Source organism: Entelurus aequoreus, linkage group LG07, assembly GCF_033978785.1.
Source record: "Entelurus aequoreus isolate RoL-2023_Sb linkage group LG07, RoL_Eaeq_v1.1, whole genome shotgun sequence".
NCBI lineage: Eukaryota > Metazoa > Chordata > Actinopteri > Syngnathiformes > Syngnathidae > Entelurus > Entelurus aequoreus.
Window position 1 is genome coordinate 81,870,580 of NC_084737.1, and position 71,140 is coordinate 81,941,719.

General features: G+C 42.0%; 6 protein-coding genes across 6 annotated transcripts; 3 read left to right on the forward strand and 3 right to left on the reverse strand.

The window, feature by feature from the left end:
* The first annotated feature begins 12,941 nt into the window (after positions 1-12,941).
* Positions 12,942-15,552, forward strand: LOC133653218 (galactose-specific lectin nattectin-like). The gene is made up of 7 exons (XM_062052294.1): positions 12,942-12,956; positions 13,027-13,089; positions 13,197-13,224; positions 13,320-13,405; positions 13,481-13,615; positions 14,927-15,023; positions 15,224-15,552. Exons 2-7 carry the CDS (start codon positions 13,027-13,029, stop codon positions 15,298-15,300), a joined length of 486 nt encoding a protein of 161 aa, XP_061908278.1. The 5' UTR covers positions 12,942-12,956; the 3' UTR covers positions 15,301-15,552.
* Positions 15,553-26,839: 11,287 nt separating this feature from the next.
* On the forward strand, positions 26,840-29,379 carry LOC133654416 (galactose-specific lectin nattectin-like). Its single transcript, XM_062054730.1, has 6 exons — positions 26,840-26,902; positions 27,010-27,037; positions 27,133-27,218; positions 27,294-27,428; positions 28,742-28,838; positions 29,104-29,379. The coding sequence occupies exons 1-6, from the start codon at positions 26,840-26,842 to the stop codon at positions 29,178-29,180; spliced, it is 486 nt and encodes a 161-aa protein (XP_061910714.1). The 3' UTR covers positions 29,181-29,379.
* Positions 29,380-38,818: 9,439 nt separating this feature from the next.
* On the reverse strand, positions 38,819-41,372 carry LOC133654417 (ladderlectin-like). Its single transcript, XM_062054731.1, has 6 exons — positions 41,313-41,372; positions 41,178-41,205; positions 40,986-41,071; positions 40,775-40,909; positions 39,097-39,193; positions 38,819-38,895 (listed from the first exon to the last, which is right to left on the reverse strand). The coding sequence occupies exons 1-6, from the start codon at positions 41,370-41,372 to the stop codon at positions 38,819-38,821; spliced, it is 483 nt and encodes a 160-aa protein (XP_061910715.1).
* A 1,471-nt stretch (positions 41,373-42,843) lies between these two features.
* LOC133654418 (galactose-specific lectin nattectin-like) lies at positions 42,844-45,978 on the reverse strand. Its single transcript, XM_062054733.1, has 6 exons — positions 45,919-45,978; positions 45,784-45,811; positions 45,592-45,677; positions 45,381-45,515; positions 43,395-43,491; positions 42,844-43,193 (listed from the first exon to the last, which is right to left on the reverse strand). Exons 1-6 carry the CDS (start codon positions 45,976-45,978, stop codon positions 43,117-43,119), a joined length of 483 nt encoding a protein of 160 aa, XP_061910717.1. The 3' UTR covers positions 42,844-43,116.
* Positions 45,979-56,253: 10,275 nt separating this feature from the next.
* Positions 56,254-59,234, forward strand: LOC133654419 (galactose-specific lectin nattectin-like). Its single transcript, XM_062054734.1, has 6 exons — positions 56,254-56,313; positions 56,421-56,448; positions 56,555-56,640; positions 56,717-56,851; positions 58,803-58,899; positions 59,101-59,234. The coding sequence occupies exons 1-6, from the start codon at positions 56,254-56,256 to the stop codon at positions 59,175-59,177; spliced, it is 483 nt and encodes a 160-aa protein (XP_061910718.1). The 3' UTR covers positions 59,178-59,234.
* A 7,129-nt stretch (positions 59,235-66,363) lies between these two features.
* Positions 66,364-68,605, reverse strand: LOC133653219 (struthiocalcin-2-like). Its single transcript, XM_062052295.1, has 7 exons — positions 68,563-68,605; positions 68,417-68,479; positions 67,526-67,553; positions 67,352-67,437; positions 67,099-67,227; positions 66,689-66,791; positions 66,364-66,612 (listed from the first exon to the last, which is right to left on the reverse strand). Exons 2-7 carry the CDS (start codon positions 68,477-68,479, stop codon positions 66,533-66,535), a joined length of 489 nt encoding a protein of 162 aa, XP_061908279.1. The 5' UTR covers positions 68,563-68,605; the 3' UTR covers positions 66,364-66,532.
* Between the last annotated feature and the right edge of the window lie 2,535 nt (positions 68,606-71,140).

Below are 71,140 nucleotides of genomic sequence, written 5' to 3' on the forward strand. Positions count from 1 at the left end.
TTGTCAATTAAAAGAGAGTGGTCAGTCACGTCAAATGCAGCACTAAAATCTAACAGCACAGCTCCAACCAACATAGAATTATCTAGAGCATTAAGCCAATTGTCCGTCATTTGTATAAGAGCCGTGGACGTAGAGTGGCCCGTTCTATATGCATGTTGACAATCAGTTGCTAGCCCATTTGATTGAAAGTAAGCTTGAATTTGTGCATACACACATTTCTCCAGTATTTTACATAAACCAGGTAGGATGCTTATTGGTCTAGAATTGCCCTCATTGAAAGCCAATTTGGTATCCTTATGTAGAGGAGTAACCTTAGCCACCTTCCATATCTTATGTAGAGGAGTAACCTTAGCCACCTTCCATATCTTATGTAGAGGAGTAACCTTAGCCACCTTCCATATCTTATGTAGAGCAGTAACCTTAGCCACCTTCCATATCTTATGTAGAGGAGTAACCTTAGCCACCTTCCATATCTTATGTAGAGGAGTAACCTTAGCCACCTTCCATATCTTATGTAGAGGAGTAACCTTAGCCACCTTCCATATCTTTGGACACAGGCCCACTTGTAAACATTTATTACAAATATGACAAACAGGCACTGATATGATACCAGCAGTCATTGACTCTCCAGGTTGTCTACACCAGCTACTTTGTTGTCCGCAAGAGAGTGTAGTAACCTCTCAACCTCACTGACTTCAACCTGATGAAAATTGAATTCACAGTCCTTATTATCCATTATAATATTCCTAATGAGGTCAGCTGATTTGTTGTTATTGGACATATGCATACCATGCCTTCATTGAGATACCTTGTCAACATAATAGTTATTCAAATGATTGGCAATGTCACATGGCTTAGTGAGTACCAACCCATTTGATTCCACAAAAGGTGTACAGACATTGTTCTTTCTACCCATGATTTCATTCAAAACATTCCATAAGTTTTTGCTATCATATCTCACATCATATAACCTCTGTCTGTAATATTCCCTTTTTTTCAGTTTGTTTAACTTTGTGACCTGGGTTCTTAAAGGCCTACTGAAAGCCACTACTAGCGACCACGCAGTCTGATAGTTTATATATCAATGATGACATCTTAACATTGCAACACATGCCAATACGGCCGGGTTAACTTATAAAGTGACATTTTAAATTTCCTGCTAAACTTCCGGTTGAAAACATCTATATATGATGACGTATGCGCGTGACGTCCTTAGTTAAACGGAAGTATTGGTACACCATTGTATCCAATACAAAAAAGCTCTGTTTTCATCTCATAATTCCACAGTATTCTGGACATCTGTGTTGGTGAATCTTTTGCAATTTGTTTAATGAACAATGAAGACTGCAAAGAAGAAAGTTGTAGGTGGGATCGGTGTATTAGCAGCTGGCTGTAGCAACACAACCAGGAGGACTTTGACTTGGATAGCAGACGCGCTAGCCGACGCTAGCCGCCGACCGCACGGATGATCGGGTGAAGTCCTTCGTCCTTCCGTCGATCGCTGGAACGCAGGTGAGCACGGGTGTTGATGAGCAGATGAGGGCTGGCTGGCGTAGGTGGATAGCTAATGTTTTTATCATAGCTCTGTGAGGTCCCGTTGCTAAGTTAGCTTCAATGGCGTCGTTAGCAACAGCATTGTTAAGCTTCGCCAAGCTGGGAATTATTAACCGTGTAGTTACATGTCCATGGTTTAATAGTATTGTTGATCTTCTGTCTATCCTTCCAGTCAGGGATTTATTTATTTTGTTTCTATCTGCATTTGAGCCCGATGCTAAAACGTTAGCTCAGTAGCTAAAGAGCTTCGCCGATGTATTGTCGTGGCGATAATAGTCACTGTGAATGTCCATTTGGCGTTCTCGACTCTCATTTTCAAGAGGATATAGTATCCGAGGTGGTTTAAAATACAAATCCGTGATCCACAATAGAAAAAGGAGAGAGTGTGGAATCCAAAGAGCCAGCTTGTACCTAAGTTACAGTCAGAGCGAAAAAAGATACGTCCTGCACTGCACTGTAGTCCTTCACTCTCACTTTCCTCATCCACAAATCTTTCATCCTCGCTCAAATGAATGGGGTAATCGTCGCTTTCTCGGTCCGAATCTCTCTCGCTGCTGGTGTAAACAATGGGGAAATGTGAGGAGTCCTTCCTCCGGTGACGTCACGCTACTTCCGGTATAGGCAAGGCTTTTTTTTTATCAGTGACCAAAAGTTGCGACCTTTATCGTCGTTGTTCGCTACTAAATCCTTTCAGCAAAAATATGGCAATATCGCGAAATGATCAAGTATGACACATAGAATGGATCTGCTATCCTCGTTTAAATAAAAAAAAATCATTTCAACAGGCCTTTAAGGAACTTTACTCAACTTCCCCATCACCCCTCCCAAAGACTCACGCAAAATATCCTTCCGGAATATCCAATCCATCTCCCCCTCTGCTTTCTCAGCCTCCCTCACCACCATGATATCGGCCTCCGCTCCCCCGTTACCTGACAACCCCTCTGACCTGGTAAACTTCTACAATTACACACTCTCCTCCTGTCTTGACCAGTTACCTCCCATAAAAACCAAAATCGTCACTTTCACACACTCAGTACCCTGGTACACCCCCAAACTCCATTTAATGAAATCCCGCAAACGCCAACTGGAAAGTCTCTACAAGTTTAACTGTCCATCACCAAGCCTACACTGATCACCTCCACCAATACAAAGATGCCCTCAACGCTGCTCAATCCACCTACTACTCCGACTTCATACACTCTGGCTCTTCCAACCCTAAAGCTCTCTTTTCCACAATAAATAAACTCCTCAAACCTACTGACAACATCTCCAACACCTTCAACACTACCAAATGCAACGCCTTTACATCATTCTTCCAAAACAAAGTAGACACCATCTACAGCAACCTGACTACCTCCACCACTCCCCCCTCCTCCCCACCTGCACCACTCTGCCCCTGTCTCTCTTCTCTCCTGTTTCCCAACACAGCTACCCAAACTCATGGTGGGCATGAAAAGCTCCACCTGTGCTCTGGACCCCATCTATGGTTAAAACTGTCTCCCACCCATTTCCCCACTCATCATCAACTCCTTCAGCTCTGGCTTAGTCCCTGACACCCAGAAACTGGCCGCTGTCACCCCCATCCTCAAAAAACCTGGACTCAACCCTCACACCATGAGCAACTTCCGGCCCATCTCCAACCTTCCCTTCCTGTCCAAAATACTGGAACATGCCGTCGCCACTCAGCTCAAAACTCACCTCACTTCCAATGATCTGTTCGAACCATTTTAATTCGGCTTCTGCACACGTCACAGCATTGAAACAGCCCTTCTCAAAGTCACCAATGACCTCCTCCTCTCCTCAGCCACCTCAGTATTCTCCTCCTCCTTGACCTCACAGCAGCCTTTGTCACCATCAGCCACACCATCCTCCTCTCCCGCCTGGAATCATCCCTCAACATCACCGGCTCCACCCTCTCCTGGTTAAGGTCGTATCTCACTAACAGACAACAATACATCAGTATAAACAACTGCACCTCCTCCACTGCCTCTCTGTCACAAGGTGTCCCCCAGGGTTCGGTGCTTGGTCCAGTTCTCTTCATCCTGTACATGCTCCCCCTCGGTAACATCATCCGCCGCCATCACCTCCAATTCCACTGCTACGCAGACAACGTCCAGCTGTACATCTCCACAAAATCCATCTCCTCCGTAACTCTCTCCATCCTGACCGACTGCCTCACTGAAATCAAATCATGGATGCACTCCAACTTCCTCAAACTCAACTGCGACAAATTTAACATGCTCATCATCGGCCCCAAATCCCTCACCAAAACTGCCCACAACTTCCACCTCTCTGTCGACAACCCCACTCTGTCCCCAACCGCTCACATCCGCAACCTCGGAGTCATTTTGGACAATAACCTCTCTTTTTAACAGAGGTGTGGACTCGAGTCACATGACTTGGACTCGAGTCAGAATCAAGTCATTAATTTGATGACTTTAGACTCGATTTGACAAAATGTAAAGAGACTTGCAACTGGACTTAGACTTTAACACCAATGACTTGTGACTTCACTTGGACTTGAGCCTTTTGACTTGACATGACTTGCTACTTTCCCCAAAACCCAAAGATTAAAAAGTTATTCAGGAGCGCTGCGTATCTTTCATTTTGTACGTGTCTGTCTGTCTATCAGCGTGTGTGCTGCTTGTCAGCGTGTGTGCTCTCAGTACAACAGCCAATCAAATTAGATCTACCTTGTTTTCGTCCCACAGCATTCATCCAATCAAATTGCAGGACAACCACCGAACAAGAATTGTCAAACAACGCGCCAGTGAGAAAGATTTATACCAAAGTTGGTTTCGTTCGGGTATAAAAACTACGACTTGGTCAACAAAAAACGAATTGCAGTATGCTAAACATGCAGTTGGAATATTACAGACGGAGACGCAACAACTTCCAACTTGGTTGGACATTTGAAGTTGCACAAAGAAGGGTAAGTTTTGAATGTAAGATAACGTTTATTGGCTAAGTAACGTGACTTTTAATTGCTGTGTAGTTATATGAGTGAGGCTGTAAACTCACTGCTGACGTTATAACCATAGACATCTTATAAGGGTACACAGCATGGAGCGCTACTGCCTACTGGCGCTGACGAGACGCAGGGCCGCCATCTTGGAGTGGTGATCCGCTCCACTCAGTGCAATTCATTTGTCAGGAGCAATGAACTGTCAGCGCATTTAATTCATCTTACCTCACTGAATACCACTGATTTTCACACGCTTTTTTGTCATATGTGTAGCTATGATTAAAGGACACATGTTTTATTATTCATAGTTTTCTTAACAGTAATAGAATATTCTTTTATGCTATAAGTGACCAGACGTCCCAGATCGAAACTGGGAATATAATCCCAGAGAAGGGGGGAAAAAACGGTCAGCTATTTTTAAGTTGAAGAAACAATATGATTAGGTTATATATACATGCTACATAAACAATGTATGAATACATTAGATATCTATATATCTTATAGACTGTATCTCTGTTGCTGCAGCAGCAGAGAGTTTATTCTGTCTTGACACTTTGTATTGATATTTTCTACTACATTCTTCCCTTAAATGATCATGTTTACAGTCACTGTTTTATATGTATTTTTTATGTATGTCGCTTTGGATAAAAGCGTCTGCCAAATACTTCAACATAATTTCAGTTCAATTTTAGGACTAGATGGAACAATCCCATGATACAAAATAACCTGAATAGAGTGGTAACAGTAGGCTACCTCCTTCGGAGCTGCTTCAAAGTGGCTATGGTGTTGGACCTAGTTGGGTGGGATTGCAAAATGGAGGACAGAGGAGATGGGGGGATAGTTGACAGCTTCATTGGGGTCATCAGGTGGGCACCCTCCTTCACCGGTGTTTCAATGATAGGCCCACGACACCTCCAGAGGGCTCTTCGGCAACACCTGGCGTCCCAGGTGAGCCCCCCTCTGCTTTTAAACATTATATGATGCATGTCTTACTAGAGCTCCAGATGGTGTCTCTCCTCTTCACCCACAGCCACCGACTGGCTGTCTCTGCTGCTCCTGAGAGGGCTTTGATGGTGTTTCGCAGGGTTTGGCCTCAAACTCCAATGTCCTTAAGCAGCCTGATGGTTGTCCGGCCCACAAAACCTCTGCAGCCAACTTCCACTGGGCAGGCCTTGGCTTTCCATCCATTCTGCTCAGCATCAGCTGCCAGTTCGGTGTACTTAAGGCTTTTGCGTTCAAATACCTCCTCTACAGCGGCCTCCCAGAGAACCGTGAGTTCTATTATGTACACGATATGCAGTGAGGAGGACCAGAGCACAAGATCTAGTCTGAGGTTTGATCTGGCTATCTCTGAAGGAAAGCAGACATTTTGATCCACCGCCATTTTCCAGTCGCGAGCCCTTCCGAGCTGGCCTATGTCTGGTATATGGCCTTTGGTTGACTCTGCACCTTCTCGGATGAACTCTCTTGTGGATGTATGATGTAATTTTGGCGGGGGCAGGGCATTGATCTTCACTCTTCTGGCCTCTAACGTGGCTGCTAGACACTTCAGAATCTGGTTGTGCCGCCAGGTGTAGCGCCCTGTGACAGACTTGTCTTGCAGCCAACGAGAATGTGTTTGAGGTTAGCTGGATATGGACAGAGGGGGCATGTGGGGTCCTCTCTGTACCACTGTTTGAGGTTGGAGGGGGAGGGAAGGACATCATAAGTGGAGCATAAGATGAAGCTGATGTGAACTGCCTCCGTGCCCTTTAGCTCCCTCCATGAGACCTTTCTCCTCTCAACTCCTTCCCAGCTCATCCACTGTCCTTGCTTGACCTGTGAGACAGCCTTTGCACATCTAGTTGCCTGCTCGTGCCGACGTACCTCCTCTACAACCAGCCGACGTCGCTGAGCTGGAGCAGCCGTATGCCACAACGGTCTGCTCTCACCAAGGCCAAGGCCTCCTCTCCCTTGCTGCACAAAGCCAATGATGTCTCTGTGCCTAAGATCTTCCTTTGCTTGCAGAGTAGCTGCCGCTGCAGTCCATTTCCTTCCGGTCACCAAGGTAGGAGCTGTTTGGGCAACACATGGGTCACGAGACTCTGTTAGCGTCATTTCCAGCCTTACATTTGCACACTTAAACTCCTCTACTAGGCTGGAAACAGGAAGCTCCAGAACACCTCTTCCATACAGTCCGATGTTACTGAAGCATTTAGGAAGACCCAGCCACTTCCTAGCAAATGAGCTAACCAGCCTCTCCAACTTTTCTACCTTTGTGGTTGGTACTTCGTAGATGGTAAGAGGCCACATTAGCCTGGGTAGCAACCCAAATTGGAGGTACCACAGCTTCAACCGTCCAGGGAGCATGGTCTTATCGATGTTTTCAAGGCCAGTTATAGTATCCTTCTTGAGCTGGTCCACCTGCCCTGTGTATTTGAGGGTGGCATGATACCAACGTCCAAGACTCTTGACAGGCTTCTCAGACACAGAATCGTTGTTCCATCAGCTTCCCCCTCACCACCATGATGCTTCTAGACTTGCTTGGCTTTATCTCCATCCGGGCCCACTGGATGTTTTCTTGCAGTTTGTTCAGCAGCCGCCCAGCACACGCCTTGGTTGTGGTGAGGATGGTCATGTCATCCATATAGGCTCTTATGGGAGGGAGACGAAGACCAGATTTAATCTTTTGACCTCCTACCACCCACCTAGAGGCTCGGATGATGACCTCCATAGCCATTGTAAAAGCAAGAGGTGAGATGGTACACCCTGCCATTATTCCTATTTCAAGTCGCTGCCATGCTGTGGTACACTCATCAGTTGTCAGGCATAGCTGTAGGTCCTGGAAATGGGCTTTGACAAGACCAGTTATGGAATCCGGCATACTGAAATAGTGGAATGCCACCCAGAGGAGATCATGAGGAACTAACCCAAAGGCATTTGCTAGGTCCAGGAAAACAACATGGAGATCTCTTCCCCCCTTTTTGGCAGCTTGAATTTGACTCCATATCATGTCCGTGTGCTCTAGGCACCCCGAGAAGCCTGGAATCCCTGCTTTTTGCACCGAAGTATCAATATAGTGGTTCTTTTCCAGGTAGGTGGCCAACCTGTGAGCCACCACACTGAAGAAGATTTTTCCTTCAACATTGAGAAGGCTGATTTGGCGAAACTGGCTGATGTCCACTGGGTCCTTTTCCTTGGGGATCAGGATGCCTCCTGCCCTCCGCCATGCAGTTGGAATTGCTTGTTTCTGCCACACCACCCTCATCAGCCTCCATAGAAAGTGTAAAACTACCGGAGATTTCTTATAGAAACGGTATGGAAATCCATTGGGCCCAGGAGAGGATGCAGTTCTTGCTGGTCGCGCAATTCTCTCCACCTTACTCCACTTGGGAGGGTTGGAGTCCATATATAAACACCTGAACGTCTTTATATCAGCTAAAACCACCAATCTGTTTCACTGGATTCAGAATAAAAGCAAATTCTGTTTTACCCAACAATGTTAGTATTTGAATATTGTTACTTGAAGACTTATTCCTGGTTACAATTATACTATTAAAGGCCTACTGAAATGAATGTTTTTATTTAAACGGGGATAGCAGATCCATTCTATGTGTCATACTTGATCATTTCACGATATTGCCATATTTTTGCCATATTTTGAAAGACTCGTGGATGAGGAACGTGAAAGTGAAGGACTAGCGTGCAGTGCAGGACGTATCTTTTTTTGCTCTGACCGTAACTTAGGTACAAGCTGGCTCATTGGATTCCACACTCTCTCCTTTTTCTATTGTGGATCACGGATTTGTATTTTAAACCACCTGGGATACTATATCCTCTTGAAAATGAGAGTCGAGAACGCGAAATGGACATTCACAGTGACTTTTATCTCCACGACAATACATCGGTGAAGCTCTTTAGCTACGGAGCTAACGTGATAGCATCGGGCTTAAATGCAGATAGAAACAAAATAAATAAACCCCTGACTGGAAGGATAGACAGAAAATCAACAATACTATTAAACCATGGACATGTAACTACACGGTTAATACTTTCCAGCCTGGCGAAGCTTAACAATGCTGTTGCTAACGACGCCATTAAAGCTAACTTAGCAACGGGACCTCACAGAGCTATGCTAAAAACATTAGCACTCCACCTACGCCAGCCAGCCCTCATCTGCTCATCAACACCCGTGCTCACCTGCGTTCCAGCGATCGACGGAGCGACGGAGCGACGAAAGACTTTACCCGATCACCGATGCGGTTGGCGGCACCCCAGCCCTTCAGAAACTCCCCTTGCTCCTGTTCCTCACCGGATCCACTTTAAAACCCTCCTCCTCACCCACAAATCCCTCCACAACCAGGCCCCCTGCTACCTCACCAACCTGTTTCACCGCCATACCCCTTCACGCAGCCTCCACTCCTCCGACGCCAACCTCCTCTCTCCACCACTCAGAACCAAGCTCCGGACTTGGGGTGATAGAGCCTTCTCCATAGCTGCTCCCACCCTCTGGAACACTCTTCCCAAACCCATCCGTGACTGCTCAGACCTTCTTACCTTCAAAAGCCTTCTCAAAACACACCTATTCAGATCTGCTTTTAACCTGTTATTAGTGTTCTGTGTCTTGTAATGTCCAGTGTTATGTATTTTACTATGCACTGCTTTTATATTTCCTGTATTATGTATTATTACTTTGAACTGTTTTATATTTTACATTTTTATCCAGTAAAGCGTCTTTAAGTGCCCTGAAAAGCGCAATACCAAATAAAATGTATCATTATTCTTATTATTATTATTATTAGAGAGAGTGCATGGACACTTGGACTTCACACTTTGGTGTCTATATACAAAAAAAAAGAAAAATCACAGTAATTGAGTGCATGGAAACGTAGTGACCAAGCAAGTCCTCAAATGAGCAACTTGAATCTGACACGAGTGGTGTGACTCAAGTCTTTGACTGCATGAGTTTTCACAGATTCCATGAAACAAAGCAGAGTCATTATTACTGTAAGTATTCTAGTTTCCAAGCAGCAGGTAGTGAGGATAGCTTCCTCCATTGGAACTGAAGTATCTCACTGCCTACACGGCCATCTTCAGCTTCTTCCATCTGGATCCGGGTGTTTAATCCCAAGAGGCAAAACAAAAGGGTACGTGTTGTTACGTCTTCGACGCATGGTTGCACTTGACGTGTTTCTTCCAAGGCAGAAGACAAGCAGGCGGAGTGTGCAGGTAAGAATAAAGTATTTTTAATAAATTAAAGGCAAGACAAAAATACAAAACTGAGGACGCTAGCAAGCGTGGAGCAGAACAAAACCAAATGTCACCAAAGGTTAAAAAACGAGAAAAGCTAGACTGTGTAAAATTAGCTACAGCGAGGAGGAAAAACATAAGATGTAAATGTTGCCTACAGCAAACATTGACCCAGCAACTACTGCTGGGTGACCGCACACTGTAAAGGGGAGTGATTAACCAAAACACCTGGTGGGAACACTAATTGCTAAACTAAGACAGGTGAAGACAATCAGTGCCCATGGAAACCAACAGTAAACAGGGAAAGAGGGTGCACCCAGGAAACAGACTAACACAGAAACATTACCAAAAACATACATCATGCCATCATCCGGGTAACGGATCATGACACGTGTAATGGACCCGAGTGGTAAAATATTAAAATCTAGTAAAATTTTGCTTAAAACAAATATAAATATTAAGAACCCAATGTAGTGAGCAGCCGTCCCAAAATAAGGAAAGATAATTATGCTTGTTCACAATTTATTACAATCCGAATTAGGGCACAGTCACGACAGGCGTAGTGGGTCCGTGTCCTGCTCCGCCCACTTCCACGGCGTCCTCACGCGTAGTTCCGCGTAGTAGTATTGGGTACGCCCACTCTCCTCACCAGTCTTCGGTGGGACCTACGTGGCCGTACCTGTCCTGTCTCGCTCCACGTCTTGGTCGCTCCCGGGAGTCACCGCAGGTCTCTGGGTCCCGATCGCTCCTGCCCACAGGACCACACAGCCAGCGTACAACGCACGAGCCTGCAAGCCCACAGCCCAAGGCAGTTGATCACCCACACAGATCCACAATCCACGACACTTACTTCCGAGGCAGAGTTTCCTCTGCCCCTGCGTGTTGTGGGCTTCTCCGGTAGCCTGCGGGGTCTGCTGTGTAGTCCTGGATTCCTTCCCAGACTGCGGGCGTCCACCCGGACGCTCTTGGCAAAGCCGGTCGATACTCTCCGGTCGCGCTCTCTCGGTCGCTCTCTCGGTCGCTCTCTCGGTCGCTCTCTCTCTCTTGAAGCCTGTCGATCCTTCCCTTTTAAATGTGTGCAGTCCTAATGCTCCACAGGTGCGTCTGATTTCAGGTGCCGTTCGATTGGGCACTTTGGTTGTCAGGGGCAACAAGCTAAAAGGGGCAACGTCTTAAAATACCAGCTAAGTCCACAAAGTGTAAAAACATGCAACTAAAAATACAATCAAATTCCACAGCAATAAAAACATGCAATTAAAATCCACAACAATAAAAACACTGTAAGACATGCATGGCAATGAAACATACAAAACTAAATCCCCTACTTGTGTCCCATCACATCCGGATGTAGTTGTGTCCCAGCTGCCATCACAGAACTAAATAAGCTGTAGTAACTAGTTGTGCCTATATTTATTTGAGGGCAATCTATTCTTTTATTCTGGCTTGTCCCAAATCTTATCTAAGTGGGATTTTATGTTTTATCCTTTTTATCCGGAACTTTGAGTAGTATTTAGTAGAGATATCTGCCGATATTGCTTTAAAATGTTATTTCGGAAATTATCGGTATCGGTTTGAAAAAGTAAAATTAATGACTTTTTAAAACGCCGCTGTACGGAGCGGTACATATCCGGTAAAACACGGACGTAGGGAGCAGTACAGAGCAGTTGCGTCTTCCAGTCAGCAGCCCCTCCCCTCTCCCCTCTCCCCTCTCCCCCCACCCCTCTCCCCTCTCCCCTCTCCCCTCTCCCACACACAACACAGGAGTTGATGACTGCAGCATGAGAAGTTTACTGGTGACGCTTGATGACCTCATGAAACCGTTGCGAGCGGAGCATAACAACAACAAGAGTGTGTTGTTGCAGGTGCTGTAGCCGTGGCCAACAAGCCAGCTCGCTCGGTGACTGACTAACAACACCATGTCTATGGTTTGGGTTTATTTTAAAGTGTTTCTGGCAAATTGCAATGACTGCAAAAAGTTGGTTATGCGAGGAGGAACCAAGACGTCTTCCTTTAATACGAGCAATTTGATCTCCCACCTCTTCAAGAATCATAAGGAGATACACCATGAATACAAGCGGAAGATGGATGAAAAGCAAACACCGAAGGCAGCTTGCAGTGAACGGAGGTGGCCTGTCTCAACGCAGCATTTCAGAAGACTGCTAGGCCACTTCAAGCACTCACCACTAGCTTGCAGCACATTTCTTACACTCATACAAATACGTTAGAGCAGAGCAGATGATTATTTCCTGTTATACAGTATACCAGGCAGTCTACTAAATGAGGACTATGTTATTGTTTACTTTATTACTCTAGTATACTCTGGACTGAAGATGTGTGCCTTCATTGTTTTTGTAGCTGCTGTTTTGAGGCATGTTTAAAAAAAGAATGCACTTTGTGACGTCAATAATAAATATGGCAGTGCCATGTTGGCACTTTTTTCCATAACTTGAGTTGAAGTTGTTCTCTTATTTTGGAAAACCTTGTTACATTGTTTCATGCATCCAGCGGGGCATCACAACAAAATTAGGCATAATAATGTGTTAATTCCATGACTGTATATATCGGTATCGCTTGATATAAGAATCGGTAATTAAGAGTTGGACAATATCAGAATATCGGATATCGGCAAAAAAGCCATTATCGGACATCTCTAGTATTTAGTGACCTTGACAATGTTGGTGATGCTTGGTATTACAGATTAAAGATTAAAGTACCAATGATTGTCACACACACTAGATGTGGTGAAATTTGTCCTCTGCATTTGTCCCATCCCCTTGGGGAGCAGTGAGCAGCAGCGGCGCCGCGCCCGGGAATCATTTTGGTGATTTAACCCCCAACTCCAACCCTTTGTTGCTGAGTGCCAAGCAGGGAGGTTATGGGTCCCATTTTTATAGTCTTTGGTATGACTCGGCTGGGATTTGAACTCCAACCTACCGATGTGGCAGGTGTTTGTCTTGCATATCTAAGATGTGACTTTCTCACCATGTTTCAATGGATGTCCTGATCTTGCTGGCTGCAAAACCAGTTTACCTTCGGGTACTAATTAAGTCACCCAACTTAATAGGACTCTCTTTTCATGTGGTAATTGTCTTTAACTGGCAGCTCACATAAGATGACGCAGAACATTATAATGATACATCTGGCTAGCATATAAAAGGCCAACTTTTTTGTTGTCCTCAGTCTGGAGCTTCACAACACCACTGGAAAGGTAACATGACACAACTTTACATCTCACTGTTTCATTTCTAATATGTCACTATTTGTCTATCATTGCACAGATGGCGTTTGCTCTTCGCGTGTTCTTCCTCCTTTGTGGGATCAGTGGACTGATGACCGGAGCTGTAAGTCCTAATCTCACCTGCTGATTTGAATAACTTATTTTTAAAAATTGATTTTCATTGATTGCTGTCTCTATTCTTGTCAATGTTCTGTTGTTTCTTCTTCACAGTGGGCTACCTTTCACCAGGACGACAAAGGTTGGTAGACTAACTTTTTCATATTGACATCTTATTCATTTCTGTGGGGTTTTGTTTCTTCATTTTTTTACTTCAAATAATAACTTGTGTTGCAGATGGTTGCTGTCCTAAGGGCTGGACTCAGTTAGATAAACGTTGTTTCATCTACCAGGAGGAAGAAAGGAGCTTCTTAGATGCAGAGGTATAGAAGGACTTCACTCAGTAGTTGGGATGTAGTTCTAAACCAGTGGTATTATGTTGTTGTTTGTCATTTTAGAGCATCTGCAAATTCCTTGGTGGGAATCTGGCCTCCATCCGCAGCGCTCTGGAATATGCGACCGTTTTGGCAGTGATTAAGGAAACGGATGATCCCATTTCTGACACCTGGATTGGACTCCATGAGGCAGTAGAGGTGAAACTTTTACCAGTACAATCATTCTAAAAAAAAAAAAATAGCATTTAATATTTTGTCACATAGAAAATAAAAGTGTCCTCCATCCTAAATCTTTGCATCAACTTAAAGGAAAGTGTAGAATGGAAGTGTTTGGACCTAGCATGCAGAAACATTGGTGGGGTTTGCAAAGGATCATTTATTTTACACAAACAAATATGCTCCATATATAGGACAATTATTTTTAATTACTTTCAAAATTTACCAAAGAAACATGAGCACTCAAGCAGCAGCATTCTGGACCATTAATGATAACAATAACAATAATTATAATAACAATAACTAAGGAAGCAGGCCCTATCTCCAAATAGTAATCACCCAAAATGTAATCACTTGTTGCTTATCCCATTTCTGACATTTCCTAAAAGTGTCACATAAATTGGATAGATCGGGCCGCTTTGGACCGAAAGATGCGTATACGTTGGACCTCCTAGCTAGCATCGGAATACTACGTCGGCTACATCCAGCGGCCTGCGAAGCAGCGGAGCCTAGCTTTACAAAAAGCCGCTCCCTGACCAGGGCTCAGAAAATCTGCAGAGACTCCTCCCACCCCCACCAAGGACTGTTTTCACTGCTGGACTCTAGAAAGAGGTTCCGCAGCCTCCGAATCAGAGCCTCCAGGTTCTGTAACAGCTTCTTCCTTCAGGCCTTAAGACTCTGGAACGCATCATAATAATCCCCTCAATTCCCCCAAAAATGGATTAAGTGGCTGGAATATGAAGACAAAATAACATACATCCATAAACCTGGATGCATATGCAAAAGTGCAATACATCTATCTGTACAGTAATCTATTTATTTATATCTACACCTTATTGCTTTTTTATCCTGCACTACCATGAGCTAATGCAACAAAATGTTGTTCTTATCTGTGCTGTAAAGTTCAAATTTGAATGACAATAAAAAGGAAGTCTAAGTCTAAATCTAAATCCTGCAAAAAACTTGTTGATTTATGTTGCTCACGAACCCGCTGACTAAAAAACCCTGGCGATCGTACAACCCCCTGGCAGAAGTGATATTCACAATAATATTGTTACAATAACTTTGTCTAGAAGTTACCATAACTATGAAGAGGTATGTCAATATCGTCATCATTTCCTGGTGCTCACAATAAAACCAACATAATAATCATCAAGATATTCCAAGGAATTAAGAATCTAAACACACTCCACAAAAATAAATGATCTTGTGACAAACACAAAAGAGCTGAAAATCTGTGCACTGATTTAACTTCTGGTGTCCCTCCATTAAACGTTTTTTTTTGTCTTACAGGAGGGTAACTTTATCTGGACTGACGGCTCAGACTTTGACTTCAGTGCCTTTAACAGTGACGATGACTCTGGAGATTGTGTTGAGATTGAAAACAGTGGTAAATATATACAATGACTATGACCTGTGATTGAGTTATTAGTATCTAGTCATAGTAACTATTTGCTTCATTTAATGTACTTCTACCAGTTTGCCAAGGCTGGATTAACATTAAGTGGGGAACTGGAGGCAGATCTGCATTATTTGCTTCAATAATCGGCAGCAGATTATCTGTAATCACACGCTTCTGTTTTCTTACAGATGAACTCTGGGATAATGAAAGCTGTAGTACTGACAACCCCTACGTTTGTGCCAGAGACGCTGACTGCCACCACTGATCAGCCCTCCAACTGTCACATCTGCCTTGACGATGCCTTTTCCACCATCTTGATGAGCTTTGTGTATTCATTAGTATATTACACAGTCTGATCGCTTTCTAATTGATTGCTGACAAACACACAAGTTGATGGTGTGTTGTGTCACATTTCTGAATGTAGTCACACAATCAGGGATGTTATCTAATCTTATTCTTTTCAATCTGAGGGTCAACAGAAGTATTTCGCCCACAGAGGCAGGGTAAAGGTGCATAAACTGGAAGAAATGCAAATAAAATTCAAATCTAAAGTTGTCATCATGTGACAGTGTCATTCATTTGCCAAAGCACAAGCAAGACAAGGTGTGTTGTTTTGTCCGTGGATGTTTTTTGTATCTGTAACACTCACAAAACAACACCGTGTTACAAGGCAGAGAAGCTGAATGGTAAGACTTCAAAGCAGACTTTAGTAAGCGTTACAAACAAAAAGAAAAAGCGATGGCTGCAAAAAGTCGTTCCAAGTGGTGAGAAACAAAAATGGACGTCAAGCCACAACTAAGGAAAAACTACACAAGAGTTAGACTCTACCCGCGTTGTTTTGATATGATATTAAAAGGTCGGGTATTCTGGAAGATCTCACAAGCATTTATATAAAACAGGTCACAGATAAATGATACAGCCTTGGTCTCAGTCCCACAAAAGCATTGTCGACTGCGTACGTAAGCACCACGAGCGGGCGCCGGCACAAGAACGAGCTTCTGAAAAGTGAGGACCGTTGAAGAATTCTTCAGTCTGTATATAGAAAAAAAATCTGATAAGTCCAAGGGGCCAACAAATCCATGGTCAACAAGTGTTCACAAAGGTGGGGGACAGTCCAAGGAAAAAACTAGTGATGAAGAGGGAGACGCTTGATTGGTTCCATCCACTGATGAGTGGGAGTCTTGGTGTATTGAAGACAGCTTGAGCGGGGTGACACAGAAACACAAACATGCATATGTATATGTACAGTATACATGTATATATACATATGTATATGTAGCAAGTGCACTGGTCAGTAGTGTACACCACTATAAAGGTAGCAAGGCTCGTATGAGAAGATAAAGGTTGAGCGCTAGAAGGGAGAGGCAGGCCATGGAACCAGCTTTGGGAAGCTGAAAAGTCAGTCTGGGCAAAGCTTGAGACCTTAGGGGCGGAGTTTGAGGGTTCAACGGCTGGGACTGACTTGCTGCTCTCGTCTTTAGAAAAAATCTCCTGGTAGTCATCTATACATAACCTAATGTCTTTAGAGGGAGGCTGACAGAATTAGTTACAAAAAAACTTGTCCTTATTGTGTGTTTTTCTATTATTTGTTGGTTTCACTGTCTTTCAGTTAAAGACCGAAACAGCCTGACTAGTATTGTTAAGTCTTGCTCTAAGATTACCGGAGTAAAACTAAGAGACTTAAACTTCTTCTGCAACCAGCAAAACCTTCAAAAAGCAAAGAGCATTTTAGCATCCCCGAGCCATGTCCTTGTCTCTGTTGCCTTCAAGGCCACGGTAAGCCCTTCCATTGTGTAAAACAAATCGCTTTTCCAAATCTTTCGTCCCCTTTGCACTCAGACTCTTAAACTCTTAACTTTTTAAACTTAAACATTTTTCAGAGTGTTGTATTGTTTATGTATTTATTGACTTTTTATTTATTGTGAGTGTCAGGTTCAAACACTGATGACATCTAACAATCAGACAAGAAGAATAAGGAAACATGCAGAAACAGAGTTCAACTTAGCTCGAGGAGACATGTGTTTTGGGCTGTACTCTAGTTACAGATCCAAACTACATTCTAAAAATCAAGCCCGCGCGCCTCCTGTATTTATTAGGAAATTGTCAAAGTTTGTTGGCGACGAACCCCAAGATGCAGAGATGATGGCAGGCATTGAACAGGAAAACATGATTTAATTAAGATACTATGGCAAAAAACAAACAAAAGGGTACAAACAAAAGGCGCGCACAAGGCGGAGAACAAACTTGGCTATGAACTAAAATAGCACAAAGGCTAACTGTCGACAAACAAAAACACTTACTGTGACACGAAGGAACTAGGACTAGAGCGGAGTGAACAAAAGTAGACAGAGCTACAACGAAGTATCGTGACAGGTAGTAGTGACAATGACCAGTAGACACTACAATAATCCAGCAGTGACTGGAGGGCAGGACAGGTTTAAATAGGCAGCTGGCTGACTGGCACCAGGTGTGGCCACATGCCAATCAGCCACAACTGAGGGGACAAAGCACTCAGGGAGAATCAGGAAATAAAGACAAAATAAAAGCACTGACAGGAAACTAAGAACAGGAAACCAAGACAAACGCAGAGGAAAACTAAAACTTGACCAAACTGTCAGGGACAACCCTGACAGTAGCCCCCCTTCCCATAACGGATACCAGACGTATAAGAAAATCCCCCCCACCCAAAATTAAAAAAAACAGTCCAAAGTCAAGGGAGGGTGGAGGGAGGACAAGAAGGTGGGCCGCCAGGCCAAGTGTCCCCGCAACCAGCGGGGAAGAGTCAGGTGGCGACGGCGAGTTGAACACCGCCGCAATTGGCAAGGCGGCTCGACCGCCGGCGTGGGAGGACCCACCGGAGACGATGGTGGCGGCGCCCTCTGCTGGCCCACCGGAGAGGGTGGTGGAGACCCCTGCTGGTCCACCGGAGAGGATGGTGGAGACCCCTGCTGGTCCACCGGAGAGGGTGGTGGAGACCCCTGCTGGTCCACCGGAGAGGATGGTGGAGACCCCTGCTGGTCCACCGGAGAGGGTGGTGGCGTCTGCTGGTCCACCGGAGAGGATGGCGCCGTCTGTTGCAGACCCCTCGGAGATGATGGCGCCATCTCTTGCAGACCCACTGGGGTGAGTAGCTGTGCCTCCCCAACTGCACAGCTACTCATAACCCCCCCCCAAGTGACGGATCCCAGACGTCCCCAGATAGGCCCACAGACGACAGGCGTGGGTGGGAGAGGGCTTGAAAAGCGGCTGAACTTTTCTTTAAATTAGCCACTAGTTCTAAAGCCTTGTTAAGCCTCTCTGCCATGGACATCTCTGCGAGGTTTGTGTTAGGCTGGATTATTCTGTCAAAGTTTGTTGGTGCCGAACCCCAAGATGCAGAGATGATGGCAGGCATTGAACAGGAAAACATGATTTAATTAAGATACTATGGCAAAAAACAAACAAAAGGGTACAAACAAAAGGCGCGCACAAGGCGGAGAACAAACTTGGCTATGAACTAAAATAGCACAAAGGCTAACTGTCGACAAACAAAAACACTTACTGTGACACGAAGGAACTAGGACTAGAGCGGAGTGAACAAAAGTAGACAGAGCTACAACGAAGTATCGTGACAGGTAGTAGTGACAATGACCAGTAGACACTACAATAATCCAGCAGTGACTGGAGGGCAGGACAGATTTAAATAGGCAGCTGGCTGACTGGCACCAGGTGTGGCCACGTGCCAATCAGCCACAGCTGAGGGGACAAAGCACTCAGGGAGAATCAGGAAATGAAGACAAAATAAAAGCACTGACAGGAAACTAAGAACAGGAAACCAAGACAAGCGCAGAGGAAAACTAAAACTTGACCAAACTGTCAGGGACAACCCTGACAGTAGCCCCCCTTCCCATAACGGATACCAGACGTATAAGAAAATCCCCCCCACCCAAAATTAAAAAAAACAGTCCAAAGTCAAGGGAGGGTGGAGGGAGGACAAGAAGGTGGGCCGCCAGGCCAAGTGTCCCCGCAACCAGCGGGGAAGAGTCAGGTGGCGACGGCGAGTTGAACGCCGCCGCAATTGGCGAGGCGGCTCGACCGCCGGCGTGGGAGGACCCACCGGAGACGATGGTGGCGGCGCCCTCTGCTGGCCCACCGGAGAGGGTGGTGGAGACCCCTGCTGGTCCACCGGAGAGGATGGTGGAGACCCCTGCTGGTCCACCGGAGAGGGTGGTGGAGACCCCTGCTGGTCCACCGGAGAGGATGGTGGAGACCCCTGCTGGTCCACCGGAGAGAGTGGTGGCGTCTGCTGGTCCACCGGAGAAGATGGTGCCGTCTGTTGCAGACCCCTCGGAGATGATGGCGCCATCTCTTGCAGACCCACTGGGGTGAGTAGCTGTGCCTCCCCAACTGCACAGCTACTCATAACCCCCCCCCCCCCCCCCAAGTGACGGATCCCAGACATCCCCAGATAGGCCCACAGACGACAGGCGTGGGTGGGAGAGGGCTTGAAAAGCGGCCGAACTTTTCTTTAAATTAGCCACTAGTTCTAAAGCCTTGTTAAGCCTCTCTGCCATGGACATCTCTGCGAGGTTTGTGTTAGGCTGGATTATTCTGTCAAAGTTTGTTGGTGCCGAACCCCAAGATGCAGAGATGATGGCAGGCATTGAACAGGAAAACATGATTTAATTAAGATACTATGGCAAAAAACAAACAAAAGGGTACAAACAAAAGGCGCGCACAAGGCGGAGAACAAACTTGGCTATGAACTAAAATAGCACAAAGGCTAACTGTCGACAAACAAAAACACTTACTGTGACACGAAGGAACTAGGACTAGAGCGGAGTGAACAAAAGTAGACAGAGCTACAACGAAGTATCGTGACAGGTAGTAGTGACAATGACCAGTAGACACTACAATAATCCAGCAGTGACTGGAGGGCAGGACAGGTTTAAATAGGCAGCTGGCTGACTGGCACCAGGTGTGGCCACGTGCCAATCAGCCACAGCTAAGGGGACAAAGCACTCAGGGAGAATCAGGAAATAAAGACAAAATAAAAGCACTGACAGGAAACTAAGAACAGGAAACCAAGACAAACGCAGAGGAAAACTAAAACTTGACCAAACTGTCAGGGACAACCTTGACAGAAATGGCCCTATTACATCACTGTCGCTGAGGGAAGGGGGGTAATCTCGACAACTCCATTTAGACACAATATTATGATTATACAAAAATGCAAATATGTTGACACTTGGTGCTATCGCCCAGTCTCCGCTTTGTCTGCGTCCCGGAACCCAATGTTCGGCCTTGGCAGCCAGCAGGCCGAGTACTGGTATTATCGCCCAGTCTCTGCTTTGTCTGCGTCCCGGAACCCAATGTTCGGCCTTGGCAGCCAGCAGGCAGAGTCTGAACACAACACTGATAAAGAGGCTAGCAATCTCAAGAGATTGCTAGCTCTGAACAAATACAAAAATACCATTGCAGCACAAATCGACAATACTATAGGGATCCAAATCTAGAACATGCCAGGAGGAATGTGTCCGTCATCAACGACCAGCCTTGTGAGGGGGTGAGTAACCTGACTTCTCCTAACTTGGCTGTAAAAAATGGGTTATTGTATCGAGTGGTCACAGCTAAGGATGGGGGGGGGGGGGCGAACAGTTGTTGGTGCCTAAGGACTTTGTGTCCCGAGTTCTCTTTTTAGCTCATATTCACCAGATGGGGGAACATCTGGCTGTCCAAAAAACATATGACAGAGTGCTGGGGAGATTTTATTGGCCAGGGGTGAAGAGGGCTGTGGAGGACTTCTGTCAAACTTGTCCATAGTGTCAGAAGGTTGCACGCCGCCCCACTGTCCGTAACCTTCTCATTCCGCTATCATCTAGGTTCCATTCTCCCGGGTGGCACTGGACGTTGTCGGGCCTCTTCCCAAGTGAGCCCGAGGCCATAGGCTCATACTGGTATTTACTTACATTGTTATGCCTGTTTGATTGTGGACTATTACTGACACCTTGTGGCGATGGGAAATGCTGCGCGTCATTAGTTTGGGCACTTCCGGTTTACGAGTTAGTCCAGTTTATAATCAATGAGAAGTAGACGAGTTGTGTTAGCTCTTACAAGCCTTGGAAAAGATAAGTCTGTAAGTAAACTGTTTAACTTGTTTATGTAACTCAATATTAAGGTGGAAAGTGGCTAAATTTGATAGTAAGATGTGTATTGAAAAACGATTTTTGTGCACTAATATAATGGATGTTTGAGGACTTAAAATGGCTGCCGGTCGCATATTTCCACCATCGAAATAGTTTCAACTCTCAGCAGTATTTGTTTGGTGATAATGCTGTATATTTGTGTAAAGCTAATGTTTACATATTGTGTATTACATTTCAGTATGTTAATTGAATCATATAGCTTATACATTGTTATTGTGTGTATTTCAATTTTACAATAAATTAAAAAAAAAAGTCCAGTGCAAGACAAAGCAAGATCAACAACAATAAAGAGCCTAAATGGATTCATCTGCTTTGGAACTTTATTAGAACGTCCTGGATTGGTTGTTAGCTGTCTGCCAAGCTGTACAACCTCAACACATATAGTGAGGGCAGAACATACATGTTTCACTGTATTTAAAACAACTTTTAGCTCATATGAATTATCCATTTATTACAGTCCCTAAAATTCATTAGGAAATAGGCCGGAGGTCTTTTAAGTTTAAAGTTTTATCTGATTGGAACAATCTTTGTCGCGATTTGTTGGTGACAAACCCCAAGATGCAGAGATGGCAGGCGTGATGCAGGAAAACATGACTTTAATGTTCAAAGGAAATGCAGGAAAACAGGAATCAGGAACCAAGATGACCGGAACACAGGAGACAGCAAACAGGAACCAGGCAACAGGCAACAGGCTATTTAGACCAAACTTGTTTACATAAATGTATTATCAGGAGGCCAAATGGACCTCTTCACTAGAATGCTAATAATGACTTACACTTGTTTGCTTTCTGCTCGACCTTCCTCTCATAACACTTGGTCGCAGGTGTGGTCAAGAAGGGCTGAGACACGGGGTAAGGGGCAGAATCAAGTCTGAAATCATGAAGCCCAATGAAAAGTCCAGTCGAGTCTAATCAGTCAGTACGTGTCCATGCACTAAATAGTTAGTCTCCGAATAATCCTCCTACAGACCATAGAAACACCTAACACACCTGGATTATGCGATTGGAAACCAGATCTCTCGAGTGGGTGTGTGCGACCGGAGAGGACCTTCGTATCGCGCAGGCGTCAGTCTCAATGTTGCCGGATACAACCCGGGAGCAGATACCATTCAATAAAAACGTAGCAACAATTGTCATGAGGAGGATACGTTTTATTTAAAATGCGAATGAGATGAAAAATAATCAAGCAGGTATATTTTTCTTCTTCTTCTGTTGTGTGTCTGCGAGCGGAGCATAACAACAACAAGAGTGTGTTGTTGCCGGTGCTGTAGCTGTGGCTAACAAGCCAGCTCGCTCGGTGACTGACTAACGACACCATGTCTATGGTTTGGGATTATTTTAAAGTGTGTCTGACGGATAAAAAACTGGCAAATTGCAATGACTGCAAAAAGTTGGTTATGCGAGGAGGAACCAAGACGTCTTCCTTTAATACGAGCAATTTGATCTCCCACCTCTTCAAGAATCATAAGGAGATACACCATGAATACAAGCGGAAGATGGATGAAAAGCAAACACCGAAGGCAGCTTGCAGTGAACGGAGGTGCCCTGTCTCAACGCAGCATTTCAGAAGACTGCTAGGCCACTTCAAGCACTCACCACTAGCTTGCAGCACATTTCTTACACTCATACAAATACGTTAGAGCAGAGCAGATTATTATTTCCTGTTATACAGTATACCAGGCAGTCTACTAAAGGAGGACTATGTTATTGTTTACTTTATTACTCTAGTATACTCTGGACCAGGGGTCACCAACGCGGTGCCCGCGGGCACCAGGTCGCCCGTAAGGACCAGATGAGTCGCCTGCGGGCCTGTTCCAAAAAAAAAAAAAAAAAAAAAAAATTTTTTTTTTTTTTTAAATTAAATCTACATAGAAAAAACACAAGATACACTTTCAATCAGTGCATCAACCCAAACAACCTCCCCCATGCACACTCATCCACACCCACTCACACAAAAGGGGTTATTTCTTTCTGCTACCAATATTCTGGTTCCCACAACACAGACAACACATCTGCAAGAGACACAGTCCCTGAACACAACATAGACAACACATCTGCAAGGGACACAGTCCCTGAAGCACACATGATTGTATAGGCTGCTGGTCCACTAACATTTTCATAAATTACAATTTTTTATGTAATTATTTTTATATTGTTTTACTTTCTTTTTTATCCAAGAAAATGTTTTTTATTTATTTATCTTATTTTATTTTATTTTTTAAAAAAGGGCCTTATCTTCAACAGACCAGGTTGTCAATGAAATTAGATTTGTTTAAAGGGTTTTTTAAACCAGGCCCAGTCCAGATAATGTCCAAGTCGGACTCAGCAACACACACCTTCATTTATGTACACAGAAACAAATGAGGGAACACAACAGATTGCATATAATTTATAAACAAAATTACATTTTCAAAATAAGCATTTATGTACAGTCCAGATTATGTCCAGGTCCCTCAAATTAGGGAACACAACAACAGATATCATATAATCTATAAACATAATTATACTTTCAAAATAAGCCTTTGAGGACTTCTCATCTTTTTTTTAATGTTTTTTGGCATCATTATCGTTTTCAACCATGTAACTTTCTAAAGTTAGAAAATACTGAATAAATGTTTTAAAGAAAGTAATACCAAGTGAATATCTGTTTTTGGCCTTAAAAATAAACATTTTACCGAGTACTATAATTAAATTGACTAAATCATGATTGTCAATGAACTCTCCTAAAATAACAGAAACCACATTAAGCTTCATAAACAAACCAATCCTTAAACACATTTTTTCAACTTCCACCCAAAACAAAGACACAATATGACAATACCAAAACAAATGCAGGGTGGATTCAGGCTCCTGACAACAAAATGGGCAATCATCTGACTCTGTCATATTCCATAATTTTGACATTTTCCCTGTGGGTAAGAAGTTATAAATAATTTGAATTTGAAAATAACGATTTTGCACATCGATAGTGGTTTTATAGATTAGTTTGATTATGGCATCCCATGGCAACGGGCAGTCAAAAAAGTCCTCCCATTTTCCATTTGTGTTGTATGAGGCAGCCTGCAAAGATTTCTTTATTAAATAAAAATTATATATTTTTCTATTTATTTTAGTTCCTTTTTGCCAACTAGAATTTCTTATTAGAGGTTTACAAACTAATAATTTAGTAGTTCCATAATTAATTATTTGTTTCCATATTTTCCCAATTACTCCAGTTAGTTGATAAAATGAAAAGCTTGAGCAAGCATCACCATACATAGCTCTAAATTCATCATACTTCATCATTTTACCATTCTCATTGATAATATCATTGACAAAAATGATTCCTCTTTCAAACATATTTTTTCAAAAGAAAGGCTTTCCATCTATTACAATATTAGAGTTAATCCATATTAACTGCTGCAAAATATCCTCTCTTTTTTCTGGCACATCAAATTGAAAACACCACTATGAGTGGATTGTTTCCTTTATGAACCCCGCCATGTTTCCCAGCAGACTCTCTGGGAGGGGATCACTTGTAAAAAAGGATACAATTTCTTTTGATACAGTACATGTTTTTTGTCCAACAGGACATTTGTGTACCACTCAATGTTTAAATACATCTTTGGAACAATTGATGCTTTTAAAGACAGACACATAGCTTCAAGGTTGAGAAGTTTCAGGCCCCCATATTCATACTCTTTGTACAAAACCTTTCTTTTAATCTTTTCTGGTTTGCCGTTCCAGACAAAATCGAAGACCCTCCGCTCATAAATCTTAAAAAAGTTTTGTGATGGAGCTGGTAATGACAAAAACAAATAAATAAATTGAGGAATAATTAACGAGTTGGCAATAGACATTTTACCATGCAAGGTTAGGGATTTCCCTTTCCATAATTGCATAATTTTGTCCAGCTTTCTTAGTCGATTATCATAATTTACTGAGCCTAGATCTTCCAGATTTTCTGGGACAACAACACCAAGTATGTTAACTGGTCCATCTGTCCACAAAACAGGCACTTTGCATTCCATTCGAAAGGACGTTCCCTTTAGATTTTCGATTCTTAACATTTTTCATTTATCATAATTAAGCTTAAGGCCAGATTGCTGTGAAAATATGTCCAAAAGATTAAGAAGGTTCCGCAAACAATGAGGAAAAATCTTATCTTTGTGAATCAGCCTTTTCTGACATGAACTTCATCAAGAACAAACACAGAACACGCCTCACTGATGCACATCTGCAAGACTCACTCAGAGTTGCAGTGTCAAGTTACACACCAGAGTACAACACACTAGTTAACAGCATGCAATGCCAGGCTTCCCACTAACTGACAAAGAAACAGATAACAGATTTGGTGTCCAGTTCAAAGTGTGACATCATTTAAAAATTTGAGAGTTTACTTTTGTTATTATTTGTACAAACATGGTGCAAAGTAATTCATGATTTGTTACAAAATGTTAGTGGCTAGCTAGTTAAAATGGGATATTGTGATTTCACAAGACTGTCTTAGAAGTGATCATTTGAAAATGTCCAATTTGAAAAATGTGCACTTAGAGAAAATATAAAAATAAAGTGTTGCATATTGATATTTATCTGTTTCTATATATATTTATTGTGAGAAATCATTAAGATGATCAGTGTTTCCACAAAGATAAATATCATTAATTATTAATAATAACAGAGTTAAAGGTAAACTGAGCAAATTGGCTACTTCTGGCAATTTATTTAAGTGTGTATCTAACTGGTAGCCCTTCGAAGTCATCAGTACCCAAGAAGTAGCCCTTGGTTTCAAAAAGGTTGGTGACCCCTGCTCTGGACTGAAGTTGTGTGCCTTCATTGTTTTTGTAGCTGCTGTTTTGAGGCATGTTTTAAAAAATAATGCACTTTGTGAAAGTCAAAGTATAGTATTTCCCATAGTTGTAGTGAGTATCAGGATTATCTCAGGGAGAGCATGTCCGAAATTCCAAGCTGCTGTTTTGAGGCATGTTTAAAAAAATAATGCACTTTGTGACGTCAATAATAAATATGGCAGTGCCATGTTGGCACTTTTTTCCATAACTTGAGTTGAAGTTGTTCTCTTATTTTGGAAAACCTTGTTACATTGTTTCATGCATCCAGCGGGGCATGACAACAAAATTAGGCATAATAATGTGTTAATTCCACGACTGTATATATCGGTATCGCTTGATATGGGAATCTGTAATTAAGAGTTGGACAATATCAGAATATCGTCAAAAAAGCCATTATCGGACATCTCTAGTATTTAGTGACCTTGACAATGTTGGTGATGCTTGGTATGTGGCAGGTGTTTGTCTTGCATATCTAAGATGTGACTTTCTCACCATGTTTCAATGGATGTCCTGATCTTGCTGGCTGCAAAACCAGTTTACATTCGGGTACTAATTAAGTCACCCAACCTAACCCAACTTAATAGGACTCTCTTTTCATGTGGTAATTGTCTTCAGCTCACATAAGATGACACAGAACATTATAATGATACATCTGGCTAGCATATAAAAGGCCAACTTTTTTGTTGTCCTCAGTCTGGAGCTTCACAACACCACTGGAAAGGTAACATGACACAACTTTACATCTCACGGTTTCATTTCTAATATGTCACTATTTGTCTATCATTGCACAGATGGCGTTTGCTCTTCGCGTGTTCTTCCTCCTTTGTGGGATCAGTGGACTGATGACCGGAGCTGTAAGTCCTAATCTCACCTGCTGATTTGAATAACTTATTTTTAAAAATTGATTTTCATTGATTGCTGTCTCTATTCTTGTCAATGTTCTGTTGTTTCTTCTTCACAGTGGGCTACCTTTCACCATGACGACAAAGGTTGGTAGACTAACTTTTTCATATTGACATCTTATTCATTTCTATGGGGTTTTGTTTCTTCATTTTTTTCCTTCAAATAATAACTTGTGTTGCAGATGGTTGCTGTCCTAAGGGCTGGACTCAGTTAGATAAACGTTGTTTCATCTACAGGGAGGAAGAAAGGAGCTTCTTAGATGCAGAGGTATGGAAGGACTTCACTCAGTAGTTGGGATGTAGTTCTAAACCAGTGGTATTATGTTGTTGTTTGTCATTTTAGAGCATCTGCAAATTGCTTGGTGGGAATCTGGCCTCCATCCGCAGCGCTCTGGAATATGCGACCGTTTTGGCAGTGATTAAGGAAACGGTTGATCCCTTTTTTGACACCTGGATTGGACTCCATGAGGCGATAGAGGTGAAACTTTTACCAGTACAATCATTCTAAAAATTAAAAAAAAAAGGATTTCATATTTTGTCACACAGAAAATAAAAGTGTCCTCCATCTTAAATCTTTGCATCAACTTAAAGGAAAGTGTAGAATGGAAGTGTTTGGACCTAGCATGCAGAAACATTGGTGGGGTTTGCAAAGGATCATTTATTTTACACAAACAAATATGCTCCATGTATAGGACAATTATTTTTAATTACTTTCAAAATTTACCAAAGAAACATGAGCACTCAAGCAGCAGCATTCTGGACCATTAATGATAACAATAACAATAATTATAGTAACAATAACTAAGGAAGCAGGCCCTATCTCCAAATAGTAATCACCCAAAATGTAATCACTTGTTGCTTATCCCATTTCTGACATTTCCTAAAAGTGTCACATAAATTGGATAGATCGGGCCGCTTTGGACCGAAAGATGCGTATACGTTGGACCTCCTAGCTAGCATCGGAATACTACGTCGGCTACATCCAGCGGCCTGTGAAGCAGCGGAGCCTAGCTTTACAAAAAGCCGCTCCCTGACCAGGGCTCAGAAAATCTGCAGAGACTCCTCCCACCCCCACCAAGGACTGTTTTCACTGCTGCACTCTAGAAAGAGGTTCCGCAGCCTCCGAATCAGAGCCTCCAGGTTCTGTAACAGCTTCTTCCTTCAGGCCGTAAGACTCTGGAACGCATCATAATAATCCCCTCAATTCCCCCAAAAATGGATTAAGTGGCTGGAATATGAAGACAAAATAACATACATCCATAAACCTGGATGCATATGCAAAAGTGCAATATATTTATCTGTACAGTAATCTATTTATTTATATCTGCACCTTATTGCTTTTTTATCCTGCACTACCATGAGCTAATGCAACAAAATGTTGTTCTTATCTGTGCTGTAAAGTTCAAATTTGAATGACAATAAAAAGGAAGTCTAAGTCTAAATCTAAATCCTGCAAAAAACGTGTTGATTTATGTTGCTCACGAACCCGCTGACTAAAAAACCCTGGCGATCGTACAACCCCCTGGCAGAAGTGATATTCACAATAATATTGTTACAATAACTTTGTCTAGAAGTTACCATAACTATGAAGAGGTATGTCAATATCGTCATCATTTCCTGGTGCTCACAATAAAACCAACATAATAATCATCAAGATATTCCAAGGAATTAAGAATCTAAACACACTCCACAAAAATAAATGATCTTGTGACAAACACAAAAGAGCTGAAAATCTGTGCACTGATTTAACTTCTGGTGTCCCTCCATTAAACGTTTTTTTTTGTCTTACAGGAGGGTAACTTTATCTGGACTGACGGCTCAGACTTTGACTTCAGTGCCTTTAACAGTGACGATGACCCTGGAGATTGTATTGAGATTGAAAGCAGTGGTAAATATATACAATGATTATGACCTGTGATTGAGTTATTAGTATCTAGTCATAGTAACTATTTGCTTCATTTAATGTACTTCTACCAGTTTGCCAAGGCTGGATTAACATTAAGTGGGGAACTGGAGGCAGATCTGCATTATTTGCTTCAACAATCAATCAATGTTTATTTATATAGCCCTAAATCACAAGTGTCTCAAAGGGCTGCACAAGCCACAACGACATCCTCGATTATCTGTAACCACCCGCTTCTGTTTTCTTACAGGTGAACTCTGGGATAATGAAAGCTGTAGTACTGACAACCCCTACGTTTGTGCCAGAGACGCTGACTGCCACCACTGATCAGCCCTCCAACTGTCACATCTGCCTTGACGATGCCTTTTCCACCATCTTGATGAGCTTTGTGTATTCATTAGTATATTACACAGTCTGATCGCTTTCTAATTGATTGCTGACAAACACACAAGTTGATGGTGTGTTGTGTCACATTTCTGAATGTAGTCACACAATCAGGGATGTTATCTAATCTTATTCTTTTCAATCTGAGGGTAAACAGAAGTATTTCGCCCACAGAGGCAGGGTAAAGGTGCATAAACTGGAAGAAATGCAAATAAAATTCAAATCTAAAGTTGTCATCAAGTGACAGTGTCATTCATTTGCCAAAGCACAAGCAAGACAAGGTGTGTTGTTTTGTCCGTGGATGTTTTTTGTATCTGTAACACTCACAAAACAGCACCGTGTTACAAGGCAGAGAAGCTGAAGGGTAAGACTTCAAAGCAGACTTTAGTAAGCGTTACAAACAGAAAGAAAAAAGTGGTGAGAAAATAAATGGACTTCAAGCCACAACTAAGGAAAACAACACAAGAGTTAGACCATACTTGCCAACCCTCCCGAATTTTCCGGGAGACACCCGAATTTCAGTGCCTCTCCCGAAAATCTCCCGGGACAACCATTCTCCTGAATTTCTCCGGATTTCCAGCCGAACTTAAGGCATTGATTGATTGATTGAGACTTTTATTAGTAGGTTGCACAGTGAAGTACATATTCCGTACAATTGACCACTAAATGGTAACACCCCAATAAGTTTTTCAACTTGTTTAAGTCGGGGTCCACTTAAATTGATATATACGCCCCCTCCAGGTCCGTGCGGACCTGAGTGAGGACAGCCTGTCGTCACGTCCGCTTTTCCTTCATTTAAACAGCTGCCGGCCCAGTCACGTTAGAACATGTACGGCTTTTGGCGAGTGCACAACTGCACACACATCAAGAAGGAGACGAAGAAGAGACAGTCATGGCGACGACGAGAATAGAACGAGGATGGACAATTCAACCCTAAACTCACTCATTTCCTGCAAATTAAATGTCACAGATGCTGCCTGTAATAGAATCTAAGTTGTAAGTTGCTATCTCCTGGTGAATGTTGGGTGTAGTGTTCTGTGGTTACTTTTTGCTTGCAACGGTTTACGTTGTATTGCGCACCCTGACGGCAAGTGTGGGAGTCGGTTCTGAAGTATGAAGTAAAGAGACGTAACTTCGTCACCTCGCCTGGTTATTGACGCCAACCCAGAATATTACACTGCCCATACCTATGCTCCTTCAAAGGCTGTGCTACTGGCTGCAAAGCATTGCACTTCCAAATACAACAATGAGTAGAGGAGTGTTATGTGTGTATATGTGGACATAAATGAACACTGAAATCCAAGTATTTCTTTTATTTATATGTATATATGTATATATATATATATATATACATAATAAAAAACATATATACTGTATATATATATATATATATATATATATATATATATATATATATATATATATATATATATATATATATATATATATATATATATATATATATATATATATATATATATATATAGCTAGAATTCACTGAAAGTGAAGTATTTATTTTATTTATATATATATATATATATAAGAAATACTTGAAGGGTTAGGGTTAGGGTTAGGGTTAGGGCCTGTTTTGCTGCCAATGGAACTGCTGCTTTAAATGGGACAATGAAAAAGGAGGATTAGCTCCAAATTGTTCAGGACAAGCTAAAATCATCAGCCCGGAGGTTGGGTCTTGTTGGGGGTTCCAACAGGACAATGACCCCAAACACACCTCAAAAGTGGTAAAGGAATGGCTAAATCAGGCTAGAATGAAGGTTTTAGAATGGCCTTCCCAAAGTCCTGACTTAAAGGTGTGGACAATGCTGAAGAAACAAGTCCATGTCAGAAAACCAACACATTTAGCTGAACTGCACCAATTTTGTCAAGAGGAGTGGCCAAAAATTCAAGCAGAAGCTTGTGGATGGCTACCAAAAGCGCCTTATTGCAGGTCAACTTGCCAAGGGACATGTAAGCAAATATTAACATTGCTGTATGTATACTTTTAACCCTCACATTTTCAGTAGAGCCATAATAAATTCATAAAAGAAGCAAACTTCATGAATGTTTTTTGTGAGCAACAAGTATGTGCTCCAATCACAAAAGAAGAATGACTGTAAAGTCAAGACAGCCATGACATGATGTTCTTTACAAGTGTACGTACACTTTTGACCACCACTGTAGTCAATATTATTATTTGAAACAATATGTTGCTGATATGCATCAAAGGTTCTGAAATCTCTTCAATAAACTTTTTGAGCCGGGGTGGATTACTGACCTGGCTGAGACTGAAAGAAGGTCCCTGAGTTGCCTTCCGAAGGACTAGACGCCCCCGTTATCTGTTATTTAGCAATTCAATCATTGAACCCAGTCAACATCCTTTGCAGCCGAAAGTGGCTCCCGACATCTGCGGTCCCTTCTCAAGGTTCCTTATTTTCTCCCACTTGGGGTTTTTGAGTTTTCCCTGATAGGGGTTAAGAGCAGAAGATGTCGTTGGGAGTTTGTAAAGTCCGTTGCAAACAGGGGCTACTGATTGTTTAGGACTACATTTTCCAAGTAGCTACTTCATAACTCACACCACCACATAGAAGAATAGAATAGAATGGACTTTATTGTCATTATATTTGCATATAACGAGATTAAGGACTCCAACTTAAGGTGCGGTAGTGGGAACAAATATGGGGTAAAAATAAATGACACAAGAGGTAATAAAAAAAACAAAAAACAACAACTAACAATTGAAATAAACAGACTACTCTCCAATAAAAATAATAAGCAATCCCGTACATTATACAAAACACTATAGAAATACAAAATACTGTACAATATACAGTACAAGACAAGAGTACCGGAGTAAAAAATAACAATCAGTGTGGGATGTATTGCACTCGAAGGGTAATATTGCACAGTAGGGTATTAGGGTAGGATATTGTATAGGGGTGAATTATTATTATAAGTTAGAGTTCAAGATGGTACATGAGTACTTGTGTTTTTAAATGATTTCAAACTAATTACTCAACCGGTTTTACAGCTGGTTGGTGTGTCACCACTTGACTTAATAACAATTAATAACAGGTTACATTCAATTATTTTTTTTAAATGTGCGTAGGTTTTGTTTGTGCCAAATGAAGACATAAATACCAAATTAAGCTATTATTTATCTTGTGTTCATGACTTTCCTGTACAAACTTGTCACTGGTCAGTGGTGGGAGGAAGTCACTCATGTGCAAGTCACTGAGGTGACAATCAAACTAATCTAGTCCACTCCAAAATCTTGTGGTTAAGTGTCCCCAGAGAATATGGAGTCTAGGATAAATATTAAGTTAAGTGTCCCCAGAGAATATGGAGTCTAGGATACATATTAAGTTAAGTGTCCCCAGAGAATATGGAGTCTAGGATAAATATTAAGTTAAGTGTCCCCAGAGAATATGGAGTCTAGGATAAATATTAAGTTAAGTGTCCCCAGGTCTCGGCGGGTTTCAACCAGTCAAATTCAGGACTTTTTTAAGACCACGATCAATAAAAGTCACATTGTCTCCATTGCATGAATCTACTTAGTCTGGGACTCAGCACTAATTAAAGATTGTGATGATGACAACAGTCTAATATGTGGTTTTGTATTACAATGACATTACTGGGGCACCTATGGCACGGCGTGGTGCGGTTGGCAGAGTGGCCGTGCCAGCAACCCGAGGGTTCCTGGTTCGATCCCCAGGTTCTACCAACCTAGTCACACAACGGATGTGAAGAAGCTGGGGCTTTGTTGGTAGAAGCTGGGGCTTTGTTGGTAGAAGCTGGGGCTTTGTTGTGTCCTTGAGCAAGACACTTCACCCTTGCTCCTGATGGGTGCTGGTTAGCGCCTTGCATGGCAGCTCCCGCCATCAGTGTGTGAATGTGGAAATAGTGTCTAAATGCTTTGAGTACCTTGAAGGTAGAAAAGCGCTTTACAAGCATAACCCACATGGTGAATGAGATGGGTTGTGTCAAAACAAATCTGCTCTATTTTTGGAGGGGAAATAAAGCACCAACGGTTGGATTTTTCTTACCCCCAAAATTTTGGGAGAAGAAAAAAATCTGCAAAAATGCTGAATGAAGAACGTCAGTGATGTCTATGAAACTATGTAACAGTCTGAGTGCACTCCATGCACTTTGAGCCAGTTCCAGGGTGCAGCATGGGGCGGGGTGGCGCTCCCACGTACAAGAAAATGTTCCTTTGCATTACTAACTAATGAGTTAATTGCCACAGCTAAATATCAGTCCCTCCCTGAGTTGTACTGAAGTTCTTGCATTAGGACAGCCACTCCTTGACTTTTTGTAAGATGACACTTTGAAGGGTTGCTATGAGCAGAACATGTGCAATTATCTCCTATATCTTCATACCTTCACTAAGGCGTGGAACAGTGTTCCTTTCCAAATTAGGATGATGCATACTTCTTCACATTTCAAAAGAGAACACAGAAGGTTTCTGTTGGACAGCTTCTCACGTGAACTTTGGCAGACTTGGTGTGAAGTCTGTGATGCAAGCACGATGTCCCTTGTTTCTTGTTTTGAATACGCTTTCTTTTTGTGGAACCTGCTGCAAACCAGAGTCACACCACATTTTGCCTTTAATATTTCCTGTTTAATAAGTGAAAACCAAAATGAAATGAAAGTATTTGGTTGGAATACATGACGCGAATCGCTTAATGGACGGATGAGCAGCGCCTGAAGAGCTGCAGCCTGTCACCATAGCCCCCACTCCCTCCCCTCTGTTGCAAGTCTCGAGATGGATGTTGTAATATGTATATGTGCTTTGCTATGGAGGTTTTTTCCCACTCCAGACTGGGCCCCCTTAGGAGCCCAATCTAGATTGTATTTTTTTACTCATCCTCACCCAGCGTTTACCTTTTTCCCATCTTTTACGGGGCGCCTTGTGGCAACCCATCAGCGTTCCTGTTCTGTAACCCTGTACACTGTTTGTTTGTCTCATCTTGAACGGGTTTGTGCTGAAAACAAAGTTTAGTTGTACTTGTGCAATGACAATAAAGACCTACCTACCTACCTACCTACATAATTAGACTGGATCTAATAAACTAGATCCACTCGACATCCATTGCACTGGTCGCCCGGGGTGGTCCCCACATCTGCAGTCCCCTCCGAGGTTTGTCATTGTGCCCATTGGGTTGAGTTTTCTCTTGTCCTGATGTGGGCTCTGAGCCGAGGATGTCGTTGTGGCTTGTGCAGCCCTTTGAGACACTTGTGATTAAGGGCTATGTAAATAAACTTTCATTGATTGATTGATTAAATTTGTATTCCTGCTGTAGGGGCACTTGCATTCAGAGGAGGAGCTACACCATGTTTAAACACCAGTTTCACAAATTAATAACACTCTATGTGGATTGTTACAATCATGCTTTGGTTGTCAAAGATGTTTGGTCATGTAATCTGTGATATTTCTACCTGGAAAAAAAAAGCTGTAATATTCTGTACATTACATGTTGTCCAAGTTAATGGTCTTCATATCGCTGCATGACAATGTCTGAACCTTCTCTATTTAATCATAAAAATGTAATAATGAGCCTGCTACACATTCTGTAACTGAGAAGTGTATACCAGAACATGTTATAAAGTAATTTGTACAATTTGTCAGACAGCCATAACCCCCCTCCCATATTCCTTAACTGATGTACTAACATGTATCTAGGTGCACATATCACAGATTATATTACACAACATCTTTGACAACCAAAGCATGATCGCAACAATCCACATGGTGTGCTATTAATTTGTGAAACTGGTATTTAAACATGGCGTAGCTCCTCCTCTGAATGCAAGTGCTCCTACAGCAAGAATACAAATTCAATCAATCAATCAAAGTTGATCTATATAGCCCTTAATCACAAGTGTCTCAAAGGGCTGCACAAGGAATTGTCTTTCAGCTCCTGCTGCTATCTCCTCACGCTCCAGTGTTGAGAACTGGGCTGCTATTCTGGCCTCCTTAGCCTTCAATTCTGCTTCTCGGCGTCCATAGGAAGCTTCCAGTTTAGCGCCGGCCCTGAAAGCAGTTTTGCTAGTTGAGGAAAGACCAGATCCTCCAGTTGTGGTGGAATGCAGCGTCGGGTTCCGTGCTGGCCACGTCACCACTGTAGCTGTCTCCACTTCAGAATCAGAATGAGAATCAGAAATACTTTAATAATCCCCGAGGGGAAATGAAGATTTTCAGTACAATCCCATTCAAGAGCAGACAAATATTACAGGTAGACAGAACAGGATCGCTGCCAACTTCCGGCACCCCTTACAAAAAAGGTGAGAAAAGGGTAAACTAAAAAATCAGTTTAAGCCTGGGCCCTGGAGAGGGGGTCCAGACTGAGGCCAAAGGGAAAAAACTCTCACAGCCATAGCACACATAAACATGTGTGTAAGAGGGAAACACCAAGGACATTAAAGACATTAATCGAACAGAGCTGATGCAACCAGCCACTTCTACACACAGCCACAAAAGGAAAACAACAACAACAAGACCTATACACTGTGGTGGCCTCTGCGGTGTTCCACGCCATCGTCTGCTGGGGTGGAGGAGCATGGCCAGAGACAGGAGCAGACCCAACAAAGCAACCAAGAGAGCCGACTCCACCCTCGGCCGCCCACCAACTCTTGGCCAGTGACCAGTCTGCATGGATGAGTGAGGATACGTCTAAGGAGACCGAGGTGTCCGATACCTGCTCATTCAGCCAAAACACTGCGAGGTTTGTCTGTCCCGGCGCTCAGCGCCAGCTCCGCAGTCCTGTCTCTTCATCCGCATGCCCTCCAGTCTCTCCAAACTCTGCAGTCCTGTCTCTTCATCTGCATCTCCTCCAGTCTCTCCAAACTCTGCAGTCCTGTCTCTTCTTCCGCATCTCCTCCAGTCTCTCCAAACTCTGCAGTCCTGTCTCTTCATCCGCATCTCCTCCGTAAATGACCGCCATAACCACAACACCAGGGGGTGCTCCATTAACCACGTTAAACCCAGATTCCGAACTAACAAAGGTCTTAACTCATTCTCTTTCTATGCCACATCAATGTGGAATGCGCTCCCAACAGGTATAAAAGAAAGGGCATCTCTATCCTCCTTCAAAACCGCAATAAAAGTTCACCTCCAGGCAGCTACAACCCTAAACTAACACCCTCCCCGGATTGCTAATAATCAAATGTAAACAATCAAATGCAGATACTTTTTCTTTTTCTTATGCCTTCTGATCTCTCTCTCTCTCTCTCTCTCTCTCTCTCTCTCTCTCTCTCTCTCTCTCTCTCTCTCTCTCTCTCTCTCTCTCTCTCTCTCTCTATGTCCACTACTTGATGTCCATACCCCCCCCCCCTCCACACCCCTGATTGTAAATAATGTAAATAATTCAATGTGATTATCTTGTGTGATGACTGTATTATGATGATAGTATATATGATAGTATATATCTGTATCATGAATCAATTTAAGTGGACCCCGACTTAAACAAGTTGAAAAACTTATTCGGGTGTTACCATTTAGTGGTCAATTGTACGGAATATGTACTTCACTGTGCAACCTACTAATAAAAGTCTCAATCAATCAATCAATCAATCAGTCTCTCCAAACTGCAGTCCTGTCTCTTCATCCGCATCTCCTCCAGTCTCTCCAAACTCTGCAGTCCTGTCTCTTCATCCGCATCTCCTTCAGTCTCTCCAAACTCTGCAGTCCTGTCTCTTCATCCGCATCTCCTTCAGTCTCTCCAAACTCTGCAGTCCTGTCTCTTCATCCGCATCTCCTCCAGTCTCTCCAAACTCTGCAGTCCTGTCTCTTCATCCGCATCTCCTCCAGTCTCTCCAAACTCTGCAGTCCTATCTCTTCATCCGCATCTCCTTCAGTCTCTCCAAACAGACTCTGGTGTGGCAGAGACCCAGCAGCTGGTCTCCATGGCCAAAAGGCTCCCGGGAGGCAGATCCAAAAGTTACCAAAAAAAGCACAGCGGAAGTCACGAAAGTGCCACCCCTTGTCGCACAGTCCCAAAGGGTCCCCAACCAAAAGGCACAAAAAAACCCCACCAGAAAACAAGAGGGAAACATCAGGAACACAAAAGGATGACACAAGAGCACAGAGCTCCTGCCACCAGCAGCCACTACAGCGGCGCCATCTTTGGAAAAAAACTGTATGATGGCTTCATCTGGCCAGGATCTTCAGTTCTCACTGGATCGGTTCGCAGCTGAGTGTGAAGCGACTGGGATGGGAATCAGCACCTCCAAGTCCGAGTCCAATGGTTCTCGCCCGGAAAAAGGTGGAGTGCCATCTCCGGGTTGGGGAGGAGATCTTGCCCCAAGTGGAGGAGTTCAAGTTCCTCGGAGTCTTGTTCACGAGTGAGGGAAGAGTGGATGGTGAGATCGACAGGCGGATCGGTGCGGCGTCTTCAGTAATGCGGACGCTGTATCGATCCATTGTGGTGAAGAAAGAGCTGAGCCGGAAGGCAAAGCTCTCAATTTACCGGTCAATCTACGTTTCCATCCTCACCTATGGTCATGAGCTTTGAGTTATGACCGAAAGGACAAGATCACAAGTTTTCTCCGCCGGGTGGCGGGTCTCTCCCTTAGAGATAGAGTGAGAAGCGCTGTCATCTGGGAGGAGCTCAAAGTAAAGCCGCTGTTCCTCCATATCAAGAAGAGCCAGATGAGGTGGTTCGGGCATCTGGTCAGGATGCCACCCGAACGCCGTACATATTCCGTACAGTTGACCACTAAATGGTAACACCCGAATAAGTTTTTCAACTTGTTTAAGTCGGGGTCCACGTTAATCAATTCACGTCCGACTGGAGGCAAAGGGGAAGACCCAGGACACATTGGGAAGACTATGTCTCCCGGCTGGCCTGGGAACGCCTCGGGATCCCCCGGCAGGAGCTGGATGAACTGGCTGCTTAGGCTGCTGCCCCCGCGACCCGACCTCGGATAAGCGGAAGAAGATGGATGGTTTTTGAATTTATTTTTAAAGTGATTTAGAGGCAGAATGGATTGCTCTCATTAGCTGCATTGCTAGCCACCAAGAAAGACAATCTTTTGAGAAATTAGAATGCAAAAAAACTTTGTCTTCTTGTCTCTCATTGTGAACGATGGGCAAAATTTTAAAAAAAAGTGCAGTTCCCCTGTAGGAGTCCGAGTCTGCTTTAGACTCCTACGATTTGTCTTCTTTGCCTTGTAACACGGAGCTCGGTTGTTAGTTTTGCAGACAAAAAGAAACACAGACAAAACCACACATCTTTTTTCTTTGGCAAATGAATGACATTGTCCCCACGATGACGTTGGATTTATTATTTTATTTGTGTTTATGGACACCCCACCTGCAGCCGATGCACATTTTCCCTGCCTCCGCGGTCAATATACTTAATTTGCCCCTCAGATTGAAAAGAGTAACATTGAATAAAATCCCCGATTGTGTGACAACGTTCCGAAATGTGACACAACGCACCATCAACTTGCGTGTTTGTCAGCAATCAATTAGAAAGTGATCAGACTGTGTAATATACTAATGAATACATAGATATCATTAAAGTTGGGTCGTCCTGCAGAAGAGTCATCAAGGTGGTGGAAAAGGCATCGTCAAGGAAGACTGATCAGTGTTTGCACTTAGTGTCTCTGGCACAAACGTAGGGGTGTAAGTCAGTACAGCTGTCCAGATCCCAGAGTTCATCTGTAAGAAAACAGAAGCGTGTGATTCCAGATAATCTGCTGCCGATTATTGAAGCAAATGATGCAGATCTGTCTGCAATTTCCCCACATATTGTTAATCCAGTCTAAGAAAAGGTGTAGAAGTACATCAAATGAAGCAAATAGTTACTATGACTAGATACTAATAACTCCATCACAGGTCATAGTCATTGTATATATTTACCACTGTTTTCAATCTCAACACAATCTCCAGTGTCACCGTCATTGTTAAAAGCATTGAACTTAAAGTCTGAGCCGTCAGTCCAGAGAAAGGTGTCCGTCTGAAAGACAAAAAAAAAAATGTTTAATTGAGGGACACCAGAAGTTAAATCAGTGCTCTTTTGTGTTTGTCACAAGATCATTTATTTTTGTGGCGTGTGTGCTGATTCTTAATTCTTTGGAATATCTTGCTGATTATTATGTTGGTTTTATTGTTAGCATCATAAAACGATGACACCATTGTCATACATCTTAATAATTCTGGTTATTTTAACTTCTAGACTGAATTATTGTGCTGATTACTTTGTTTTGTTATTCAGTATTGCCTCCGCCAGGAGGTTGTGTCATCACGAGGATTAGTTTTTCTGTCGGTTAGATAGTAACATAACTCAAGAAGCTATGGTCAGATTTTCACGGAACTCTCATGAAATGTCGGAAATGGAAAGGGGAACAACTGCTTAGATTTTGGAGCTGATCCAGATCATTTGTACTATGTTACCTTACATTTACGTTAGGAGTCTCTCGTTCTCTGTGTGTGAATGTTAGCGGCCCCGCCTCCACCCACAGACTGTGAATGACTGACAATACGTTTCTATTATTACACTGTAGATAGCTCATGTATTTTAAACATTTCCTGATTAAACATTCAGGAAATGTAGTTTGTCTTAAACTAATGTCAATAGTCAAACAACAGACAATTAGGTGTTTATCACATTTGAACAGAAGTGTAAATGTTACAACTGAAAGGATCCAGTAATTAACAATAAATCAGCAAGTAGATTAATAACATTTTCAGAAAGTTATAGAACCAACATCGTCCTCGGACCAAATGGAGCATAATGGCACCAGTCTTCCATCTGGCCCCCACATCATGTCTCTGTGCTCCATGGAGGAGTAGCGCAGCGTTTCCTCCTCCATCGCGCGCAGGACCGCCCAAGAAGCCTCGTCAAAAGCGTCCAATTTTTGTGCGTCCAATTTGGTTTGCTTTTGACTCTCATCTGAGTAGACTTCATCAGTTCATACTCAAAGACTTAGATTGGTCAGATCTACATCTGACCAATCTAAGTCAATAGACTAGATCTGACCAATCTAAGTCTATGACCATGAACTGATGAAGCCTACTGAGGTATTGACACAAGCCGCTAGACTAGATCTGACCAATCTAAGTCTAAGACTAGATTTGACCAATCTCAGTCTCAGACTTGATGTGACCAATCTAAGTCTAAGACTAGATCTGACCAATCTAAGTCAAAGACTAGATGTGACCAATCTCAGTTTTTGAGCATGAACTGATGACGCCTACTTGGGTGAAAGGCGAAATGTCTTCTGATCTATTATCATATACGTATCAATATTTGGTGATACATGTGGTTATCGCAGGAGGCTGTGATATATATCATCCCTAGATGAATTCCAATGAACTGCATTGTTAGCTGGCTGGTACTAAGTGGTGATGAGGGAAAGACTTGTTCCTGTCTCATGTAAGGATTGTGGATGCTGGGCTAAATAAAAACAATAAAACAATTCAGTTTTCATTGAAGTTGATGCAAGTATTGAAATATTGGAGGACACTTACATTTTCTGTGTGATTACATATCAAATGTAGATTTTGTATGATTGTTGTATTGGTAAAAGTGTCACACCTCTACCGCCTGATGGAGTCCAATCCAGGTGTCAGTAATGGGGTCATCCGTTAACTTAATCACTTCCAACACAGTCGCATATTCCAGAGCGCTTAGGATGGAGGCCAGATTCCCACCAAGAAGGTTGCAGATGCTCTAAAATGACAAAAACCAACAGAAGACAAACTGGTTTAGAACTACATCCTAACTACTGAGTGAAGTCCTTCCATACCTCTGCATCTAAAAAGGTCCTTTCTTCCTCCTGGTAGATGAAACAACGTTTATTCAACTGAGTCCAGCCCTTAGGACAACATTCATCTGCAACACATTTGTTTTTTTAGGTCAACAATTTTTTTAACTGAAACGGATAAAATGTGAATTTGAAAAAATGAATTAGAAAACTCATGAAGTCACAGCTGCCAACCTGTGTTGTCCTGGAAATACGAAGACCACTGTGGAGAGGACAAGAAGACATGGTTGACAATGATGAAGACAGCGATCAATGAAAGACTCGATGAAGCGGGTGTTATTGAAGTCAGCAGGTGAGATTTGGACTTACAACTCCAGTCAGTCCAATGATCCCAGAAAGGAGGAAGAACGCACGAGAAGTAAACGCCATCTGTGCAATGGTAGACAAATACTGACATGTTAGAAATGAAACAGACTTCTAAAAGTAGGATGTAAAGTTGTGTGGTTTTACCTTTGCAGGTGTGATGTTTGATGCTGAGGGCGTCAAGAAGCCTTCTTATATATATGTACATGCTGGCATTATGCCACCCTGCAGGTTCTGTCACTTCTTACAGAAAACATTCCAACATAAAATTAAATTCCTTTCAAAACAGCTCTAGTCTGGTAAAGTCAGCACGAGTGATTAGTGACACGTGTTCTCCTTAAAGGGGAACTGCACTTTTTTAACATTTAGCCTAAAGTTCACAATCATTACGAGAGACAAGACCACACATGTCTTTTTTTTTTAGGATTTTAAAGATAATCAAAAACACTTGAAAGATGCGCCTTGTGAATAAGGGCTATATAAATATACTTGGATTCATTCATTGATTGAATTTGTATTCTTGCTGTAGGAGCACTTGCATTCAGAGGAGGAGCTACACCATGTTTAAACACCAGTTTCACAAATTAATAACGCACTATGTGGATTGTTACGATCATGCTTTGGTTGTCAAAGATGTTTGGTTATGTTATCTGTGATATTTCTACCTGGAAAAAAATGCTATAATATTCTGTACGTTAATGGTCTTCATATCGTTGCATGACAATGTCTTGACCTTCTCCATTTAATAATAAAAATGTAATAATCAGCCTGCTAAACATTCTGTAACTGAGGAGTGTATACCAGAACATATTATAAAATAATTTATACAAATTGTCAGGGTGGCGGGTCTCTCCCTTAGAGATAGGGTGAGAAGCTCTGTCATCCGGGAGGAGCTCAAAGTAAAGCTGCTGCTCCTCCACATGGAGAGGAGCCAGATGAAGTGGTTCAGGCATCTGGTCAGGATGCCACCCGAACGCCTCTCTAGGGAGGTGTTTAGGGCACGTCCGACCGGTAGGAGGCCACGGGAAAGACCCAGGACACATTGGGAAGACTATGTCTCCCGGCTGGCCTGGGAACGCCTCGGGATCCCCCGGCAGGAGCTGGACGAACTGGCTGCTTAGGCTGTTGCCCCCGCGACCCGACCTCGGATAAGCGGAAGAAGATGGATGGTTTTTGAATTTATTTTTAAAGTGATTTAGAGGCAGAATGGATTGCTCTCATTAGCTGCATTGCTAGCCACCAAGAAAGACAATCTTTTGAGAAATTAGAATGCAAAAAAACTTTGTCTTCTTGTCTCTCATTGTGAACGATGGGCAAAATGAAAAAAAAAAGTGTAGTTCCCCTTTAGGAGTCCGAGTCTGCTTTAGACTCCTACGATTTGTCTTCTTTGCCTTGTAACACGGAGCTGAGTTGTTAGTTTTGCAGACAAAAAGAAACACAGACAAAACCACACATCTTTTTTCTTTGGCAAATGAATGACATTGTCCCCACGATGACGTTGGATTTATTATTTTATTTGTGTTTATGGACACCCCACCTGCAGCCGATGCACATTTTCCCTGCCTCCGCGGTCAATATACTTAATTTGCCCCTCAGATTGAAAAGAGTAACATTGAATAAAATCCCAGATTGTGTGACAACGTTCCGAAATGTGACACAACGCACCATCAACTTGCGTGTTTGTCAGCAATCAATTAGAAAGTGATCAGACTGTGTAATATACTAATGAATACATAGATATCATTAAAGTTGGGTCGTCCTGTAGAAGAGTCATCAAGGTGGTGGAAAAGGCATCGTCAAGGAAGACTGATCAGTGTTTGCACTTAGTGTCTCTGGCACAAACGTAGGGGTGTAAGTCAGTACAGCTGTCCAGATTCCAGAGTTCTTCTGTAAGAGAACAGAAGCGTGTGATTGCAGATAATCTGCTGCCGATTATTGAAGCAAATGATGCAGATCTGTCTGCAATTTCCCCACATATTGTTAATCCAGTCTAAGAAAAGGTGTAGAAGTACATCAAATGAAGCAAATAGTTACTATGACTAGATACTAATAACTCCATCACTGGTCATAGTCATTGTATATATTTACCACTGCTTTCAATCTCAGCACAATCTCCTACATTGACGGTTGCGTTAAAAGCATCGAACTTAAAGTCTGAGCCGTCAGTCCAGAGAAAGTTCTCCGTCTGAAAGACAAAAAAAAAAAATGTTTAATTGAGGAACACCAGAAGTTAAATCAGTGCTCTTTTGTGTTTGTCACAAGATCATTTATTTTTGTGGCGTGTGTGCGGATTCTTAATTCTTTGGAATATCTTGCTGATTATTATGTTGGTTTTATTGTTAGCATCATAAAACGATGACACCATTGTCATACATCTTAATAATTCTGGTTATTTTAACTTCTAGACTGAATTATTGTGCTGATTACTTTGTTTTGTTATTCAGTATTGCCTCCGCCAGGAGGTTGTGTCATCACGAGGATTAGTTTTTCTGTCGGTTAGATAGTAACATAACTCAAGAAGCTATGGTCAGATTTTCACGGAACTCTCATGAAATGTCGGAAATGGAAAGGGGAACAACTGCTTAGATTTTGGAGCTGATCCAGATCATTTGTACTATGTTACCTTACATTTACGTTAGGAGTCTCTCGTTCTCTGTGTGTGAATGTTAGCGGCCCCGCCTCCACCCACAGACTGTGAATGACTGACAATACGTTTCTATTATTACACTGTAGATAGCTCATGTATTTTAAACATTTCCTGATTAAACATTCAGGAAATGTAGTTTGTCTTAAACTAATGTCAATAGTCAAACAACAGACAATTAGGTGTTTATCACATTTGAACAGAAGTGTAAATGTTACAACAGAAAGGATCCAGTAATTAACAATAAATCAGCAAGTAGATTAATAACATTTTCAGAAAGTTATAGAACCAACGTCGTCCTCGGACCAAATGGAGCACAATGGCACCAGTCTTCCATCTGGCCCCCACATCATGTCTCTGTGCTCCATGGAGGAGTAGCGCAGCGTTTCCTCCTCCATCGCGCGCAGGACCGCCCAAGAAGCCTCGTCAAAAGCGTCCAATTTTCGTGCGTCCAATTTGGTTTGCTTTCGCCTCTCATCTGAGTAGACTTCATCAGTTCATACTCAAAGACTTAGATTGGTCAGATCTACATCTGACCAATCTAAGTCAAAGACTAGATCTGACCAATCTAAATCTATGACCATGAACTGATGAAGCCTACTAAGGTATTGACACAAGCCGCTAGACTAGATCTGACCAATCTAAGTCTAAGACTAGATCTGACCAATCTCAGTCTAAGACTATATGTGACCAATCTAAGTCTAAGACTAGATCTGACCAATCTAAGTCTATGACCATGAACTGATGAAGCCTACTGAGGTATTGACACCAGCCGCTAGAGTAGATCTGACCAATCTAATTCTAAGACTAGATCTGACCAATCTCAGTCTCAGACTTGATGTGACCAATCTAAGTCTAAGACTAGATCTGACCAATCTAAGTCTAAGACTAGATCTGACCAATCTAAGTATAAGACTAGATCTGACCAATCTAAGTCAAAGACTAGATCTGACCAATCTAAGTCTATGACCATGAACTGATGACGCCTACTGAGGTATTGACATCAGCCGCTAGACTAGATCTGACCAATCTAAGTCAAAAACTAGATGTGACCAATCTCAGTTTTTGAGCATGAACTGATGACGCCTACTTGGGTGAAAGGCGAAATGTCTTCTGATCTATTATCATATACGTATCAATATTTGGTGATACATGTGGTTATCGCAGGAGGCTGTGATATATATCATCCCTAGATGAATTCCAATGAACTGCATTGTTAGCTGGCTGGTACTAAGTGGTGATGAGGGAAAGACTTGTTCCTGTCTCATGTAAGGATTGTGGATGCTGGGCTAAATAAAAACAATAAAACAATTCAGTTTTCATTGAAGTTGATGCAAGTATTGAAATATTGGAGGACACTTACATTTTCTGTGTGATTACATATCAAATGTAGATTTTGTATGATTGTTGTATTGGTAAAAGTGTCACACCTCTAGCGCCTGATGGAGTCCAATCCAGGTGTCAGCAATGGGGTCATCCGTTAACTTAATCACTTCCAACACAACCGCATTTTCCAGAGCGCTTAGGATGGAGGCCAGATTCCCACCAAGAAGGTTGCAGATGCTCTAAAATGACAAAAACCAACAGAAGACAAACTGGTTCAGAACTACATCCTAACTACTGAGTGAAGTCCTTCCATACCTCTGCATCTAAAAAGCTCCTTTGTTCCTCCTGGTAGATGAAACAACGTTTATTCAACTGAGTCCAGCCCTTAGGACAACATTCATCTGCAACACATTTGTTTTTTTAGGTCAGCAATTTTTTTAACTGAAACGGATAAAATGTGAATTTGAAAAAATGAATTAGAAAACTCATGAAGTCACAGCTGCCAACCTGTGTCGTCCTGGAAAGACAAAGACAACTGTGGAGAGGACAAGAAGACATGGTTGACAATGATGAAGACAGCGATCAATGAAAGACTCGATGAAGCGGGTGTTGTTGAAGTCAGCAGGTGAGATTTGGACTTACAACTCCAGTCAGTCCAATGATCCCACAAAGGAGGAAGAACGCACGAGAAGTAAATGCCATCTGTGCAATGGTAGACAAATACTGACATGTTAGAAATGAAACAGACTTCTAAAAGTAGGATGTAAAGTTGTGTGGTTTTACCTTTGCAGGTGTGATGTTTGATGCTGAGGGCGTCAAGGAGCCTTCTTATATATATGTACATGCTGGCATTGTGCAACTTTGCAGGTTCTGTCACTTCTTACAGAAAACATTCCAACATAAGATCAAATTCCTTTCAAAACAGCTCTAGTCTGGTAAAGTCAGCACGAGTGATTAGTGACACGTTTTCTCCTTAAAGGGGAACTGCACTTTTTTAACATTTAGCCTAAAGTTCACAATCATTACGAGAGACAAGACCACACATGTCTTTTTTTTTAGGATTTTAAAGATGATATTAAACACTTGAAAGATGCGCCTTGTGAGTAAGGGTTATATAATGATAATAATAATAATAATAATAATAATACCTGGGATTTATATAGCGCTTTTCTAAATACCCAAAGTCGCTTTACACGTGTGTGTGGTTGTCAAAGATGTTTGGTTATGTTATCTGTGATATTTCTACCTGGAAAAAAATGCTATAATATTCTGTACGTTAATGGTCTTCATTTCGCTGCATGACAATATCTTGACCTTCTCCATTTAATAATAAAAATGTAATAATCAGCCTGCTAAACATTCTGTAACTGAGGAGTGTATACCAGAACATATTATAAAATAATTTATACAAATTGTCAGGGTGGTGGGTCTCTCCCTTAGAGATAGGGTGAGAAGCTCTGTCATCCGGGAGGAGCTCAAAGTAAAGCTGCTGCTCCTCCACATGGAGAGGAGACAGATGAGGTGGTTCAGGCATCTGGTCAGGATGCCACCCGAACGCCTCTCTAGGGAAGTGTTTAAGGCACGTCCGACCGGTAGGAGGCCATGGGGAAGACCCAGGACACGTTGGGAAGACTATGTCTCCCGGCTGGCCTGGGAACGCCTCGGGATCCCCCGGGAGGAGCTGGACTAAGTGGCTGGGGAGAGGGAAGTCTGGGCTTCCCTGCTTAGGCTACTGCCCCCGCAACCCGAACTCGGATAAGCGGAAGAAGATGGATGGATGGATGGATGGATGGAATTTGCCAGACAGCCAGAAAAAAATCCCCCACCCCCATATTCCTTAACTGATGTACTAACACTTATCTAGGTGCACATATCACAAATTATACATCGAGCGGCCTTTGTAGCAGCGGAGTCAAGTGCTAGCGGTGACCGCCAATGGAGACGACATAAGCGGTGCGAGCAGAAGCAGAAGCGGGGATGCCGAGCTGGGCTAACAACAAAGAGAAAAGCTAACCAAAGAAGCGTGGAGTCTCCGGGTAAGAAGCCATTTAAACTAGAACTAGCCGGCGTCAGGCTGGATAATCCCTGCACAAATAGCAATTCTCTTAGAATAAAACACAACTCACATAATGTTTTTTCTTTTGTGACCGTGTCAGAGGCAGACATACATTGTACCGAGGTAGCTAACTATGATGCGTTCAGTTTATTGCAACATCAAGCAAACAATCTGAATATCCCCGTCGTATCAATTCCTAGATATGGTCGAAACTATTTAAAGTGCAATACGCATAATAAATGCAACATTATTAATATTGCTACTTCGGATAATTTCAACAAACAATCCTCAAAACAGCCCACTACCTATAATATGGGCTTTTTAAACATAAGATCATTATCTTCCAAAACGTTATTAGTTAATGAAGTCATTAGAGACAACAAACTTGACGTCGTTGGTCTCGCCGAGACCTGGCTCAAACCAGACGATTTTTTTGCGCTAAATGAGGCATCTCCTCCTAACTATACCAATACACATGTTGCCCGACCTCTTAAAAGGGGAGGGGGTGTCGCACTAATATACAATGAAAACTATAATCTTACACCTAACCTAAATAATAAATATAACTCGTTTGAGGTGCTCACTTTGAGCTTTGTCACACCGCTGCCTCTCCACCTGGCTGTTATCTACCGCCCCCCCTGGGCCCTATTCGGACTTCATCAGTGAATTCTCAGAGTTTGTTGCTGATCTAATGATGCACGCAGACAATATAATCATAATGGGGGACTTTAATATCCATATGAATACCCCATCGGACCCTCCATGCGTGGCGCTCCAGACTATAATTGATAGCTGTGGTCTTACACAAATAATAAATGAACCCACGCATCGCAACGGTAATACAATAGATCTAGTGCTTGTCAGGGGTGTCACCACCTCTAAAGTTACGATACTCCCGTACACTAAAGTGATGTCCGATCATTACTTTATAAAATTCGAAGTTCTGACTCATTGTCAACAAACTAATAATAATAATAATAACTACTATAGCAGCCGCAACATTAATGCTGCCACAACGACGACTCTTACTGACCTACTGCCTTCGGTAATGGCACCATTCCCAAAATATGTGGGCTCTATTGATAACCTCACTAACAACTTTAATGACGCCCTGCGCGACACCATTGATAGTGTAGCACCGCTAAAGCTAAAAAGGGCCCCTAAAAGGCGTACCCCATGGTTTACAGAAGAAACTAAAGCCCAGAAATTATCATGTAGAAAGCTGGAACGCAAATGGCGTGCGACTAAACTTGAGGTTTTCCATCAAGCATGGTGTGATAGTTTAATAACTTATAAACGCATGCTTACCTCAGCTAAAGCTAAATATTACTCAAATCTCATCCACCTCAACAAAAATGATCCTAAATTTCTGTTTAGTACAGTAGCATCGCTAACCCAACAAGGGACTCCTCCCAGTAGCTCCACCCACTCGGCAGATGACTTTATGAATTTCTTTAATAAGAAAATTGAAGTCATTAGAAAAGAGATTAAAGACAACGCATCCCAGCCACAACTGGGTTCTATTAACACAGATACGACTGTATATACGACGGATACTGCCCTCCAAAATAGTTTCTCTCTCTTTGATGAAATAACATTGGAGGAATTGTCAAAATGTCTAAATGGGACAAAACAAACAACATGTTTACTTGACCCACTTCCTGGGAAACTTATCAAGGAGCTTTTTGTATTATTAGGTCCATCAGTGTTAAATATTATAAACTTATCACTTTCCTCTGGCACTGTTCCCCTAGCATTCAAAAAAGCGGTTATTCATCCTCTACTCAAAAGACCTAACCTCCATCCTGACCTCATGGTAAACTACCGGCCGGTGTCCCACCTTCGGTTTATCTCGAAAATCCTCGAAAAAATTGTAGCACAGCAGCTAAATGAACACTTAGTGACTAACAATCTCTGTGAACCTTTTCAGTCCGGTTTCAGGGCAAATCACTCTACGGAGACAGCCCTCGCAAAAATGACTAATGATCTATTGCTAACGATGGATTCTGATGCTTCATCTATGTTGCTGCTTCTTGATCTTAGCGCCGCTTTCGATACTGTTGATCATAATATTTTATTAGAGCGTATCAAAACGCGTATTGGGATGTCAGACTTAGCCTTGTCTTGGTTTAACTCTTATCTTACTGACAGGATGCAGTGCGTCTCCCATAACAATGTGACCTCGGACTATGTTAAGGTAACGTGCGGAGTTCCCCAGGGTTCGGTTCTTGGCCCTGCACTCTTTAGTATTTACATGCTGCTGCTGGGTGACATCATACGTGTTAGCTTTCACTGTTATGCTGATGACACTCAACTCTACATGCCCCTAAAGTTGACCAACACGCCGGATTGTAGTCAGCTGGAGGCGTGTCTTAATGAAATTAAACAATGGATGTCCGCTAACTTTTTGCAACTCAACGCTAAGAAAACGGAAATGCTGATTATCGGTCCTGCTAGACACCGACATCTATTTAATAATACCACCTTAACATTTGACAACCAAACAATTACACAAGGCGACTCGGTAAAGAATCTGGGTATTATCTTCCACCCAACTCTCTCGTTTGAGTCACACATTAAGAGTGTTACTAAAACGGCCTTCTTTCATCTCCGTAATATCGCTAAAATTCGTTCCATTTTGTCCACAAGCGATGCTGAGATCATTATTCATGCGTTCGTTACGTCTCGTCTCGATTACTGTAACGTATTATTTTCGGGCCTCCCTATGTCTAGCATTAAAAGATTACAGTTGGTACAAAATGCGGCTGCTAGACTTTTGACAAAAACAAGAAAGTTTGATCATATTACGCCTATACTGTATATACCTTTATATACATATATATATACACCTATACTGGCTCACTTGCACTGGCTTCATGTGCACCTAAGATGCGACTTTAAGGTTTTACTACTTACGTATAAAATACTACACGGTCAAGCTCCTGCCTATCTTGACGATTGTATTGTACCATATGTCCCGGCGAGAAATCTGCGTTCAAAGAACTCCGGCTTATTAGTGATTCCCAGAGCCCAAAAAAAGTCTGCGGGCTATAGAGCGTTTTCTATTCGGGCTCCAATACTCTGGAATGCCCTCCCGGTAACAGTTAGAGATGCTACCTCAGTAGAAGCATTTAAGTCTCATCCTAAAACTCATTTGTATACTCTAGCCTTTAAATAGACTCCCTTTTTAGACCAGTTGATCTGCCGTTTCTTTTCTTTTCTTTTCTACTCTGCTCCAAACCCGGGGTGGACCGCTAGCCTGTCCATCAGATGGGGACATCTCTACGCTGCTGACCCGTCTCCACTCGGGATGGTTCCTGCTGGCCCCACCATGGACTGGACTTTCGCTGATGTGTTGGACTTTCACAATATTATGTCAGACCCAATCCACATCCATTGCTTTCGGTCTCCCCTAGAGGGGGGTGTAGGGGTTACCCACATATGCGGTCCTCTCCAAGGTTTCTCATAGTCATTCACATTGACGTCCCACTGGGGTGAGTTTTCCTTGCCCGTATGTGGGCTCTGTACCGAGGATGTCGTTGTGGCTTGTACAGCCCTTTGAGACACTTGTGATTTAGGGCTATATAAATAAACATTAATTGATTGATTGATTGATATTACACAACATCTTTGACAACCAAAGCATGATCATAACAATCCACATAATGTGTATTAATAATGTGAAACTGGTATTTAACATGGTGTAGCTCCTCCTCTGAATCAATCAATCAATGTTTATTTATATAGCCCTAAATCAGAGTGTCTCAAAGGGCTGCACAAGCCACAACGACGTCCTCGGCTCAGATCCCACATCGGGGAAAGAAAAAACTCAACCCAATGGACTACAATGACAAACCTTGGAGAGGACTACAGATTCCCCCCCGGGCGACCGGTGCAATGGATGTCGAGTGGATCTAGCATAATAGTGTGAGAGTCCAGTCCATAGTGGATCTAACATAATAGTGAGAGTCCAGTCCATAGTGGATCTAACATAATAGTGTGAGAGTCCATGTGGATCTAACATAATAGTGAGAGTCCAGTCCATAGTGGATCTAACATAATAGTGAGAGTCCAGTCCATAGTGGATCTAACATAATAGTGAGAGTCCAGTCCATAGTGGATCTAACATAATAGTGAGAGTCCAGTCCATAGTGGATCTAACATAATAGTGTGAGAGTCCAGTCCATAGTGGATCTAACATAATAGTGTGAGAGTCCAGTCCATAGTGGATCTAACATAATAGTGTGAGAGTCCAGTCCATAGTGGATCTAACATAATAGTGAGAGTCCAGTCCATAGTGGATCTAACATAATAGTGAGAGTCCAGTCCATAGTGGATCTAACATAATAGTGTGAGAGTCCAGTCCATAGTGGATCTAACATAATAGTGTGAGAGTCCAGTCCATAGTGGATCTAACATAATAGTGTGAGAGTCCAGTCCATAGTGGATCTAACATAATAGTGTGAGAGTCCAGTCCATAGTGGATCTAACATAATAGTGTGAGAGTCCAGTCCATAGCGGATCTAACATAATAGTGAGAGTCCAGTCTATAGTGGATCTAACATAATAGTGTGAGAGTCCAGTCTATAGTGGATCTAACATAATAGTGTGAGAGTCCAGTCCATAGTGGATCTAACATAATAGTGTGAGAGTCCAGTCCATAGTGGATCTAACGTAATAGTGAGAGTCCAGTCCATAGTGGATCTAACATAATAGTGTGAGAGTCCAGTCCATAGTGGATCTAACATAATAATGTGAGAGTCCAGTCCATAGTGGATCTAACATAATAGTGTGAGAGTCCAGTCCATAGTGGATCTAGTTAATAGTGTGAGAGTCCAGTCCATAGTGGATCGAACATAATATTGTGAGAGTCCAGTCCATAGTGGATCTAACATAATAGTGAGAGAGTCCAGTCCATAGTGGATCTAGTTAATACTGTGAGAGTCCAGTCCATAGTGGATCTAACATAATAGTGTGAGAGTCCAGTCCATAGTGGATCTAACATAATATTGTGAGAGTCCAGTCCATAGTGGATCTAACATAATAGTGTGAGAGTCCAGTCCATAGTGGATCTAACATAATAGTGTGAGAGTCCAGTCCATAGTGGATCTAACATAATAGTGAGAGTCCAGTCCATAGTGGATCTAACATAATAGTGTGAGAGTCCAGTCCATAGTGGATCTAACAAAATAGTGTGAGAGTCCAGTCCATAGTGGATCTCACATAATAGTGTGAGAGTCCAGTCCATAGTGGATCTAACATAATAGTGAGAGTCCAGTCCATAGTGGATCTAACATAATAGTGTGAGAGTCCAGTCCATAGTGGATCTAACATAATAGTGAGAGTCCAGTCCATAGTGGATCTAACATAATAGTGTGAGAGTCCAGTCCATAGTGGATCTAACATAATAGTGTGAGAGTCCAGTCCATAGTGGATCTAACATAATAGTGAGAGTCCAGTCCATAGTGGATCTAACATAATAGTGTGAGAGTCCAGTCCATAGTGGATCTAACATAATAGTGAGAGTCCAGTCCATAGTGGATCTAACATAATAGTGTGAGAGTCCAGTCCATAGTGGATCTAACATAATAGTGTGAGAGTCCAGTCCATAGTGGATCTAACATAATAGTGTGAGAGTCCAGTCCATATTGGATCTAACATAATAGTGAGAGTCCAGTCCATAGTGGATCTAACACAATAGTGTGAGAGTCCAGTCCAAAGTGGATCTAACATAATAGTGTGAGAGTCCAGTCCATAGTGGGTCCAGCAGGAGATCATCTTGAGTGGAGACCGGTCAGCAGCACAGAGACGTCCCCAACTGACGCACAGATGAGTGGTCCACTCTGGGTCCCGACTTTGGACAGCAAGCGCTTCACCTGTGGATGCAAGTGCTCCTACAGCAAGAATACAAATTCATTTAACCAATCAATCAAAGTTTATTTATATCGCCTTTAATCACAAGTGTCTCAAAGGGCTGCACAAGGAATTGTCTTTCAGTTCCTGCTGCTATCTCCTTCTCACGCTCCAGTGTTGAGAACTGTTCTATTACTTTCTGGCCTCGTTAGCCTTCAATTCTGCTTCTCGGGGTCCATAGGAAGCGCGTGCACGCAGCTTCCAGTTTAACGCTGGCCCTGAAAGCAGTTTTGCTAGTTGAGGAAAGACCGGATCCTCCAGTTGTGGTGGAAAAGCAGCGTCAGGTTCCATGCTGGCCACGTCACCACTGCAGATGTCTCCACTTGTTTCAGTGTTTTTATTGAAGTGAAGCTTGTCTTCTTACTATTTCCGTCCTGCGTGTCCGTAACGTAAACAAGTTGACAGATAGTTCACATGACCATCTCAGTGGCCTAGTGGTTAGAGTGTCCGCCCTGAGATGGGTAGGTTGGAGTTCAAATCCCAGCCGAGTCATACCAAAGACTATAAAAATGGGACCCATAACCTCCCTGCTTGGCACTCAGCATCAAGGGTTGGAGTTGGGGGTTAAATCACCAAAATAATTCCCGGGCGCAGCGCCGCTGCTGCCCACTGCTCCCCAAGGGGATGGGTCAAATGCAGAGGACAAATTTCACCACATCTAGTGTGTGTGTGACAATCATTGGTACTTTAATCTTAATTAATGAGCATGCCAAGGAAAAGGAAGAAAGAGTGCAGGCCTTTTGTCTTGTAGAAGTGTTTTTTAGACTTAGACTTCCTTTTATTGTCATTCAAATTTGAACTTTACAGTACAGATAAGAACAACATTTCGTTACATTAGCTCATGGTAGTGCAGGATAAAAAAGCAATAAGGTGCAGATATAAATAAATACATTACGGTACAGATAAATATATTGCACTTTTGCAAATGCGTCCGCGTTTATGGATGTATGTTATATTGTCTTTATATTTCAGCCACTTAATCCATTTTTGGGGGAATTGAGGGGATTATTATGTTGCGTTCCAGAGTCTTACGGCCTGAGGGAAGAAGCTGTTACAGAACCTGGAGGTTCTGCTTCGGAGGCTGCGGAACCTCTTTCTAGAGTCCAGCAGTGAAAACAGTCCTTGGTGGGGGTGGGAGGAGTCTCTGCAGATTTTCTGAGCCCTGGTCAGGCAGCAGCTTCTTGCGATTTCCTGGATAGGAGGAAGAGGAGTCCTGATGATCTTTTCCGCCGTCCTCACCACTCTCTGCAGAGACTTCCAGTCTGAGGCACTGCAGGCTCCAGTCCAGACAGAGATGCAGTTGGTCAGTAGGCTCTCTATAGTGCCTCTGTAGAATGTGGTGAGAATGGGGGGAGGGAGCTGTGCTTTTTTCATCTGAAGCAAAAAGTGCATGCGCTGCTGAGATCTTGTTACAAGAGCTCCGGTGTGTAGGGACCAGGTTATATTGTCAGTTATCTGCACCCCCAGGAACTTGGTGCTGCTTACTATCTCCACTGCTGTGCCGTTGATGAAGAGTGGAGCGTGGCTGGACTGGTGCTTCCTGAAGTCGACGATCTCCTTGGTCTTGTCGACGTTCAGGACCAGGTTGTTGGTTCTGCACCAGTCAACCAGATGTTTCAACCTCCCTGTAGTCCATGTCATTGTTGTCACGGATGAGGCCCACTACTGTCGTGTACTTCACAATGTGGTTAATAGTGGACCTGGCGCAGCAGTCACAGAGAATACACTTTTCCTTTCCATCCATCCATCCGTTTTCTTCCGCTTATCCGAGGTGGGGTCGCAGGGGCAGCAGCCTAAGCAGGGAAGCCCAGACTTCCCTCTCCCCAGCCACTTCGTCCAGATCCTCCCGGGGGATCCCGAGGCGTTCCCAGGCCAGCTGGGATACACAATCTTCCCAACATGTCATGGGTCTTCCCTGTGGCCTCCTGCCGGTCGGACATGCCCTAAACACCTCCCTAGGGAGGCGTTCGGCATCCTGACCAGATGCCCGAACCACCTCATCTGGCTCCTCTCCATGTCCCCCATGACAGAGTTCTATCTCTAAGGGAGAGACCCGCCACCTGGCGGAGGAAACTCAATTCGGCCACTTGTACCCATGATCTTGTCCTTCGGTCATAACCCAAAATATTATTTTGTTTGAATCCCTTAGTTATAAAAGACAACGTCACAAAAGTTAATATATTAGACATTTACTGTTGTTGTTTTTGTCTCTCTGTCTAATGCCCCTCTTGTCCCCACAATTCCCCCCTCTGTCTTCCTTTTTTTCTCTTTCTATCCCCTCCTGCTCCGGCCCGGCTGCACCAAATGATAATATAAATACATTTAATAAAGTCAAAATACAAATAAGGCAACAAGAGAAGTATCCTACACTTCTCTTTTGTAAAGTAAATCTGAACAGCCGATATGGGCATCTACATCTACATCTACATCTACTATATGATCATCTACATCTACTATATGATCATCTACATCTACTATATGATCATCTACATCTACTATATGATCATCTACATCTACTATATGATCATCTACATCTACTATATGATCATCTACATCTACTATATGATCATCTACATCTACTATATGAGCATCTACATCTACTATATGATCATCTACATCTACTATATGATCATCTACATCTACTATATGATCATCTACATCTACTATATGATCATCTACATCTACTATATGATCATCGACATCTACTATATGATCATCTACATCTACTATATGATCATCTACATCTACTATATGATTTGCATGAGAAGCTGGGCAGGGCATAAAAAAAAAAAGAAAGGAATTTGTTTTCATGTTGGAATGTTTTCTGTAAGAAGTGACAGAACCTGCAGGGTGGCATAATGCCAGCATGTACATATATATAAGAAGGCTCCTTGACGCCCTCAGCATCAAACATCACACCTGCAAAGGTAAAACCACACAACTTTACATCCTACTTTTAGAAGTCTGTTTCATTTCTAACATGTCAGTATTTGTCTACCATTGCACAGATGGCGTTTACTTCTCGTGCGTTCTTCCTCCTTTGTGGGATCATTGGACTGACTGGAGTTGTAAGTCCAAATCTCACCTGCTGACTTCAACAACACCCGCTTCATCGAGTCTTTCATTGATCGCTGTCTTCATCATTGTCAACCATGTCTTCTTGTCCTCTCCACAGTGGTCTTTGTCTTTCCAGGACAACACAGGTTGGCAGCTGTGACTTCATGAGTTTTCTAATTCATTTTTTCAAATTCACATTTTATCCGTTTCAGTTAAAAAAATTGTTGACCTAAAAAAACAAATGTGTTGCAGATGAATGTTGTCCTAAGGGCTGGACTCAGTTGAATAAACGTTGTTTCATCTACAAGGAGGAAGGAAGGACCTTTTCAGATGCAGAGGTATGGAAGGACTTCACTCAGTAGTTAGGATGTAGTTCTAAACCAGTTTGTCTTCTGTTGGTTTTTGTCATTTTAGAGCGTCTGCAACCTTCTTGGTGGGAATCTGGCCTCCATCCTAAGCGCTCTGGAATATGCGGTTGTGTTGGAAGTGATTAAGTTAACGGATGACCCCATTGTTGACACCTGGATTGGACTCCATCAGGCGGTAGAGGTGTGACACTTTTACCAATACACATCGTACATCGGCGATCACACAAAGCGACTATGATTGTCCTCCTGTTGGTGGGTCTGGTCATCTGTGGGTCCTCAGGTGGCTGTAGAGGCCAATCCGTGATTCACAGACTCTATTGCAGAGAGGGCATATGTACGTGGTTGTCGTGGTAGTGGTGGGGATTGTGGTGGTGGTCTGAGGAGCTGTTTTGGTAGTGGATCTCTCCTTTCTTTGTTGCTTCTTGGTTTCCGTGGCACGGTGGAGGTCCTTTTCTAATCGTGCTGTGCCTTCATGGACCATCCTGCTCCACAAATCCCTCTTTGTGGGCAGCCTCCTCTCAGGTGTTGAGGTTGAAGCGGCATTTCCTCAGGTGGGTTTTGAGGTTGTCTTTATACCGCTTCTTCTGCCCCCCTCGGGTGCGTTGTCCTTCCGTCAGTTGTCCGTACAACATCTGTTTCGGAAGGCGACTGTCTGGCATGCGTATTACATGGCCTGTCCATTGAGTACAACAATCATACAAAATCTACATTTGATATTTAATCACACAGAAAATGTAAGTGTCCTCCAATATTTCAATACTTGCATCAACTTCAATGAAAACTGAATTGTTTTATTGTTTTTATTTAGCCCAGCATCCACAATCCTTACATGAGACAGGAACCAGTCTTTCCCTCATCACCACTTAGTACCAGCCAGCTAACAATGCAGTTCATTGGAATTCATCTAGGGATGATATATATCACAGCCTCCTGCGATAACCACATGTATCACCAAATATTGATACGTATATGAAAATAGATCAGAAGACATTTCGCCTTTCACCCAAGTAGGCGTCATCAGTTCATGCTCAAAAACTGATATTGGTCAGATCTAGTCTTATACTTAGATTGGTCAGATCTAGTCTTAGGCTTAGATTGGTCAGATCTAGTCTTATACTTAGATTGGTCACATCTAGTCTAGCGGCTGATGTCAATACCTCAGTAGGCGTCATCAGTTCATGGTCATAGACTTAGATTGGTCAGATCTAGTCTTATACTTAGATTGGTCAGATCTAGTCTTAGGCTTAGATTGGTCAGATCTAGTCTTATACTTAGATTGGTCACATCTAGTCTGGCGGCTGGTGTCAATACCTTCAGGCGTCATCAGTTCATGGTCTTAGACTTAGATTGGTCAGATGTAGCTCTGACCAATCTAAGTCTTTGAGCATGAACTGATGAAGTCTACTCGGAATGAGAGACTCCTAACGTAAATGTAAGGTAACATAGTAGAAATGATCTGGATCAGCTCCAAAATCTAAGCAGTTGTTCCCCTTTCCATTTCTGACATTTCATGAGAGTTCCGTGAAAATCTGACCATAGCTTCTTGAGTTACTATCTAACCGACAGACAAACTAATCCTTGTGATGACACAACCTCCTGGCGGAGACAATACTTTTTTTAATTTTTATTTTATTTTATTTTTATTTTGTATTTTTTTATGTCCTGTCCAGCTTCTCAGGCAAATCATATAGTAGATGTAGATGCCCATATCGGCTGTTCAGATTTACTTTACAAAAGAGAAGTGTAGGATACTTCTCTTGTTGCCTTATTTGTATTTGACTTTATTAAATGTATTTATTTTATCATTTGATGCAGCCGGGCCGGAGCAGGAGGGGATAGAAAGAGAAAAAAAGGAAGACAATAGAGGAGATACTGAATAACAAAACAAAGTAATCAGCGCAATAATTCAGTCTAGAAGTTAAAATAACCAGAATTATTAAGATGTATGACAATGGTGTCATCGTTTTATGATGCTAACAATAAAACCAACATAATAATCACCAAATATTCCAAAGAATTAAGAATCCGCACACACGCCACAAAAATAAATGATCTTGTGACAAACACAAAAGAGCACTGATTTAACTTCTGGTGTCCCTCAATTAAACGTTTTTTTTTTTTTTGTCTTTCAGACGGACACCTTTCTCTGGACTGACGGCTCAGACTTTAAGTTTGAGGCTTTTAGCGAAGTCGTCAATGCAGGAGATTGTGCTGAGATTGAAACTGATGGTAAATATATACAATGACTATGACCTGTGATGGAGTTATTAGTATCTAGTCATAGTAACTATTTGCTTCATTTGATGTACTTCTACACCTTTTCTTAGACTGGATTAACAATATGTGGGGAAATTGCAGACAGATCTGCATCATTTGCTTCAATAATCGGCAGCAGATTATCTGCAATCACACGCTTCTGTTTTCTTACAGATGAACTCTGGGATCTGGACGACTGTACTGACATAAACCCCTACGTTTGTGTCAGAGACACTGAGTGCAAACACTGATCAGTCTTCCTTGACGATGCCTTTTCCACCACCTTGATGACTCTTCTGCAGGACGACCCAACTTTAATGATATCTATGTATTCATTAGTATATTACACAGTCTGATCACTTTCTAATTGATTGCTGACAAACACGCAAGTTGATGGTGCGTTGTGTCACATTTCGGAACGTTGTCACACAATCGGGGATTTTATTCAATGTTACTCTTTTCAATCTGAGGGGCAAATTAAGTATATTGACCGCGGAGGCAGGGAAAATGTGCATAGGCTGCTGGTGGGGTGTCCATAAACACAAATAAAATAATAAATCCAACGTCTTTGTGGGGACAATGTCATTCATTTGCCAAACGTGTGGTTTTGCCTGTGTTTCTTTTTGTTTCCCAGGAACTGTGTACAGATCCTTGCAACATGGGGCTGTGCATTCTCATGCTGCAACGGGTGATGGTCTCGGATGAATGGCACAACAATGGCTCCTCAGGATCTCGTCACGGTATCTCTGTGCATTCAAAATGCCATCGTTGTCCATAACATATGCCTGCTCATACCATAACCCCGCCCCCACCATGGGCCACTCCATTCACAACGTTGGCATCAGCAAACCGTTCTCCCACACAACGCTGACTGCCATCTGCCCTGAACAGTGAAAACCTGGGATTGATCCGTGAAGAGAACACCTCTCCATCGTGCCAGACGCCAATGTGTTCATTTGTCCACTCAAGTCGGTTTTGACAACAAACTGCAGTCAGGTGGAGCATGTAGATGAGCTTCCCTGAGACGGTTTCTCACAGTTTGTGCAGAAATGATTTGGCTATGCAAATCAATTGTTGCAGCAGCTGCCCGGGTGGCTGGTCTCAGACGATCATGGAGGTGCACCTTCTGGATGTGGAGGTCGTGGGCTGGTGTGGTTACACGTGGTCTGCGGTTGTGAGACCGGTTGGATGTACTGCCAAATTTTTGTGGGGGCGAGGCGGTCTTCCCGTCCGGCTGTGGGGAGTCTCTGGATCTATGGATCATCTATATATGATTTGCCTGAGTGGCTGGACAGGACAAAAACATAATTAAATAAATAAAGTTGAGTGTTGGTGGTACAATACCGTAATTTCCGGACTATAAGCCGCTACTTTTTCCCCTCGTTCTGGTCCCTGCGGCTTATACAACGGTGCGGCTTATTTACGGCCTGTTCTTCTCCGACACCGACGAAGAGGATTTCGGTGGTTTTAGTACGCAGGAGGAAGACGATGACACAATGATTAAAGACTGACTTTTCATATACCGGTAGGCTGGTTATTTTGATAACGTACAGGCGAGCACTTTGTATGACTTTGCACCGTCGTATTATTTGTACTCTGCACGAATGCTGTTCGCCATGTCAAAGATGTGAAAGTTTGATTGAATGATTGAAAGATTTATTGTTAATAAATGGGTCAAAATAGTCATCTCTGTCCCGACAATCCCCTCCGTGGTAGCAGGAACCCCTATATACTACGCTAATTACACATCAAAACCCTGCGGCTTATAGTCGGGTGCGGCTTATATATGGAGCAGTCTGTATTTTCCCCTAAATTTAGCTGGTGCAGCTTATAGTCAGGTGCGGCTTATAGTCCGGATATTACGGTAAATACTCGTGTTTTCTAATTAATGAATAGTTGTGTAATTAATCGTGATTATAATATCAATCAAAAATAATCGTGATAATTATTTTTGCCACAATGGTATGACATTTACAAAAACTCTGGCTGAGCAAGAGGTGTGTGTGTGTGTGTGTGTGTGTGTGTGTGTGTGTGTGTGTGTGTGTGTGTGTGTGTGTGTGTGTGGGTGTGTGCTTTTCCTATACAAAACAAATACAATCACTATAAAAATCCACTCAAAGTGACCACAATGCAATAAAATACACACACAAGCCTGCCACAGGGCTGATGAAATATATGTATGACTTACAGTAGCTGCGTACACATACATGCACACAAATTAAACATAAGTATTGTAATGATTAATAAAATGTATATAGCATCACAAAAGTAATTCTAAACTGGAAATTGGTGCTCGCAGACACGCTTATCCACCAAAAGTCTTTTGGTTCCTTGAACCTCTAGTTCCAGGAACTATAGGTCCCTGTAGAAATGTGTGGTTTGCGTTTCCACCGCATTTTACAGTCCAGGTAGTTTGTACAAATCAGGCTGATGACGCATGGAGGAGCCGTATACTATATTTATACACTGATACCATGTCAATAAATATTAGCTCAGAGTTCTTTTACTAAAAACGAGGTAAATGAAATGCAAAGCAATAATATACAAAACAATATGATTTAAAAAATATATAGTTTACCTAATTGTTCATAAAAAGTCAGGATTTTGTCCGCAATGTCCAAAAGTCAGAAAGTCATCCTCTCATAAATGATGAATTCATGAGAGTCAAGTGATTCATTTTGGTCCATTTTAACTGTAAATAACAATATATAATTAATAAATGTCAGTGTTTATCTGTAAATAACAATATATAAATAGTAAATGTCAGTGTTTATCAGTAAATAACAATATATAAATAATAAATGTCAGTGTTTATCTGTAAATAACAATATATACATAATAAATGTCAGTGTTTATCTGTAAATAACAATATATAAATAGTAAATGTCAGTGTTTATCTGTAAATAACAATATATAAATAAAAAATGTCAGTGTTTATCTGTAAATAACAATATATAAATAATAAATGTCAGTGTTTATCTGTAAATAACAATATATACATAATAAATGTCAGTGTTTATCTGTAAATAACAATATATAAATAGTAAATGTCAGTGTTTATCTGTAAATAACAATATATAAATAATGAATGTCAGTGTTTATCTGTAAATAACAATATATAAATAGTAAATGTCAGTGTTTATCTGTAAATAACAATATATACAAAATACATGTCAATGTTTATCTGTAAATTACAATAAATAAATAGTTGTCAATGTTTATTTGTAAATAACAATATATAAATAGTAAATGTCGGTGTTTATCTGTAAATAACGATATATAAATAGTAAATGTCAGTATTTATCTGTAAATAACAATATATAAATAATAAATGTCAGGGTTTATCAGTAAATAACAATATATAAATAATAAATGTCAGTGTTTATCTCTAAATAACAATATATAAAAAATACATGTCAATGTTTATCTGTAAATAACAATATATAAATAATAAATGTCAGTGTTTATCAGTAAATAACAATATATACATAATAAATGTCAGTGTTTATCAGTAAATAACAATATATAAATAATAAATGTCAGTGTTTATCAGTAAATAACAATATATAAATAATAAATGTCAGTGTTTATCAGTAAATAACAATATATACATAATAAATGTCAGTGTTTATCTCTAAATAACAATATATAAAAAATACATGTCAAAACTATCAAACAAAAAGCGACTGCCACCCAAAGGTCATCGTGAAAAAAATGTCACTTAGCAATACGATGTATTTACGATGTAAAGAAAATGTCGGTATTTTGGTCATCATCCAAATTTTAACAAGCCATGCAGTAAGCCTACGAACCTTGTTGCATATAGTGGCAGTAAAAGCCAGACTCTAGGATTTGTTGACCTATGCTTCCATTTTGGGGCCAAATGCTATACCTTACTCTTCATTGTCAATTAGAATGTACTGCCAGTGCCTGGTCTTAATGCTTTGTCACGGATGGGACTTGTTTCTCTCGCCAAAGAAGTCCACCAGGGGAATCGCTCTACAGTTCAAGACAGCAAATCAAAAGTGAATATTGTGACATCTTCTCAGGTGAGCTCGGAAAGCTAACTGTCCCGTATTCAATGACACCGGACCCAGAGGTGTCGCAATGAAAGACCAAGTCAAACCTGAAATAGACAGAATGCAAGAATTAGGTGTCATCACACCGATCTCGCAGCCCAAAGACTGGCTGTCTTGTATGGTCGTTACCAACAAAAAGGCATAACAGAAATCAGGATCTGCATCAACCCCGAACACAGCTCTGAAAAGACCGCATCACCCTGTCTGCACAGTTTTCTTAGTCCTTCATGTGAAGAACTCATTCAGGCAAATCTCCCTGGACCCCAAATCCTCAATGCTGACAACTTTCAGCCCTTGTTTTGGTCGCTACGGGTTCATGCCGATGCCATTTAGAATCAGCTCTGCCAGAGAGGTTTTTCAGTGCTCCATGGAGCAGATCTTTGCTCGATACTCATGTGTAATCATGGTTATGGTGTCAGTTTATTTCCAACATGCATAGAGTTACAATATAATACATCACATAGTTCCAGTTTTACATTACAGCATGTCCAAAAAGGAGTAGGAGGAAGAAGATCCTATTTAATCCTTCCCCGTTTCGTATCACATGAGTTTTTACCCCAAATCCTAATGAAGAAGTCTCACATATACAAAAGAGACATCTTTCTTAACCTACTCACATTAAGGAGTTTACCTTATGATGCCATATTTGGATCCCTAGTGCATTTTTTCATGATGCCTTGTGTGGGCATACTTGCCAACCCTCACGAATTTCAGTGCCTCTCCCAAAAATCTCCCGGGACAACCATTCTCCGGAATTTCTCCCGATTTCCGCGCCCCCCCTCCCATCTCCCGAATTCGGAGGTCTCAAGGTTGGCAAGTATGTGTGTGGGTACTATTACTTCTCTGATGTATGGAAGTGTTACCATATCTGTATTTCTTATCAGTTCCTTGTTTTTGTTTTGCTTTTGGTCTTTTTTCTGCCTTGCTGGGTGCTTTCCTTTTTCTACGGCCCATCTTGGATACTGGCAGCTTGTGAGAACATGTTGGATGTGTTTTTTTCCTCCTGTTTGTCATTTTCATCCGTTATGTTAGTCTGGTTGTAAAGTGTCCTGACTGCAGAGAGTTTGTGTACAGTGGGATGTTCTGATGTCCAGAGAAGATACTGGTCTGTAGGCGTGGCTTTTCTGTTCTTTGAATGTTGCCATCTTATTTGTGGTGTAACGCTTCCAAAGTAATGGTTGGTATTGCAGGAGTGCACTTTGAATGGCTTTTTCCTCCAGATCCTCCATGAAGAAATTGCTGATCACAGCAGACAACGGGTCTCTCGTTGCAAAACCTTCCTTCCGTCTATAAAACAATCCGCCCACAAAACGGCGCATCCTGAAGAGACTGTCAGAAAGTGAGTTGAAGATGATGTGTAAAACATCATCTATGCAACATTTTGACCATCACATGTTATGTAGACCACAAGGAAGTCTTTTACATTTAGAAAATAATCATAATAATATGACTCCTTTAATGTGCCTATACGTATATGAAAAAAGATCAAAAATAGAGCATTCATCGGCAGTGTGCCTGATAATCCGGTGCGCCCTATGGTCCGGAAAATACGGTATATTTCAGAAGCACTAGTACCGTTTTTATTTCATTAGTACCGCGGTACTTTATTATTACTGGTATACCGTACAACCCTAGTATGGACTTATTTTTTGTTCTTCAAGTGTGGTAGAGATCAAATATAATTTTCCTTCAATAAAATAAAAAAAAAAGTATAACGTTGAGTTGTTTTTTTCATTTTTCATTTTCTGTAAATACTGCTCTTGTCCACAAAAGATTCATACAATTTGATAGCGACTACGATAGGGACAAGCGGTAGAAAATGAATGGGTAGTAGCAAATACTACAGTTCAAGACTAGAGGACACATGTTATGTGAAACGATTTACTCTCCTGCAGGGTTTCTTAAGCATAGTCCTAGGGCCCATTGTTGGTCCGTGAGCGCCACCTGGTGGGCCGCCAAAAAAATCTGTTTCCCAGCTGTGGTCCGTTTTGGCCACAGCGGTACTCGGTTGCAATACACCATACTTGCCAACCTTGAGACCTCCAATATCGGGAGGTGTGGGGGGGGGCGGCGGCATGGTCGGGGGGCGGGGTGGGGGGGGGGGGGGCGTGGTTGGGGCGTGGGTAAGGGTGTGGTTAAGAGGAGAGTATATTTACAGCTAGAATTCACCAAATCAAGGATTTCATATATATATATATATATATATATAATATATATATATATATATGTATGAAATACTTGACTTTCAGTGAATTCTACCTATATATATATTTTTTTAAATTTAATTTTATTTTATTATACATATAAATAAAAGACATACTTGAATTTCAGTGTTCTGCAGGCTATCCAGTAGGTGGCAGTATTTTCCTGTTTAAGAGTGTCACAACATTGCTGTTTATGTCAGACGAACTGCTTTACGGTAGACTAAACGTGACGTGTGTTGTTGTGTGTTGTTACCGCGCTGGGAGGACGTTAATGAAACTGCCTAACAATAAACCCACTTAAGAAACCAAGAACTCTCTCTCCTTGTTGTGCACTCTACTCTCTAATAGCCGTAGATGTTATGACGTCATTGGGCAGGCAAGCTGCTGGGAAAGCGGCCGTGAGAACGCCTGTCCCCACTCAGGTCCACATTGAGCTGGAGGGGGCGTGGCCTCCAGCTCCGGCTGAATACCGGGAGTTTGTCGGGAGAAAATCTCTGGCGGGAGGTTGTCGGGAGAGGCGCTGAATACCGGGATTCTCCCGCTAAAAACGGGAGGGTTGGCAAGTATGGCAATACACCTTTGCACCAGCTGTGGCAGTAATGACCATGTCAGACAAACAGAAGAAGTCTTGTGCTAGAGTCATAGAGAAGTTTCTTAAGCGCAAAAATTATGATCAAAGTGCTTAAGCTGGATTTCCATTTGCATTTTGATTTTACTGACAGTTTTTTAAAGAACTATATATATATTATTATTTAGTTATCACTTATTTAGCAATAGCAGTGTAATTGTATGTACATTTATTTGTCATCAGTTTTGATGAATCTCTTTTGCAAAATATTTGATTAGTATTTCTTTTTGCAAGCAGCCTGACCTAAGCCTTGATAATAATCTTTGTGATTAACACATGGTTTCATATCATTTGACAAGGTTTACGGTGTTAAGCTGTAAGTAGGTTGGATTTAATGATTAAATATGATAAGATTCCTGGTATTTGCGCGGACCCCAGTGTAGTGGAGCGCTACTTATACCGTTGTTCTTCCTTTGACTGATCAATATGCTCCCCAAGTTTGAACAAGCATGCTGAAACAGCAAATACTAGACAACGATACATTTATGATGCAGACAGGTTTCTTTATTTAGTAGAGGGATGATCTTTGAGGTTCCAAAAATGTAGATATAATTGACAATGACAAGTGAAGAGTATGAAAGAAGACACAAAGAAGACTTGATAGTGAACCCAGAGATACCAAGACACCACTTAAGTTTAACGTTGTCTAAGAATATTCATTGTGATTAAGGCCAGACCTTGGGTCAGAGGGCTGATTAGCGGCCACCACAGCAGTTTGTATCTAAGATACAAACAAATGGCATTGGGAAGGAGCAATCCTTAACGAACCAACCACCTGGAAAAAACAAAAGGTTTTAGAATGACATTACACTTAATCGCACGTAAATTGGATTCACTGGTTGTACTTATACCTGCTGCATAAATCACCACACAGGCACCTTGATCACTCGGCTGTCCTTTGGGGAAATTATCATACCCAAAGCTTGCGCCATCAGTCCATTGAAAGACTCCGTTCTAGAAGACAGTCACATTTGAATGAGTCAGATAGCAAACTAACACAACATAATACATCTCGACTATGTTATGCATTAATAACGTGATACGACATCATAAAAGCTGATTGAAGAGATACTTCAGTCTGAGCTAGGAATGTGGAGTCAAAAGTCAGGTGGTCATTTCATTTTCAATTCTTCTGAACAGAAAAGTGGTTTTCTTTACAAAGGTGAAGGTAGAGGCTGTGTTCCTCCTTCCTTTCAGTTGCCAAGAAGACTTAGCCAGGATGCCACATTCATTTGTGTCAATAAATCATTTGAAGTTATACCCCAACAGGATCATGGAGTCCAATCCAGGCAAACTCTACATTCTCCTCTTCAATCAGTCCAAGAACCACCAGATTTTCCAGGAAACTGTGGATGGAGACCAGGTTCCCACCGAAAGATTTGCAAATGTTCTAAAGGCATACACAGAGTCAAAATCAACCATAAATCAAACATATGATTCATTGATTGTAATAGTGTTTTACAAATGTTTTCCAGCTTCTTATGTATCAACTACTGTGTGGAATGAATGCATACCTCTGCTTCGTCAAACGGCCTAGTCTCATGGCGGAAGCTATAACAGAAACCATCCAACTGAATCCAGCCCTTGGGACAGCAGCCACCTGCAAGACATTTGCTCATCTATATCAACTAAACCCAAACTAAGAAAGTGTGCATTTGAAAAGGTGTCAATAAGTCATAGCTACCAACCATTTTTAATTGGAAGAGAAGTAGAACACTGTGGAGAAGAAAAACACTTTTTTCAAATCAGACTGAACACTGCAGTATGAAGATATCGAAGAATGCAACGCAATTTTGATTTGATGTGCAAAACCGGAATCTCGGCAACTCGTCTAAAACTGACATTACGTGTGTTCCTTCTGTGATATGACTGTTCAGGCAGTTTTATTTTTTTTAAATTGCTTTGTGTTTTTGACTGCAGCATCTTTAGAACAGGACAAGGCACACCCATTTTCTCTTAAGACCTCTCTGACTCACCTTATAATCACTATTTACAAACAGACCTGGTATACAACTCTGCTTTTTCCATGAAAACCAAATGAATCTCATTTTTGCAGATTGAAAAACTCGACAATATTGTTTTGGTGTAATTGTGGCCCTTAACCACCTGATGGCGCCAGGAACTCACAATGCATAATTTACAGAGCTTTGATGAGAATAAATGAGTTAAACTGCTGTTTAACCGCAGAAATGCAATGAAAAGGATCTTGGGCACTTATATTTAACGTGGCAGATATAAATAAAGGACTTGGGTGAAACCTATAAACTCAACCAAGTTCTCTCTCATTCTTGCTCAGTAGGTGCTGTAAAACTATTTAGCATTTTAACAAAAAGGGGGTTAAACACAAAAAAATTCATGCAAACTTTATATCAACAGATGGATCAGAAGTTGTTCAAATATTTCAGGTGTCGAAAGTAAAACTATAGAAAAACAAAAATGTATTGCTGACTAATGACATTTTTATGAGCGGGTCCCTTTTGGATCCTAATAGCAAGTGCAGAATCAATCTTAAGCTTGCACAACGGCTACAATCAAAGTACAATCTACACATTTTATCTACTAGGTAAGTTTGGACTTACAACTCCAGACATCAGTCCACTGATCCCACAAAGGAGGAAGAACACACGAAGAGCAAATGCCATCTGTGAAATAAATAGACAAATATGGTAAAAATGTCACATGAAAAGGAATTAGAAAAGCAGGATGTAAAGTTGTGTCCTGTTACCTTAGCAGTGATGAGGCTTGATACTGAGGACTACTAAGATCTGTCCTTTTATACGCAAGCCTGGCAGCCCTTGAATATTTTCTTTGTCACTCATATTAATGTAACGTGACACAACAGAACAACACTGAATTGGTGGATAATTTCTCTAGAAGCTTGAGTGGGACTGATTTCCTTTGAAACAAACGCAGAAGTCACGTAGACGTCGGGGCGCTGGCTGGGAATCGGCCTACGCGGATCCAAGTTCGCAAAAGGTGTGAGGGAAACAAAAGGGTGAAAAAACGTAGGAGTTGAAGAGACTAATGGACCATTTTGCCTGTGTGTGTCATTAATTAGGACAATTAGGTTGTTGTTTGTTTTAATTAGTTGCTGAAATACCAACTTTTGAGAATCAGAGGAGGTTGGGTGCGAGGGACCTCACCCAACTGTTGTGTATGAATACGCTCAAATTGTATCCTCCACCTTGCACGGAGCGCTGCCGTATTGAACTTATCCAGCCAAAAGTGCTCATTTTCTTACCAGGCTTCTTGCTGATGGTTCAACATGTGCACTGCAAAAAGTGAAATCTAAGTAAGGTGAAATATGTCAAATAAGGCTGATAAGATCATTCTTCTCACTAAGCAGATTTGATGTTTGAGTGTTTTACTTGTTTGAAGTGTTTTGCTCCTAAATGATGTCAGTAAGATATTACAGCTTGTTGCTGAGATTTGATGAGCTATATTGAGTCAAACATGCTTGAAACTAGAATATCAAGTGTTGCAAAGTTGTGTCATCAACACTCACAAGTAGAAAACTACTTTTTTAAAGTCATCATTTCTTATTTCAAGCATGAAAGCGACAATTGTGTCTTATAATTAAAACAGATGACAGCCAAATTGACTTTGCTGTTTTATTTTCAATGAAACAAGAGAAAATAAGTACTCATATAGTAGTACAGTTGGCACAGTACAGTAAACTGACAGTTAATATTTCAACATTTGACATTTCAAACAATTTTGAACAGAAATAGTTCATGCACATTCAGATAAATTCCTCAAAATTACAATTAAAACATTTTTGGCCGGGGGCCGGGCTGTATATACGCACACTAACGGCCTACTGAAAGCCACTACTAGCGACCACGCAGTCTGATAGTTTATATATCAATGATGACATCTTAACATTGCAACACATGCCAATACGGCCGGGTTAACTTATAAAGTGACATTTTACATTTCCAATGGTTGAAACGGAAGTATTGACACACCATTGTATCCAATACAAACAGCTCTGTTTTCATCTCAAAATTCCACAGTATTCTGGACATCTGTGTTGGTGAATCTTTTGCAATTTGTTTAATGAACAATGAAGACTGCAAAGAAGAAAGCTGTAGGTGGGATCGGTGTATTAGCGGCTGGCTGCAGCAACACAACCAGGAGGACTTTGACTTGGATAGCAGACGCGCTATCCGACGCTGGCCGCCGACCGCATTGATGATCGGGTGAAGTCCTTTGTCGCTCCGTCGATCGCTGGAACGCAGGTGAGCACGGGTGTTGATGAGCAGATGAGGGCTGGCGTAGGTGGAGAGATAATGTTTTTATCATAGCTCTGTGAGGTCCCGTAGCTAAGTTAGCTTCAATGGCGTCGTTAGCAACAGCATTGTTAAGCTTCGCCAGGCTGGAAAGCATTAACCGTGTAGTTACATGTCCATGGTTTAATAGTATTGTTGATCTTCTGTCTATCCTTCCAGTCAGGGGTTTATTTCTTTTGTTTCTATCTGCAGTTAAGCCCGATGCTATCACGTTAGCTCAGTAGCTAAAGTGTTTCGCCGATGTATTGCCGTGGAGATAAAAGTCACTGTGAATGTCCATTTGGCGTTCTGGACTCTCATTTTCAAGAGGATATAGTATCCCAGGTGGTTTAAAATACAAATCCGTGATCCACAATAGAAAAAGGAGAAAGTGTGGAATCCAATGAGCCAGCTTGTACCTAAGTTACGGTCAGAGCGAAAAAAGATACGTCCTGCACCGCACTCTAGTCCTTCACTCTCACGTTCCTCATCCACGAATCTTTCATCCTGGCTCAAATTAATGGGGTAATCGTCACTTTCTCGGTCCGAATTTCTCTCGCTGCTGGTGTAAACAATGTGGAAATGTGAGGAGCCTTTCAACCTGTGACGTCACGCTACTTCCGCTACAGGCAAGGCTTTTTTTTTATCAGCGACCAAAAGTTTCAAACTTTATCGTCAATTTTCTCTACTAAATCCTTTCAGCAAAAATATGGCAATATCACGAAATGATCAAGTATGACACATAGAATGGATCTGCTATCCCTGTTTAAATAAAAAAAATTCATTTCAGTAGGCCTTTAAATGGACCGAAAGAGCATGCACTTTGCGTGATGATGTCATGTTATCGATGGAAAAATGCATTTTTAGACAATATGATTTGCCTGACCGGCTAGGAGACCCCGAGAGTAACAAGATGTTGCCTTGTTGCCTTTCCATTAAGAATAATAAATTACTTTTTAGTATAAGTTTGCTGCTTTCAAGAAATGTAATGCCGAGCGCATATCATTATGTCAAGATAATGGCACTAGCATT

Coding starts and splice junctions, on each gene's coding strand:
- LOC133654418 (XM_062054733.1), bottom strand. CDS start 45,978: ATGGCATTTACTTCTCGTGCGTTCTTCCTCCTTTGTGGGATCATTGGA. Junction 45,678..45,783: donor GTCTTTCCAGGACGACACAG/GTTGGCAGCTGT, acceptor AATGTGTTGCAG/ATGAATGTTGTCCTAAGGGC. Junction 45,516..45,591: donor GGAGCTTTTTAGATGCAGAG/GTATGGAAGGAC, acceptor TTGTCATTTTAG/AGCATCTGCAACCTTCTTGG.
- LOC133653218 (XM_062052294.1), top strand. CDS start 13,027: ATGGCGTTTGCTCTTCGCGTGTTCTTCCTCCTTTGTGGGATCAGTGGA. Junction 13,225..13,319: donor CTTTCACCAGGACGACAAAG/GTTGGTAGACTA, acceptor CTTGTGTTGCAG/ATGGTTGCTGTCCTAAGGGC. Junction 13,406..13,480: donor GGAGCTTCTTAGATGCAGAG/GTATAGAAGGAC, acceptor TTGTCATTTTAG/AGCATCTGCAAATTCCTTGG.
- LOC133654416 (XM_062054730.1), top strand. CDS start 26,840: ATGGCGTTTGCTCTTCGCGTGTTCTTCCTCCTTTGTGGGATCAGTGGA. Junction 26,903..27,009: donor GTGGACTGATGACCGGAGCT/GTAAGTCCTAAT, acceptor TCTTCTTCACAG/TGGGCTACCTTTCACCATGA. Junction 27,219..27,293: donor GGAGCTTCTTAGATGCAGAG/GTATGGAAGGAC, acceptor TTGTCATTTTAG/AGCATCTGCAAATTGCTTGG.
- LOC133654419 (XM_062054734.1), top strand. CDS start 56,254: ATGGCGTTTACTTCTCGTGCGTTCTTCCTCCTTTGTGGGATCATTGGA. Junction 56,641..56,716: donor GGACCTTTTCAGATGCAGAG/GTATGGAAGGAC, acceptor TTGTCATTTTAG/AGCGTCTGCAACCTTCTTGG. Junction 58,900..59,100: donor TGCTGAGATTGAAACTGATG/GTAAATATATAC, acceptor GTTTTCTTACAG/ATGAACTCTGGGATCTGGAC.
- LOC133654417 (XM_062054731.1), bottom strand. CDS start 41,372: ATGGCGTTTACTTCTCGTGCGTTCTTCCTCCTTTCTGGGATCATTGGA. Junction 41,072..41,177: donor GTATTTCCAGGACAACACAG/GTTGGCAGCTGT, acceptor AATGTGTTGCAG/ATGAATGTTGTCCTAAGGGC. Junction 38,896..39,096: donor TGTTGAGATTGAAAACAGTG/GTAAATATATAC, acceptor GTTTTCTTACAG/ATGAACTCTGGGATCTGGAC.
- LOC133653219 (XM_062052295.1), bottom strand. CDS start 68,479: ATGGCATTTGCTCTTCGTGTGTTCTTCCTCCTTTGTGGGATCAGTGGA. Junction 67,554..68,416: donor GTGGACTGATGTCTGGAGTT/GTAAGTCCAAAC, acceptor TCTTCTCCACAG/TGTTCTACTTCTCTTCCAAT. Junction 66,792..67,098: donor GACTCCATGATCCTGTTGGG/GTATAACTTCAA, acceptor ACTGTCTTCTAG/AACGGAGTCTTTCAATGGAC.